The sequence below is a fragment of the Podarcis liolepis genome, assembly GCF_965112155.1.
Source record: "Podarcis liolepis genome assembly, chromosome: 8".
NCBI lineage: Eukaryota > Metazoa > Chordata > Lepidosauria > Squamata > Lacertidae > Podarcis > Podarcis liolepis.
The window spans coordinates 31,342,784-31,410,358 of record NC_139560.1 but is presented as its reverse complement, the minus strand read 5'-3'; the positions used below and the strand labels follow the sequence as shown (position 1 = coordinate 31,410,358).

Genomic DNA, 67,575 nt, shown 5'->3' with positions numbered 1-67,575 from the left:
ATTTCATTGCTTATAACACATTTCCTTTACAACAACGGATCCTTACCGTGTTTACTTATATATGGTAAAACATATATATGGATACAAACATAATGTATGTGACTATAAGTAGTCAAAGTAATAGTATATCAAAAGTAAATTAATAGTCACCTGACATGCATAGTTAAACTATGTTGATTTCCCTAAATTGGCCTATATTGTCCTTAATTATAATACTTACAGGGGGATGACCCTGTCGGTAGAGCATGAGACATCTCAGAGTTGTGAGTTTGAGCCCCACATTGAGCAAAAGATTTCTGCATTGTGAAGGGCTGGTCTAGAAGCTATATAGCACAAACAGCCCTAAGACCAGAGCAACCTAAACAAATCATACAAAGGCTTGAGAGAAGAAATGTTTCTGAGCAAGGCAATGGAATCCTGTCAACATGGCCTTCTGTGCTTCCATAGTCAGCACACACACACACCCCTGCCAACCTCAGCACCCAGACAGGATGGTGTGGGAAGAGGTATTCTATCAAACACCTAAGTTCCAAGTAATTCAGGACTTCATATGTTAATGCCAACATAGTAACATAGGCAACCAGTAAAAATTGGTGTTACATGAGATTGCACGGAAGTTCCAGACAGTATTCTAGACAGGCTGTATTTTGGGCCAGCTGCAGGGCCCAGACTGTTCAGTGACAGTCCCATGTAGACCACCTTGCAGTAATCTAAACAGAAAGTTCCTTTAGAGTATGCAGAACTCGATCCAGGAACAACCATATTTAGCAAATCAATCAGAGCAGAAAGTAGGACCTCCTGGCACAAAAGCCACAAAGGGACAATGCTGGATCAAGGAGCACCCCAGACTATATACATCTTCTTTCACAAGCGCCTTGACTCCATCTAAAACAGACCAAATGCCCAGTTCCCAAAACACAAACTGTCCACCAACACTGCCTCCGTCTTATATTCCTCCACAGTGCATATAGTAGTGAGTTCTCACATGCACGAAAAATGCGCAGTTTTACAGAAAGATAGGAGAAAGCAAAGCCTGCAAGCTGGATAAGGTACGGAAAGAAACCTCTCAGCTGTTCACTACCTTTTTCAAGTTAGAAGCTGTCTTCCAAATAGATGTGTGTTATGAGGGGAAATGTACCCCTTTTGAAATGGTGCAGTGGACTGAGGTATATGCCAGCACCAGTTCCCAGATGTTTTTCCATGTAGACAAAACAGATGTCTCAAATCAGTGCTGCCCTGTGGTAAACACTGGGTCTAGACGAAAGATAACTGACTGGGGAGTCCTGGGGATTATTTTTCCCCCTCCCCTCATCTCCGAAGAGCAGGAGCACAGCAAGAAGACTCTTGTGTGATGTTATCATCACAATAGGAAAGTGATGCTGTTAACTATTGGCAGTGTAACTATTGGTATAGCTGAAGTGTTATTGGCAACAATCCCTTAAGTACAGGATGAGAATGCTCAGTGAGGCTTTCCAAGGCAAGACAATTCAGGGCTATTTAGGAGAGGCAAAGAGGGACAGCCTCCTCTCCAATCCCCCCCCCCCCAGTTCCTGCCTATTGGACCACATATAGATGTATTCTTCAGAGCAGCCTATATCCCTGGTTATAAAAAGGTAAAGGACAGTTCAGTCCAGTCACGAACGACTCTGGGGTTGCGGCATTCATCTCGCTTTACAGGCCGAGGGAGCCGGCGTTTGTCCACAGACAGTTTTTCCAGGTCATGTGGCCAGCATGACTAAGCTGCTTCTGGCGAAACCAGAGCAGCACACAGAAATGCTGTTTACCTTCCCACCGGAGCAGTAGCTATTTATCTACTTGCACTTTGAAGTACTTTTGAACTGCTAGGTTGGCAGGAGCAGGGACCAAGCAACAGGAGCTCACCCCGTCACGGGGATTGGAACCACCGACCTTCCAATCGGCAAGCACTAGGCTCGGTGGTTTACACCACAGCACCACCCGCGTCCCTATCCCTGGTTATAGTGAGATATAAAAATGCACCTCAGCAAATGTTCTTAAATATTTTGTTGGTTTGTTTTATGCATTTATCAGTGCTCTTCAGCCAGAAAGCTTCCCAGAGCAGCTTACGCAACATCAATAACAAAACAGGAGACGGGGTTTTTTTGTTGGTTTTTTTGCAATTAAATCTTGAATATATCCAGTAGTAGCCTTGAGCCTTGATACGAATGTTGCACTTCCTGAAACCCGAAGTGACATGCCTGAACCAACGTTTAAGTCTCCCAAGTGAAGCAGACAAACCATAATGTCTTGTTAGATTGTCCACCAGAATAATTTCATGAAAGGAGCTTTCATGGTGAGCAGGGGTGAAAGAAGACCTAATTCCATAAGCTCACAACATGCTTTCAGGTCCACGGGAAAGGCATCTTAGAGAACCACACGCTTTCCAAAATAGTTGATTTAACACTTTAGGTAAACCGACACTGATTTCCAGCCTGAGAGATGGAACTACAATGCCTCGAGTTCACACTGATTATAGAATGAACTGAGGCTCCCAGGCACATATTGCAAATCACCTTGTTAAAATGATTGCCACATAATTCTGCCACACATTCTCTTATTTGTATCAAACCCATTTAGTATGTGCATTTATTATCATTTATCCATTTGCCCACTGATAACCAGCAGGGGTAAGTAGCTCTTGTTCTGTCAATGTCTGATCATCCAAGGAATGGACGGACTTTCAAAACAGTTAAAAGCCTGTTTCATATGTATAGGCTTTCCTCAATACACTCTGGAATGTTGTCTGCAAAATGCACATGTGGGCAAAAATGTTTATCTCCGGCCTCCAATAGTCTGGCACTAAAACAGAAATTTATGTGTACATCAATCAAGGATGCTGTCACTAGAATACTCAAGGGTCATTCAATTGTTTCTTTGGCAAAAGTTTTGCCTCTATGCGTTCAAAAAAAAAATTAAGTTAAAATGCAAGTTAGTTAATTTGTACATTACATTTGGGGGGGGGATGCCAATGGAACCATTGGTCTCTCACAGTTTTTCCTTACTGTAGTCATGTGGAAAATGAACATAGGTTCCAGTGTAATAATATCTGGGAAGTGGGCAGCAAAGACAAATTACTGAGCATTTTTCAGAAGAGAGAAGCTGAAGGTAATGCCAGCAGGTATGATTTGTGAACAAACCCAGAATCTTTCATACTCTGATTGATCATCAAAAAGGAATAAAGCTTGGACAAAATGTTAATAACAAAAGCTGTTTGCGGTTATTACAAAGCAAAACATACATTGCATATTCTATAAGCATAATGCTCCCAAAACTGAAATAAAGTTGGGATGTGCCTATTTTGGAATGTTCACCAGTTTTAAATGGATGTTATAAAATCCAAGGACTTAAGAATTCATGCCCAGTTGGGGCATGAAGACTAACATGTCCATGCCAACATTTCTTCAACTAGCATAATAGCCACCATGATGAAATTCCTCAGGGAATAGAAACACATTCAAAATAGTCAGGAATGATGTCTACTGAATATAGCAGCTAGATATAAAGCATTTCCAGAATAGGAAAGGCTCTTGATAAGTAATGTAAATATATTAATATTTATTTTAATCTATTTATACATTGTAGCTTGCTTTCCTACCATTTCCTCAAAGCTGCTTGTCAGATAAATAAAATTTAAACATTAAACATTAAAATATTAAAGAATGTGAACAATGTGATCACAGGAGATCAGAATCAGAAGAGAGGCTCACAATCACTTATGGGCCAAATGTCTCCTTAAAAGGGAAAATGTTCATGGCCCTCCTGAAAAGGCTGAGTAAATCTGGTGCATTTCTGACATGAGGGTGGGTCGAGGAACCATCACAAAAAAGGCTCTTCCACCAATAGAGTCTCACCTGTCAGGGTAGTGGCTCCTAACAAAAATGAAAACCTGGAGCGGTATATATCCATCAGATATCCCAGGACATGTAGGGCTTTAAGGGCTAATTGCAGCACCTTGTCTCAGAAACCAGCCAATAACCAATACAACTATTGTAATACTTGTAGTGGACGAAAACCATTCTGCAGAATTCTGGATTGTGAGGTATCCAAACCACCTTCAAGAGAATGTAAATTACGTGGTGATTATCAAATCACATTGCAGTGATGTGTAAGTTATCAGTTGCTCATGGTTAGCTTTTCTGAAGAGGCTCTCAGTACTTTCCTGCTCAGTGCTAGGAATTCCCACTAGCACCATCTTCAGACAGCAGATCTAAACACTGTCATTATTTTCTATAGTCTGCTTCACCTCATATACACTCAATGCATTTACTATGGTTTATAGTAAAGACGTGAATAAAACATCCAATTAAAATCTGAGGATCATGAAAAAGGTCAAAAAAATACACAGGATCTTACCTGACAGTCTGATGTGCCATTCACAAGCACACTTGGCAGTATGGGAGCCTGTGGCGCAGTGGGTCTGGCTGGTAATCAGAAGGTTGGTGGTTTGAGCCCACCCACAGGTGGCTGTGGGCAAGATTCCAGCATTGCAGAGTGTTGGACTGGATTACCCTTGGCGTATCATCCAACTTTTTATTCTACACTGCTCAGGAGCATGTGTGAACGGAACATCACCTGAGCAAGGTAAATCATATTGCCCTCTTCTACCCAACTGTTGCCCAACTATCCAAGCTGTGTGGAATTAGGTTAGGGGGAGCCATCTGCAGCAGATATATGTGAAAGGGGCTTGAGATTCCTTCTTAGCAATTGGCTGCTCTCCTGCAATATCTCCAAGGTCTGGGCATGATAAAGCTTTGATTTATTGCAAGGAGCCTCCAATCAGCCTTTGATTGCCATGATGTCAGAATGTCCACACACAGCATAACCGTTAAGAAGTAAACTGTCAGTACACAGAAATGGCCGTGTGCTGTTGCTAAGAAGAGGCAAATAGAAGTGGTGAGAGATGAGTTTCTGGTGTGTTTTCTGCTTCCTTGGGAGCACTCCCTTCTTGGTACCTGGCCTTATTAGGGAATAACCGAACAGTGTTCCATTTAGGAAAGGCTTTCAATATATATGCATTTGTGTCTTAGCTGCTAAGGGTATGGAGAAGTGTGGAAGCTGAATATGAAATAAACCTTTCTGAAAAGGTTGGCTAGCTTTTGCTTCTTATTTATTACTTTCATTACACTGCACCTGGAAGTATACTTGGTACTTTACAATGGGGGAAAATGTCAGCCTCTGCCCAAAATAGCTTACAGTCTACAAATAAACAAGTAAAGTAATTGGAAAAGAATTAGCAACTAAGTATATACTCAAAATATGGAAATAGGAACCAATTCAACTGTATTTAATTAAATTGTGGATACAGATTTCAGGTGGAGATTGTAGCTCTCAGTTTTCACACAAGGTGTCCGCATTAAAATGGCAGCAGCCCCATGGAAATCTTAGCATGTTAGGGGGAAAGCCTTCTGCATATTCCCATGCACCTACTTTTAAACAAGCAGGTCTGCATATGATAATTGAGTAACCGTTCAACATTTTAAACCCTCTAGCATAGAAATTGCTGGACAATATTTCTGTATAACAATGTATTACATCTGGGTTCTATAAACTTAATATCTGCTTACTATTACTTTGTGGGTTGCCCATTTGAGAGGGAAGTCTGCAAACCAGGGGTGCACATTTCTGGTCCTGAAAGTGGCAAGGAGATGCTTCACACAATTAGGCCAATTTGTGCAGTAAACACTGAGTATGACTTAGTCAGATGGGATCCTCTAAGCAGGCCCATCAAAAACAATGAAGTTGGTCATGATTAAGCCCATTTACTTCAATGGTTTTACTGAGACTTAGGCCACGCTCACACCACACATTTAAAGGCATTGTGATACCACTTTAAACAGCCATGGTTTCCTCTAAAGAATTCTGGGAGCTGTAGTTCATTCAGAGTTAGGAGATCCCTAGTCCCCTCCCAGAGACACAATTCCCAGACTGGTTTAACCATCAACCGCTCTTCACAGGGAACTCTGGTAAAGTGGTGAGATGTAGAATGAAAGAAGAGACGTGCACAAATACTGCACCCTTTTCATGAGAATTTTACAGAATTTTATCATTTTTGAATGAAATTTCTATTCTCGTTAATTTAATGAGAATGGTAGATATAATGCATGAGACTAATACATAGTTCACAAAATTCTGCTTACCAGGCTTTACATAACCTGAGGTTTCCAAAACAGGTGCTGAGTGTAGCACTGATAACCCTGTCGCTAGCTAGTGTCCTTCTTTCCACATATTCATTGAATGAAGATACAGTATCTACAAATAGATTCAGACACTGTAGCACTGTAGCAAAACCTTTCAAAATGCTGCTTGTAACATTTGCAAGTAGCAATTGCTGCATACAAAAATTAGACAGGCAAAATTCCATACAAAAGTATGTATATTAGGAGAAATTTGCACTAAAATTGTGATAAATTTCTGAGAGGATTTCTCTCTCCTATCTCTCTATCTATCTATCTATCTATCTATCTATCTATCTATCTATCTATCATCCATCTATCTGAAATGTGCAGAACTGACATTAAGATTAGAAAACTGAGAAACTCAGAAAAAACAAAATTAACAGATTCACCCAACCCCAAGGCAGACGTAGTTTGGAAAACACAATTGTACCATGGATTCCAGTTTGTGACTACATGTATGTAATGGAGTCACGCTGGTTTCAGTGGAAGTAGCAGACCTGTGTGTACAGATGAGAGGCTAGCATAAGAGTCTGAATGCACATCAGAGTTCTGCACCTGCAACATCACAGGACGATGGTGCATGTTGGGAGACAATCTGGATTACCTTCAGGACACCTTTGCAAGGACCATGGGTACCGCTTAAAATCCATTTTCACTTACTTATCTTCATCTACATATATCCAAAAGCAAAATGTTTTAAAAGAAAACAAACTATGGTTTGGCTATATTTATCTTTCTTACATTGCTTTCTTGATAAATGCTGTTTTAAGTGGTTACAAAAAATAAATAAAATAAAATATTTATCTGTTGAATGCATAAGCTTTTTGCTGCAAACTGATGAAGAAGCCATAATTAAGAGGAAAGATCAAGTACTTCTGCTCTAAGCAAAAGTAATTTGCAACAGTGAATTAATGAATTTTTTTATTGGGATTTGAAGTGAAGTTTGTTTTGTTTATTGTTTCAGGGGTATTTATTTATTTATTCTCCCTGATTTTGTCATCCCTTGTGTCTTTTTCTAGCTGCCATTTTTCCTTCTTAATAAAGCTGAAAACAAATTTGCTTAAGAGATAGTACTGTGCTTTTGTGTGCTGCACAAATATAAGATGGGGGACACAGGGTTTGCCTGTAGTAGATGTGAAAAGGATCTAGGGGTCTTAGTAGACCAGAAGCTTAACCTGAGTCAGCAGGGTGATGCAGCAGCAAAAAAAAAAAAAAAAGAGCTCATGCTATTCTAGGCTGCATCAACAGAAGTATAGTGTCCAGATCAAGGGAAGTAATCGTGCCGCTCTATTCTGCCTTGGTCAGGCCACACCTGGAGTCCTGTGTCCAGTTATGGGCACCACAATTTAAAAAGGATTTTGGCGAACTGGAATATATGCAGAGGAGGGCAACGAAGATGATTGAGGATCTGTAAATAAAGCCTTATTAGACAAGGCTGAGGGAGCTGAGTTTGCTTAGCCTGAATAAGGACAGACTGAGAAATGATAGCCATCTTTAAATATCTAAAGGGTTGTCACATGGAAGATGGAGCAAGCTTGTTTCCTCCTGCTCTGAAGGGTAGGAGCCAAGCCAATAACTTCAAGTTACAAGAAAGGAGACTCCAACTAAACACCAGAAGAAGAAGAGTTTGGATTGGATATCCCGCTTTTCACTCCCTTTAATGAATCTCAAAGCGGCTAACATTCTCCTTTCCCTTCCTCTCCCACAACAAACACTCTGTGAGGTGAGTGGGGCTGAGAGACTTCAGAGAAGTGTGACTGGCCCAAGGTCACCCAGCAGCTGCATGTGGAGGAGCGGGGAAGCGAACCCAGTCCACCAGATTACAAGTCTACTGCTCTTAACCACTACACCATAATGGAAGAACTTTCTGACAGTAAGAGCTATTTGACAGTGGCACAGACTCCCTCGGGAGGTTGTGGACTCGTCTTCATTGGAGGATTTTAAGCAGATGTTGCGTGGCCATCTGCCATGGATGCTTTAGTTGTGATTCCTGCATTGCAGGGTGTTAGGACTAAATGACCCTTGGGGTCCCTTCCAGCTCTACAATCCTATGATGCTATGATTATAGGAAGCACAAAAGGATTGGGAACTAATAGAGGAAAACAATGGAAGCAGGAGTGCTCGTCTGATGGTTAGGCGACCCGGGTAGAATCAAACATTTTAGTGTGGCTGACTGAAGCAGATTTTGTAAGCCAGGATTGCTGATGCTGCATTTCAGAACCAGCACTGCTTATTTATTTTATTTATTATTAGCACTCAAGAGCCTGTCCCCTCCTCCAAATGACTGCAGGGTGTGGGTTTCAGAAACATCACAATTAAAGTACATTGTGCATAAAACAAAACCGCAAGAACAACCCATGAGTGTCTGCTTTTCTGCGTTCCTGTGTCTGCAGCTCTGTAAGATGTGCTCTGCAGCCTGCCTGTATGTTGCACAAGTTGCACAGGCTTGGATACTTAGATCTGTGCATGGAAGGAAACTGATTAAAATGTAAGTTTCCTGTGCCCCTCTTCCCTTAGACCCTGCCCACCCCTGAAAAGCCTCTCTGTAGGAACATTCCTGAACAATGTGGGATGGGGACTGGGGGAGCGGAGAGGGTTACTGCTAGGGGTTGATGAAATTACCCAAATTCGGATGAAGCCCTTTTCTGTGAGTAATGACTCTGCCAGATTTCAGGCAGTTCTCTTCTCTCCCAGCAGCCCTCCAGAGCCCTATACCACTTTGTTCAGGAGTGCCCATTGCCTCCCCCCAAAGAGAACCCCGTCAATTTTGATCACTCTGTTAAGGATAATCTAAGGGGGATGGGGAGGAATTTTTTAAAAAAGTGTTTTCTTCCTATCACAGATTGCTGGCACTTCTACCACTAGAGGTTAACATATTGCCTGCCTGCTTTTAATAGAAACATTCTTCATGCATTCTAACAAATCACGTATCTCTGAATTCTGCATATAAAGTTGTAATTCCGTCAAGGGCTTGTAATGACATTGATAAATGATGTCACCAAAAACCCCTTGCTTGAAATACAGCTTTAATTATGGACACCTGGGTCCTTATTATTCCTTATATTATTTCTGTCATAGCACTATCTTGTCTTAGTAGCTGGGCCTCCATAGCAATTTGCTTTATCAGCAGCTCAAGTAATGCAGTAGAGCAGTGCAGCCCCTCTCCATGTTGATACACTGTGCTCGGGGTAATATAGATTGGTAGGATTTTTAAAATAATGCAGAGCTGCAACAGTAAATATCACGTTTAAGTTATTCTAAGGGTGAAACGACACCTGATGATCCGTGGTGCTGTGCTTTCCCTTTGTGGTTTGTGCTTTGTTTTGTTTTTAAATGCAAAGCAGCCCTGTAGCGGAAACAGGGAAGGGGGGCAAAGGGCTGATTAAAAGTTTCCCTTCCTGTCTTTTGCCTGCTCACAATCACCCCCCAAAGATGCTTTACCATTAGTGGGGCGGGGGAGTTACACTGATCCAATAGCCTTACTTCTGTTCCTCAGAAAGCAGCTGGAGGCTGCAATCAGTTTTGCGCAAACAAAGGGCGGGAGGGAAAGGGCCAAGTAGCTTCTCCCCATGCCCTCCACTCAAGACTGCAGCCTTGACCACAGCAGCTTTGCATTTAAGAATAAAATAAAAAAAAATGCAACAGTCACCCAGCTGGCATCGGGGGTGCCAACTTGAATAAAATATTGAGGGACCCAAGCAAGCCCCACCCCACATAATTGATCGCAAGAGGTGGTGCATGCATACCATTTGAATGGCAATGCCCATCAACTTGGAGGGCAACCCCCTCAAATATTTTATTGGGGAAATGAAGGGACCTCAGCCCTTAGGAGTTGGCGCCTCTGCTGAGCATTGTCTGCACACTGGCCCTGAATCTCAGACGGTTCAGGGTGCTGCAACAAGCTTCCATAGTGAAAGACCATAAATTACAGAAGCCTTGCGGCTAGCTGCAGCTTCAGACAAGCTCACCCAAGGACAGGGAACATTCAAGTTTGCAATGGCCCTGAAGTTCCCTTTTCCTAATACTAAAATAAAGATATTCACTCCCCCCAGCACCACTAATCTGTAAAATGGGGAAGAGAGCAGTGGTAGGTCCAGGTTTCCTTCTAGGTATAGAGGAGTATGCTAGTCTTGCAAATGGACTGGGCTTGCATGTACCCACCACTTATATCAACCAGCATCTCCTTAATGTTGTGCACACCGCAGCCTCCAATCAGGGGAGGGATTTCAGGGATGCCTGCGCCTATCCAGAGTTTAGTTTCCTTGGAGTAAAGGTCAATGGATACTGAGGAGTCTTTAAGATATATGGTTTTATTTACATATATATACAACCTGGTGGATGGGTTCACAGTATTAACACACCACAAATCCTGCCTCCCTATTTGATTCCCAGAGAGATCCTCAAGCCATAGCACTGGGTTCAGGGCTGGATTTAGGTTTGATGAGGCTGTTAGCTACTGGAGGTAATGGGGCCCTTTATATGTCCAGCTGTCCTTTGTCAACAACAAATTGACGCTGTTTTTAGTGTTGAATATATGCTATATGGTAATTTATGGACCTAATAGGAATCTAAATCCATTTGCACATAAAAAATATGTATTTTATCAAAGTAATTGTTGAACTGAAATACAATTAAGAAGAAGTATATTAATAGTGAAATACAATTAAGAAGTATATTAATAGTGAAATAATTATTAAGTTCTAACTTAAAATGATTTTTTTATTCATAACAAACTTAATAATGCAAACACATTGGCATTTGGCAATAACAAAAGTTCCTTTAGAAGTGAGCAAACCAGTGATATTTTAGGGAGCAGGCAGGCCCCATTACTTACATCACAACACAAAGCACTGTTGCTGTATGCAGGTTTTATTTGTTTTTTATCTTATATTTTGGAAATGTACATCCAGGGGGTTTTTTCTTTAATTTTTTGGGGGCTCCACAAGAGAGTGGGGCCGTAAGCTATAGCTTGTTTAGCTTATACTTAAATCCGGCACTGACTGGGTTCAGCACAGATCAAGACTAGCCTCTATATCTCCAGCTTCCAGGCCTATTATTCTCCTTGCTGGGATGGATGTGGCATCCAGCCAGGTGAGAAGTGGCGAGAAAATGCCTATCCCACCACCTAAAAGTATGGCAACACATCTTTGCTTAGCTAACCCTTTATGATGCTGATGATAGTGACCAATGCCATTAGCTTAACAAAGAAACGGATTTGACCAGTTCACCAGGTATTCTCTTGCAGGTTCTAACTTCAAAGACACAGAATCACAGGCATGGAAGGGACCCATGGAGCTACCGGTAATTCAGACTGATCCCCATCCCACCCCCATAACAAGATTTGTGCAGCTGCTCTGGTTTCAGTGATGGCAGCATCACATACCTGTATTGAGACTCCAGTCAAATGACTTTGATTAAACTAGAGTTGTGTGTGTGCATGTCTCTCTGAATTCAGTAAGGTTTCCTTCCTGATACATCTGTTCAGCATTGCAGAGTAAATAATTTCTAGGTGCTATTGGAGAAAATGGTAAGAAGAGAATACAGTATTTAACTGTGTATGCAAGAACTTCTGGCTGGCCGATAATTTCCTAATGGGAAATGACAGCTTAAATAGTTTATGAAAACAGCATTCCTCTAAAAGTTGCAGGCAGTAATTTGTATATGTAACGTGAAGAACAGAGGACAGTATTTTAAAGGAACGTTTCACAGGCTTCTTAGAACTATGAGAGCTATTTATTTAAAATTGCTTCAATTTTTTCTTGAAGAAGGAAACAGTTTGGAGATCAAAGTGAGCAGTACTGTTATTTCTGTCACTAAAATTGCAGATTAGGGTCTTTGTCAGTGTTGCTCTTTGGGTGGTCATGTGTCCTATTTTAGAGAGGACAGCCCTCTATATCAAGAGGGCTTGAAGGACTCATCTATTTGAAGTGCTGCCCAGTCCAAGCCCAGCTCAAAGGCTAAGAACCACAAGACTGGAAAAGTTAGCACCTGGACAACAGACTGAGCAGGCATGTGAACCAACCTGCTCACAGTCTCTTCCCTGCTGTGGTGAGTTGTCATTATTTCTAAATGTGAATCTATACATATCAAGGAACACACTTATGCAAATATACATCCTCCTTTTTGGTGGTGCAGTTCCTCTTTGGGTGATAGTAAATCTTCATTCTCTAGGGCAGAGTCTGGATCTGGTGGCCTTCTAGATTTTGCTGGACTACTACAGCTCCCTGAGCAGTGGTTATTGGGGCTGTGGCTAATGTTTCTAACTCTCCTTGGTCTTAAGGGCAAGCTGTCCTGAGATTCCTCCTCATATAGTATCAGCATCTGAGGAACGTTTGCCTTGAATTAACATCATGATTAATTATTTCTGTCCCATTACCTTTGCGATTTCAAATATTTGTTGGAAGTATGGTTGGTGAGTGAGCCAGAAAGCTGACATGTTATTTGCTTATCAAACCGAGGTACAAACTCAAGGCTAAATATCAATGGGATCGTGAAGGTTCCTATAGACTGTGGATTTATGTCCTTCCTCCAAAAATAGCTTTGAGAAAGCACAATGCTTTTCTGAATACCTCACAAGTTGGGGCTGGCAGGAATGTCAGGTTTCTTCCACATGTCTGGAATGGGCAAGATGCCAGTACCAGTTTCTACACTAAAGGTTACATTGCAGAATTATGCTCTGCAGTTTAGTCACCCAAGATTAAAGATCTGGGAACTTGCTTCAGTTTCTGATTTGTTTGCTTGCTTAAAGGGTGGATGAGAGGTTGAAGCAAGCTGAGAAAGAACAAGAGACTCCAGCATAGAAAAGGGACTCTTGGCTGACCAATCCAGGGACAAGTGATCACATAAGCAATACTTGAGTTGCTATCTTGGAAGGGCAAAATACACAGGGAAAGAGTCACTGGTGAGAGGGAGAGAGTGTGTGTCTCAGTGTGAAAAGCCCCAGAAATCTCTATTTAGTAATGTAGATGGGAGGGGTGGGTGGATTTGTATGTGTGTGTAGAAAAACAACTCTGGGAGAACCCCTTCAATTCTACAGATGGGTATCAACCTTCTGCAAGTCTTCAAAATAGATGGAGTCAGTTTGATCAAAGACATTGGTGGAATTTTTCAAAAAAGGAGCATGTGTAAATTTAGGGGAGGCTGCAGACAGAAGGTGCGTGTGGATCTGTTGTACGAGGGGAGTCAGAGCGGGCTATGATGTGGCCAGAAGTTGTGCACCACAGAGGTGAGCCCGAATGTGCGCAGAATACTGCTTTATAAGGATTGGGTTGGCAGGCTTGTCTGTGGGCAATTACAGCCTCCTTCAAACATCTGCAAAGCTGTTGCCTTTACACAGCTTAAGTTGTGCTAAGGATGCTCATGTCACATTCAGGTCAAAGCTGGAATGGAGGAAGAGGAAGAGAAAGAGAGGGGAGCTTCAGAAAGAAGGCTAGGCTGGATTCCCATGTGGGTAGGAGGCTTTGTGGGATATTTGAAAGTGTGCAAGTGCAACATAACTAGAAAAAAATGGGCAGAGTGAGATCACGTGAAATGTCTTGTGATTCTTCTAAAGTTCCCTCTCCCCCCAGGTAAGAATCCCTCTCCCTCCAGGGAGGGATGTCAAGCTAAAGCTTTCTTGTGCCTCCAGTAGTTCACTCAACTGCTGGCCTGAACAAATGGAGCTCAGTTGCCACTTGCACGCCTGCAGAGACTAAAGGCAGAGTTTTTGCCTGACATAAAAAATGGCAGAGCAAGGCCATCAGGTAATTATTCAGCACTGCAATGAATCTGAAGAGATGTTAGGGAAAGTAGATAAATGCATTTAGATAAGGGTAATTAGTAAGATGTTCCAAACTCTGATTCAAAGCAAGCCTTAAAATTACTTAGGGGTTATCCTTGCACTTCTAGGTCACCAGTTCAAGTGTATGGGGGGGGGGCAGGAATGGAAAAGTACCAGCTGTCACTCTACCATCAGAATAGCTTCCATTCCACATGTTTGCAGACATTTGCATACAACAAAAGCACATTGCGAAGACTTCAACAGGCAGTTCCTTGCTGTAAAATGTGAGCAATGGTATGTTGAAGGACCACCCACTCCAACCAATCTCAACCAGGCTGGATAAGGGGGGTCATCTTGCCAACTTTGAAGCCTCGATTCCTCTTATGCGGTGGCAGAATTTTTTTTAAAAAAAAGTTTATGCAATTGTCATCGAACAACGAGAATAATATGAAACAAAGTTGATAGTGAAAACTGTCAGAATGAACAACAGTAATAACCAATAACAATCGGAACACAACCACCCGTTTTAATTCTGGATGAGATCACATGAAATGCCTGTTAATAAAGGTAAAACTAAAAATCCGTCCTTAAAATAAGTGAGAAGTCCAGAAGCAAAGCATGATGGCAACATGAAGGCAGTTGTTTGTCTGCAAGCAATTGGTATTCAGATATGCTTCTGAATGTGGAAGCTCCTCTTCAGATGGCTAATGGCTAGTGATAGCTTTATAATCTTCCAAAAATTTGTCTAATCCCTTTTTACAGCTCATTGCCATCTTTAAATCTTGTGGCATGGAATACATAAAGATGTTACTTATAGATTTATTGAAATACTGACACACCATGTACAATAGAACTCCCTTTTGTCAGTTCTGAACCTACCACCAATACATTTCAATGGGTCAGCCAGACTTCTAGCATTATATGAGGAGATCTCTCTGTTTCATATTCATAATTTTATCACTCTCTGATGTGTTCCTCCTTATTTATCCTTTTTCCATGGTGCAAAATGCACGAAGCCAACAGAAAAGACTAAAAGAGCTAAAGGGAGTAATAAAAATCAAAGCATAGGGGAGGGAGGGTCTTGGACAATAAGAGTAATAGATTTGGGGAAGTATTATGGGAGAGGAAAAGAGAACTTGTTTCCAGCTAAAATGGAAACACACACAACCACTAGATGTTTTTAGGGGAGGGAATACGCTGCTCTGAATTATTAGTATTATTAATCTGATTAATTAGAAGAATATTATACTACCTCTATGTCATAAAAAGTGGCAGGTGCCCTGCCTCCTTTTCACCAGAAGTTCTGCCCCTTTCCCCAGATGTCTTGACTTTTAATATGAACTTTGTATCACTTGATGTAAAATATGATTTTTTTTGGGGGGGGGGAATTGTTTTAGAGTAGGATGTGACCTATGTACATGACATCATCTCATTGCTGCCAATCTGACGGAGCAGTTTTTCAGTCCCCTGACCTAAATGTTTGGGGTGTTACTCCTGTTATGTGAATGTACAGAGTGTTCCTTTGTAGGTGTAGTCCCCGTGACATCTGGGTTACTGGTTCCACGCTCTTTCTCTGGAATAAAGCTGCATGCAATTTTTATTTTAGCATTTTGCCAAATGTTAACATTGGTAAAAATGTGTCGGCTTTCAGTGTGTTCTTTTTTTTAAATTGATCTCTGTGTGTGGCATATGTTTTATAAAAATTGATTTTTGAAACTTCCTGGATGAGGAGCATGGCGTAAGCAAGCAAGCAAATAAATAAAGTACTTTATATGATATGTCATTAGACACCATATCTGCTGCCTCGTCCCCCATCTTCCTTAATCCCTTCTTGACTGGCTGCTGTTTTGAATCCTAATTGTCCTGCACCAAATTTGCACATTCAATCTCAGTTGGTCTAGTCCTCAAGGCATTCAATAAAGTCACATTTAGGCTAATGAATTTCCATTAACATCTGCAAGTAAAAATTAATGTTTTAAAGTGCAAATTAAATCCAGGCTCTTCTCATAAGGGTATGTTCAGCAGAAATGGCTGTGATCTAGCTGTGCGGACCTTGGAAGAATAAATTTACTCTCAACACACAAAGGAAGTGCAATGGATACTAAGAACTGAGCCTTCAAGGACCAAGCCCTCACTCACCTCCTTGCACACTCAGTCGCTAATTTTCTCAGGATAAGAACACCACCACCTCAACTTATCTTTCAGTTTCATTTCCCTGAATGTCACCTGCACCTTGCACCAGTATGTCAAACCTGTCAAGATGAAGGTCAACAAGGAATCTTCTCTGTGGTGGGACAGGGATCAATGCAGTACAGTTGCACCTTGGCTTTCAAACAGCTTAGTTCCTGAACGTTTTGGCTCCAGAACGCCTGGAAGCAACTGTACTGGTTTGTGAACTATTTTTGGAAGCCGAACTCCTGACAGGGCTTCCGGGGCTTCCAATTGGCTGCAGGAACTTCCTGCAACCAATCAGAATCCGCACTTTGGTTTCCAAACGTTTTGGAAGTTGAACGGACTTCTAGAATGGATTCCGTTCGACTTCCAAGGTACAACTGTATCTATTTCATGCAGGGACGTATATATTTGGTTCAGCCCTTCATCATACATAGAAGATTCCTAGTTTGGCAACAATGGGGAATGGCTGTAAGAACTGGTATACACGAAAATCAATGGGTTGTATCCCACTAAGTCATAGAATCATAGAATTTTAATTGGAAAGGACCACAAGAGTAATTGGAAAGAAAATTGGAAATTTTAGTTGGAAAGGACCACAAGAGTCATCTAGTCCAACCCCCTGCAATGCAGAATCTTTTGCCCAACGTGGGGCTTGAAATTAAGAGTCTCATGCTTTACTGACTGAGCATAAGGACCCACACAATGAAACTCCAACTCCCTCTCCTCTCCCTGCATGCCCCTTCCTGCACCCCTGAAAACCTGTTCTGGGATTTCCCCCAATCCTCTGGAGCAGACCTGTGGAGGGCATGGGGGCAGGTCCTTGCGTGTCAGAGAGGAAGTTCTGTTGTGTAGGTGAAGGTCCTTCCACTAATGGGATGACTTTGCTGCCTACTACCCAAGACACTCATGGCACTATCCCTGTACAGTTTCACTCTCTAGAAAAAGGGTTGCATGTGCAAATCTTGGCACAAGTCCTTTAGGCTGTGGTATAAAAGCATCCAGATTAATACCAACTGGTTGTGTTTCGCCCATTGCACAATTAAGTCACTTTCTGGGGCGGGAGTCAAATGTGGACACAGAACCTTTGTCACCAGGCTGGCTTGGGCTGGCAAAAGCTGTTGTCCAAATCATGTGGAGACAGGGCCGTCTTACCCATTAGGGTTAATGGCGCCCTGTGCCATGGTGCCCGCCCAACAGGGGCGTCCAGCAGCGGGAGTCTGGGACCAACCGGGAACAGCTGCGAGGGCATGCTGGGTGGTGGCAGTGTGGCTCTTCCTATGGCCAGCCGCGCTCTCTCACTTCCTGCCTGGGAGAGGAGGCAGCGGCAGCGGCGCACAAAGCTATGCGGCACCTTTCTCCCTCCTGCCCACCCCGCAGCAGTAGCGAGACTGCTGAGGAAGCCCATGCGGCAAGCGAGCCTTGAGCTGCCCAGTGCAGGGGGCAGGGAGGGGTGCCGAGAACGTTGCCCCCTGCCCCTTCTGCTGAGCAAAAAGGTGGAGGAGAGATTCATTCAGAAGGATGTTTTAAGCACAGTGTGTGGACCCCAATTCCTTTGCTTTTCTGCCAGTTATTAACTGCACTCTTTCAACAGGGCAGAGCACAGAGGGAAATGATAGCCTGCATCCCAAAGGAAAGAATGGCAGACTGATTACTTTATGGTTATTTTGAAAAACTGATGAGACAGCAAATGATAGTCAATCCTATTAAAAAGATTAAGCATACACACACACACACACACACACACACAGACACACAAACACTCCTTCAAACACTCTATATAGCCTACATTGGGATTGGTTGATATGATTCTACAACTCAAGAAGAGTGGAAATTACAGAACATCTGCAATGAAATTGGTTTTCTGTGGAAAACTGATGAATCACTTACTGCCAATGACTGGAAGGAAAAATGCTTGTTTATGCCCTTATGTAATGAATTTTTATGAGGTGAAGTTTGGTGTTTATTAAAAAAAAAGAAAAAAAGAAAAAAAAACCACTTTAAACCGCCAGAGATGTAAAATAATAGAATTCCAAATTCAAAGCAATGAATTACTGCAAAGACAATCACAAGTAGAATACTATCTGCTACCAAACACCCAAACAGACCCATTACTCTTATAATGACATTAAAATTTTTCATCCATCCAGTTAAGTGGGGCGGAGAGGGGGGGGTGGCATGAAAGGGGGCAGGCATAGCAGTTCCAGTTCAAAGCAGAAAACACATCTGCATTCCTATTTTGAGTTCCAGAATGTTTTCTTTTTTCTCCTCCTGGAAAAAGAGATGGGGGGAGGGGGAAGCGAAAGCATTTCTCAAGGATAAAATTACATTTCTCAGCGAGTCTTCAGAGAAACAAATCAAAGGTCCAAAAGCTTCCTGCAGTCCCAGGAATACAGATTGGAGACAGACTCCTCCCCCATCCTATTTCCCAAAGTTCACACGGCTTTGTCAATTGAAGAAGTCCGGAACCCCATACATTCGTGTATAGGAGACGCTCTTACCCCAAACCTCCCCTCAATGGGGCTTGGCTGTAGAATAGGCATGGCTACAGGCTGGCCATGTTAGCTGAAATCTACAAATATTTCCTCCTCGTAGCTGAGAAAATGCCTCGCAGTATCAAACTCTGTTAAAACAACTGCATTCTCTTTAAAGACAACGGAACAACTTTTAAATAGGAGCGGAAATTAGCTGATGTTCTTGCTTGTGGCTAAGGTGGGGAGACCGTAGCCCTGTGCCAAACTGACTGCTAAACTAATGATTACAACAACTTAATTACCCTCAGTGTGCTTAATATCAACCCCCCATGGATTCCTGTCAGCATGCAAACTGTAACTCTAGCCCTCATTTGGCAATTGCTTTGGGGGAAATTAGCTTGGCTTCAGTTGCGAGGCGTGTGTACAACAAGTGCAGAGTTCTGAGGCGATAGTTATCTTTCTAATAATCCTTTTTCTTCTTGCACTTTGGAATTATGCTTTTACTTGGTTCCCCCACCCCCACACGGAAAACCACATCGGCGATAACAGCGAGGGGAAAGAGCCAGGAGCAATATATCCACTTCCTAGCCTTTCTGCTCCAGTGCACAAGTATCAACCGAGTGGCCGGCAGTTAGCCACCCTCTTCAGAAATATGGCAAGCGTCACTTTGCGGGACTGGCCTGGTACAAAGGAACGCAGGGAGCTGCCTTCTACGGAGCCAAGCCATTGGCACATCTAGCATCACTGACTGGCATCAGCTCTTACACTCCCAGCCCTTTTGGGAGATGGGACAATACCAGATGCTCCACCACTGAGCTACGGCCCATGTCATGAACAGGAAGGAGGAAGAGGAATCCAGTGTGGGGTGTTGCTGTTACTGGGACACACAGCAAGCAGGGGGTGGAAGAGGAGAGGTTGGCACAGAAAGTACTCACGGGGTGGTGAAGAATGGCCTGGTCAGCGTGCAGGAACCAGAGCAGCAGGGCCCATGACCAGAGTCAGAGGGAGCTCTGTCCCCCCAAATACGGCAGGCTGAGGCCTAAGGAGCAATGGGAGGAATGTTCTAGGAAGCTGAGGCAGGTGCCACAGCCCAGCTCACTAGCCAGCCAGGTGGTGCTTGTTAGCTGGAGGAGCTGAGTGATTCCTCAGCTGGAGGAGACTGGGAACAGGTGAGGGTCACCTGCCTCATCAAGCCCAGATGCGACAACTGGCAAGCAAACCACAGCTTGGGTGTTCCAAGGAGCTCTCAGAAAGTTCAGTAAAGCCTCTGAACCTATTGGAGGCATAACAGCACTGGGGGATGCAACCACAATAAGGTTTGTGGCTTGGCCCCAAAGTATTTGCAAGTCAAGCCTAATTTGGTTGATTCAATGTACATCCTATGCCCTGTAAAAATGTTATGGGGGGCTATTGGGTTGTTTTTTTAAAAAAATATTAGTTATTTTGTGGTCTCTTCTTCTTCTGTGGTCACTCATAGCCGAGTAAGATTATCTTCTATAAACACGGTTTTAACAATCAGTCCGTGACTGTGGAGGCCTTCTGGACCCACACGTCCTTCCACAGTGGGGACATTGGTTTCCAGGTGGGAGTTGGTCACAGTGTGGATTTGCCAAGCGTGTCTTCCTCTTAGCATGTTTCTCCCTTGCGTCCTGAGTTCGAGTGTCTTCAAAGCCCATGACAGCTTTGGTAAAGGCTGTTCTCCAACTGGAGCGCTTTTATTCTGTGAAGCGTCTTGAGACCCCAGGTACAGGATGGTATATTATTATTATTATTATTAATAATAATAATAATAGTTTGCAGGTGCAGTTGTCTCTATGCAACGAAATCATACTCAGGGTAGACTCACTGAAATTAATAAATCTGTTACACCTTTTTAAATATTATTACTTTTATTGGTCTACTCCCATACCATCCACAGAATACAACCCAGTGTGGTTGAACTGTATATAAAACTGAATGGGTCCAGCGCAACTTGAGAAACAATAGTGTGAAATGGCTTCCCACAGTTTGTGGCAGCTTTTAATGATGCCATCTCTTCTCTCCTTTTCTTGGCACCCATGTGGTTATATTACGTGTAACCTATTACAAGTGGCTGCACTTATGTTACAGTTACCAAGTTTTTTCCAATGAATCCGGGGACACTTTTCAACTTCAATGGATTTTGTGTGGGGACTGATTTGTAAATCCAGGGACTGTCCCCGTGAAACGAGGACGTCTGGTAACCTTAACTTATGTATCATAGAATTGCAGAGCTGGAGGGACCATGAGGGTCATCTAGTCCAACCCCCTGCAATGCAAGAATCTTTTGCCCAATGTGGGGCTTCAACCAACGACCCTGAGATTAAGAGGCTAATGCTCTACCGACTGATTCAGTTACCTTAAAAAAAGGTTTTCTTTGAATACACTGACTTATGATGATATAAATAAAATGGACAAAGTTTAATCACTATTTTGTTATTTATTTACAGTTCTATTGAGATTGCAATTCTTTGAAAGCCACAATCTTTTTATAGCTGTTGATCATTTTACAGTTAAGTAACAAAACCTACAAAGTAGCACAGAATAAGAGAATTCCAGTATTACAGAAAGGTTAAAATTACTGTAGGCTAAATTTAACTATCAGGATAGAATAGTCCCATAGAATGCACAAGTTATACATAATTATGGATTTGAGGAAAGCCTAAACAAGCTTAATGTATATCTACCTCTTTCATTTCTAACTTATACTTTAATGGCTGCAGATCTTGCACCTCTGTGCCACATTTAGGACAAGTAAAATACAAATCAAATAAGTAGTTGCTTTTAATACAATAGTAACAAAAAACATGTGAACAGCCAATGGTGTGAGGCAGAGTGGGCCACTCTCCACACAGAGAACATTCCTTGCAACATGTTGCTGAATTATTTTCATTTCTGGTACCCCCTGAAATAGGTAATGACCAAGAAGAGACTTTGAGTTTGAGCTTTTGCATGTTAATAAGTGGTAAAAGAAAAATAAGAAATTCAGCAAACCCATGCCACAGGAGTTCCCTGTTTGTGTATTCAAATCCAATCTGACGGACACTCTGCGGCTGGCAGAACACTGATCTGATTCGTAAAATACGTTCAGTGAGTGTAGCAAACTTTCCCTTCTGAAGAAAAGCGAGGAAGTTCAGCAATTCACAAAGCCTGATGAGCCCAAACACTATGTTAATAAAGTACTTTGTCTTCCGGAATGACTCCAATGGACGATTGCTAAATAAACCGTAACACCTTTCTTCCAGCCATTTCCCACCGACGGTGCAAATAAGGTACCAATATTTCTGTTGCTTGCTCAACGCCTGGTATTTCTGCATCTGGGATAAGTCGTTCTTGTACTGAATGTTCAGAATAGCTTGCCCCACGGTTGCATTCTTGGAGTAGACAGTGAATCTCCACAAAAAAAGCCACAAGGAGGCTTTAAGCTCTGGTTCAAAGCGAGCCAACAGTCCGGGTTTAAATCCCTGAAAACAGCGAGTAAACTGGGACCAAACCAGCTGGTCCAATGCTTTGTTCAGTTCAAGGGCATCAAGCTGACTTATTCTAAGCACAGGAGTCACTTTCTTGCCATTGTCATCGCGAGATGCCATTGTCAACACGTGGCTTTCTATGATAAAAGAAGAGATTTAAAGATATATATTATTATCATCATATTAATTTAAATTACAATTTATTAGGCTTTAAAGGAAGTATTTCATGTTGATAACAACTTTGTGAGCTAGATCACCCAAGAATTCAAAGCTGGGAAAGTGCAACTTACCCCAAGGTCATTCAATGGTAAACAGAGGTTTGAAACCTGAGTTTGCTACCCTCTCCTATTAGTTCTCCAAGAACAAACACTGTATATACATACTCAGCGACAGTAATGCTCACATAATTTTCACCTATATGGTTGGTATTAATCTTTCAACTGAAGCTTAGAATGTGCAATCAACAATCAAATTTATAATTAAATGTGAAGCATGGTGCAATAGGCTGCACACACAAACACCAATTACTTTTTTATTTTTAAATAGTTTTCTCTCAACCCTCCACTCTTCCCCAGAAAGATAAGTATTTGGTTTTAGGAAAAAGGCAAAAGCTTATTCCAAACTCTCTCTCTCTCTCTCTTTTTTTAATGGCTATTTCATAGGTGAAAGTGTTCCCTAAGAAAATCACAGCACTTCCTATGGCGGAAGTTATTATCAAATATGAAAATTAAGAGGAACTTCTTAGGGGAGGAATTGTATTGCAGTTAAAATAGTTAACATGCCTTAAATGTGGAAGTTGGGTATATTAAGTAGACATATGGGTAAGATAAAGAAGAAATTGTTGCCACATAAGCACTTGCCATACAAAATGATATGGAAGAATATGAATGAAAAGCATGCATGAGAGAAGGTAAGCGTATCAAATTAATATACATAACAGTGTAGCAGAGACTGTGACAAACTTTAGGTACTTAAAAAGAGAATTTTAGCTTCCTTTAAACTAAAACCAACATTCAGACGAAAGCTGCTTCCTTGCAAGAAAGCATCAGGTGTTGCTTGTGTTTTTTTGCAGGGAGCATGCAGAGCACTGGCCATATCTGCTGGATGCCACCATCAGCCAGCATGACCTGTGTACACGCTCCAATATCTCTTGCAGCTAAGCACTGCAAGGGACAATGGGGTAATGATGGGAATGTCCTTTTGCAAGTAAGATGGAGGAATGCTTGCTGGTGCTGTTGGGAATCCCAGGGTTTTCTGCAACATACAATGAGGACGAAGGGATCTATGGCAGAAGAACTGCTAGGTTGTATTGTGCTAAACACTGGAATAGATTCTTTGAAATCTGGACAGAGTTCTGCACTCTACTGATTTCATGATGGTTCAAGCCCGCGTCAGTTGAGGTGGTGTATTTATTTTATTTTTCATCTGGTGATGGACAGCTGGTGACCTTGCAATACCTTGGTCTCAGGCTTTCAGCACTGTCTAGAGCAGGCGCCCCCAAACTCGGCCCTCCAGGTGTTTTGGGGCTACAATTCCCATCATCCCTGACCATTGGTCCTGCTAGCTAGGGATGATGGGAGTTGCAGTCCCAAAACACCTGGAGGGCTGAGTTTGGGGATGCCTGGACTAGAGGCTGTACATTTTAGGCAGTTGCCTCCTATTTTTCCATTCTATACAAGCACAACTTCCTGCTGTCAGTCAGCAATCAGTCTCATTAATTCCCTCATGGTCTTAAATGGAACTGAACCAGTCAATTGCTTTTATGAAATGTGAAGATGGCTCAGAGATTCGAGACTTCTCCCAGAAACGGTGCAAGGTCCACATGTGGCAGAACAGTGTGCTTAACTTATATAAATGTTTGAACTGGTATGATTAAATTTTCTGCTCCAATTATTCACAGTGCACCATCACTATGCACAGAACGTTACAGAGTACAAGAGAGGAAGTCCCTGCCTTGAGGAGGTTACAATCTAAAATCTGACAATGGGGAAACAATGAATCTATTCATGAGGAATTCCCTGGGTTCACTTTCATTTCAGACCAGCAGGCATAGCTAACACAATTTTATCTGCTTGTTTTGATTTTGGACTAGATTGCTATAAATTACTTGGAGAAGGATACAAGGGCTGTTCAACCATGGCAGGAAAAGAAGGTGGAGCTCAAGCAGGGCAAGTTATTCTTAGGCAACCCTTGTCCACTGCACATCCCATAGAGTCCATCTCACTGTAAATGATCTAAACAGTGTTATGTGTGTAATACAGCGCGCACAATTGAAGCCAACCTTTTTTCTGTGAGAGCATCCAAAGACAGAATCTAATACCCAACATACCAATGTTGTGTGAAGCATGATGGACTCCAAAATACAAGAGTGTATCTGCAGAAACTTACACAAGTATGGTCCCGCAACTCACAACATCATGTAACACCAGGACAACTTGCTGTGCGGATCACAAACACAGACTTTTATTTTCAGTCTTGTGATCATAAACGAACATTCTTTCATTTATTCTTTCATACAGACAGTTCCCCGAGCTCTATAAAGATAGATGTAATGGAAATGAAAGCATATATACAAGCGTTGCTGGAAACACAAGGAAGCTTTAGCACAACAATAGAGAAGTGCAAGAAACTTGCAGATGAGGTTGATGTAGAACTTAAAACACCTAGAGAAGCAACACAACAGCAAAACTGTGCCGAACAACCCAACCAATCCACAGAAGAGTTCTACCGTTGGTCCATCAATATTCCCTACCTGGATGAGCTTATTACCTGAGATATTGGGACACTTTTCTGTCACTAGGTTGCACTGCATAACCCATCATGATGAGCTTCACCAATAACAGTGAACTAACCTGCATAGAGTTTGCTAAAACGACTATTATCACAGGTGTACAGCATTGGGGGGGGGGAATACTTTAAAACTCATGTCAGTTTCCTTCAGGATCTTTACAAACTGAAACTGTCGGGGATGAATCATTGTGTGAAATATGCAACATGAGTCTTTAAACTACTGAACCATACTGAACCATTCCTTGCTATTTTAATGGCCATCCATACAGCACTTTCCCTTCCAGTTATAACATGCAGTTATGACTGATCCTTTAGCACTCTGTGCAGGGTGAAGAAATGGCGATGTACGACAATGAGTGAAGATCGATCGTCTGGCTTGTGTTTGTGGAGTGACCATGGAGAAAAGTTGAAGACCTATCCCAAGGAGAAATTTATAAAAGAAATGATTGATTGTTTTGGCCAAGACTCTCAGAGGCTCCAGTTTTTGTTTGAACGATGATCCACTTTGTATTATATTTTCCTTTATGTTATGGACAGGCAAGCATTAACAATAAATAAATAAATAAATTCTGACTAGTTTCAGACCTTATGTCTGTTGTTCACTACAGCCAAGGCAGGTTCTGTGTAAAAGGTGTGAAATTCAGCCTTAGGGGTTTTTAATTTGGTTTAGAATCCTACAGTATTGTTGTTCAATGGAAAATTTGAAGCTGTGTGTCTTTCTCCTGCCTTAACTCTGTTATTGTTAAATGGACAAATAAAGCAATTTGTTAGCAGTTAGTTTTGAAATGTGTAATCCCAAACAATACAGTACACCACCACGGTTTCTTGTTGCTTCTCTTCAGCACCATATAATGATGTGTGGGGTTCAGTCATATGAAGATTGATAATATTCCATTCAACAATTTGTAGTTACAAGTCATAGACCTTGCGCCTCCACATTTATTTCTGTGGACACCCATGACACAATGGCCGCCAATATATGTGACAAGGATTATTAAAAACGGTATACAGATGTGAAAGTTATAACGTATCTATATCCCTAACTCAAACAACACATTGCATATCATTTCTAACACTAACATGCCTTATTGTTATACAATTGCTTTTGCTATAAATAGGCTATAGTTCTCTAGGTGTGGCTAGTTTTCCATAATACAATGGAGATTCTGTGCAACCTCTCAAAATAAAGATTATGCAATAAAATAGGTTTTAAAGAGGGAGGGGAAATATAGTAAAAGGGGAATGTGACCAGAGAAAACGAGCGACTCATAACTCAATTCTATGATTTCCTAGAGGAGGCATGACGGAAACATTTTGTCTATGCAGACATACCTCCCTGGTTCTGTTTATCAAAATTATTTATGTAATCTTTAAGTGAGTTGCTACTGTGAAGTATACAGAGACTATATACAATAAGCCCACAACTTGTGTACATTCATCTTCATGCGCATGGCAATTTTCTTAAAAGAAGGGGTGGAGTTCCAGGATACACAATTGTGGCAATCCTACCTGCCATTGAACCCAATGGGTTGTGACTACAGTAGAACCTCTACTTACAACTGCCTTCACTCGCAGACGTTCCAAGTTGCAAACACAGCAAACCCGGAAGTAACAGGCGGGTTTGCGCCTGTGCAGGAGTGGCGATTGCCGTTTGCGCCTGCGCAGAAACGGCAATCGCTGTTCGCGCATGCGCAAAAGCGGGCAATCGCTGCCCGTGCCTGCGCACAATGGCGCTTCTCCCAGCGACCCGTTTCACCATAAGAATGGTCCTCTGGAATGGATTGTGGTTGTGAGTAGAGGTTCCACTGTATACACAATGTTGGCTTTAGGTGCGATCCCTAGAATATAAGCCCCACCTATGTTGCAGGCCTACCGTACTGAATTCTGTTCAAAATGCTTCTAGAAAGCGGGTTGTCTATGTTCCAGGCATCCTCCCAGACAAGATCAGTCACGATAGACAAATTTTGCTTAAAATCAGTTGGTCAACCATCACTAGACCTTTTAACAAGCTGAAGAGTTTTAGTGGCCTTAAAAAAAACCCCACAACATTTATGTAATTGTATATTTTTTTAACTGTCTTGGAAGCTTTTTGGATGAAAAGTGGCATAAACATGCTTTAAATAAGATAAACAAATTGGCTGGCACGCCAAAGAACGGAGCGTAAGACTTGGAACCTCCCCCCAAATCTGCCCTGTAATACATTCCTTGGCAGGAATGTACATTCCTGGGTGAAGCAAGTTTAGAAACTCATTGTCCTAGAACATCTCAGGGCTTAAAGAGGAGATAGCGAAAAGTTAGATACAGTCAGTATATCTCCTCCACTGCCATGGGCTTGAGGCTAAGATAATAGAGAGGCTTGCTTAAGGTCAGCTAGTTCCAGAGAGTTTGTGGCAGAGATGAGATTTGAATCAGCAACTTCCTGACCCACAACTCACACTCTTACAAACAGCACCACACCAATTTTAATTATATTATGCCCTATGAAGCTGAGAGATATTCTATGAAAGTACAACGCCTCTAGAAACTCCTTTCCACCATCTTAGTCAAATCACTGATAACTATAAGGCTCCAAATGGAAACCTTTAAGAATATTATCAATAGCAATGCTCTGTGAAGAGTGTGATCAAGCAAAGCGAAAAAGAATTCTTGAGGGGGGAGAAATGTTGCCAAATATCAGTATATATACTTTAAAATAATATTTTAAAGATGACGTGGTCCAGGTTTTAAATATATTTGAGATGTTTCTGACCAGCTTTTCCTTGTAATGCCACACTGCTTTCCTTTCCAAAAGTAAACCGCATGCCATGTTTTTATATTTGTCCAACAGCTCTTTTAAATAATGTAATATATTGCTCATTTTTATTTAACTAAATTCAGGAATCCCTCTTGCAAAACATGCACTGTAAGAAAACAATTTGCTGTATATCACCAATAAAATAGGTATTTCTCCTGATATACTTTAGCATTGCTTACTGAGTATTGTACAAATTATGAATGAATATATTTTATTTAGAAATGCATTATTGACAGAAATCTATCAATAGTAAAGTGGGTATTGTCAAGGGCTTGTCAATATTAATGTAATTATGATTAAGGGGATAACATGGATTTTAGCTTTAATACCAAATAACATCTCCTACATTGCTGCTATCAATATAAGCATTATTATTGACCTGTTCTGAGGCTCAGAACTAGATGTATTACCATTAGGCATATTTGTCAATGCATTCTGCCTACAAAAATTCTACATTTAAATTTACAGGCCTGTAAACTTTGGCAGCAGAAATGTATGAGTTCAAGTAATCTCTAGGGTGTCATTCCCCCCTTCGCCCACTATTCTACTGTAATAAACTAATTTATGCCAATCCAATGTCACTGCCATCTCACTCCCACTCTATCTCATTTTTTAAGCATAATTAGCAGAAAACAAACAGCATTTTCATAATGGAAGGTCACACACATTCTGTTGCTTAATATATGCTGGCCTTGCATATCTTCAGGATCCAAAGCTTAGGCAGAAAAGGAAACTAATGGGCTAAAACTCCTATTGTAAGAAGTTTGACTACTGAAATCCCTTAATTGTGTTGGCTGTGAATGCAGCAGCTTATTAGTGAACCTCTCAGTAAGTAATATTCCAATTGATTCAAACGTCTTATTATCCAAGTGCCTTAGTTCCCAAGGCCATTTACATCAGTGAGGCATGCTGATAATCTGTTAGGCACTCATCACAGTGTAAAATGCATCTCCAGCTGCCAATCAATACCACATCTCTTGTGGGCTACATTGTCTTGCTCAAACATTTTGTGGGGTCTGGGTAGTGCTTGGAGGGGTAAGGGAAAGGGCTGTAGTGATAAGAGCATCTGCTTTGCATGCAGAAGGCCACAGCTTCAATTCCCCAACATCTCCAGGTAGCGCTGGGAATGTTCCCTGTCTAAAACCCTGGACAGCTGCTGCCAGTCAGTGTAGGCAATGGTAAGTTAGACGGACCACGGATCTGACAATAAGCTAGCTTCCTTTCTTCCTAAGGAGCACAGTTACACAGGGACAGAGAACCTCTGGCCCTCCAAATGCTGGAAGAGTTCAGCCAAGCTGGCTACGACTCAGAAATCGGAGTACACCAACTCGGGAGGTCCACAGGTTTCACATCCCTGGTTTCCATCATGACCTATTCCTGTGTCACCTCTGCTGGCATTAGCTGAAGACTTCATTTTGAAAGCTTTTTTTTTTTAAAAAAAAAACAGGTTATCATAAATTTAGTATATGGAGCATAACTCTAAAACATTTCCAAGCAGGACCCACCTCTGTAATGAACATTGCTACTGTTTCTGATGACAGAAAGGCAAACAGGACTTAAATGAAAAGAGGGAGAGGAAATCTGAAGTGTCGATTTTCCAGCAGAAGTGCATTTTGTGGAATAAGTTGTAAAATGTATGAATTGTTACAGGTGATGAAATTGAACTAAATCATGTCACCAAACTAGAACAAAAGCAGGCACAGAAAATCACTTGCACTGATGGTTTTCATCAGTGCTTTTTTTTCATTTCTTTTTTGGAGAAAAAACGATGCCGGTACTCACCATGAAGTTGTTAGAGTAAGTGCCACACTTTTGATACATCCTCCGATGTACCTTCATCTTCTCTAGATCGCTTCCTGCTTTTTGTATCAACTGCATTATGATGTCCTTGTAGCAGCCATGATTCAACATATTTGGTAGGATTGAATTGAGTAAGAGGTGGTCCTACCATCCTGATGAACATCAGAGAAGAAACTGTCCGAATAACCAGAGATGATCTTGATGAAGTTACTGTAAGATTCATCTGAGATAATCCTCTTTCACATTCAGTCGAAGATATTGCAATTGTGCTTAAAGCGTGCATTAGAGGAAGTAATTTGTCCGGGACTTCATTTTCTTCAAGATATTCATGAAAGCCAAGAATTGTTTCATTTTCATTTAAGCAAAACTTTTGTGCTAGTTTTCTAATTTCAGTTTCACCAAAGGTTAATTGCTTTCCAGGATTTTCTGGCCAATATTTGGAATCTAAAACCTTGGCACATTCAGGCAAATCAGCATCATCTCCTTCAAGTATACACTTTCTAACAGTTTCTTTCAGACTTTCATAGAAAGCAGATGAACTTATTGTAGGGGTAAGTTTTTCATTTTTGTGGAGCTCACTCCCTTTGAACTTCATAGTCTTCTGACTCTCAAGAGCAACATTATAGTATGGACCAGGATTTTCAATTCGTTCTTCAAAAAGTTGAACTGTGTTCTTTATCTTCCTGTCTGCTGTAAACAAATCAATATTTTGCTCTTGTAAATCCAAGTTTAGTTCACTGAGAACTTGGAGAGCATCACACATAAGACCCAAATCGAGAACAAATTCACATGATGTTATTGTCCGTAAAAGACCCTCATAAAGACAGCGATCTGTTTTGCTTCTTCTCCTGTCTTCTTTTGCCTCCTGAAAGTGATAAACCAGTGCTTCATAATCTTGCCAAACTGCGAAAACTGTGCAAAAGCTAGAAGCAACCCAGCGGGTGCTTAAAATCCTTCCAATTTTCAGAAGCTGAAGTTCTAGAGTTGCTGCACATTCCTCCAATTCCCTAGCATTCTCGGGTGAAGCGTGGTAAGTCACATAGAGTTTGTCCATAAAATTCTTAAAGTGATTAACTCCAACCACTTTGTTCACTGTGTCACTGACAGACAATTCCAGACGATGGTTAGCACAACGCCAGAAGATAACACTCGGAAATTTTTCTTTTATTAACCTTTTTACACCACCACGTGCGCCAAACAACACTGCACCACCATCACAAGTGACAGACAATAAATACTCCTTTAAATAATCTTCTGAGATTCCTAGGGACTCAAGATGACTGATTAATGAGCTTAAAATTCCTCTTGCTGTTGTATCTTGTAACTCAATCAAATCTAAGAAAAGACTTACTGGAGCAGAATGTTTGGGAAGAACTACGCGAATACTAACAATCAAAGTTATTCTGTTATTCACTGTTGTTGATTCATCAATAATTAAGGACATTTTGTTCTTAGAGTTCACTATGTTGCTTATTAATGTTTTTCTCATTTCATCTGCAATATGGTTTAAAATATTAATGCAGGCATTTGTAGAGTGAAAGGTATATCCCATGTCTAGGCCATTAAGTTCCTGTAAATTTATTTCATCCTCAAAGTTGTTAAATGCTTGATTTTTCTTTGCAACTTTGTAAGCGGTTCGAAACACTTTTGTTGTGTTTAAGATGACTTTATCTAACTTTTCATTTTTAGACTCAGATTTTATCCTTTCAGCTGCTTTGTGAGCGCCACTTTCCTTGTGTTCGAAAATCTTTTTTCTTAAAGACATTAACTGTTGTTTTCGAGACTCTCCAAAATGACTAATTTTGCAATTGGCCCACTCTACTGAAATTTTCACTCCCATCCGTTTTTCAACAGGAAGACTTCCGATATCTCGGCACACTTTGCAGCCCAACCTTTTATTGTTGACAAAGAGCCACTCATTTCTCTGACAGAAGTCATTTTTCTGCAATAGTGTCCAACATTCGGGCCAATCTTTGCCTGAACTTCCATCCTCTTGACCACATGTATCTTCGGTGTTAGTTTTGCGATGTTTGAAAGGATCAGAAGTTGATTCAACAATTTCTGCTGCTTCTTCAGCCTTCCTTTTTTGACTTAGTGGAACAAAGTAACTACTTAATGTACTCATTATGAAAAATGATTGCACTGATTTAACTTGGATCACATGTACAACTGCCTCATCATGCCTTCTGCAAAGCGGCTATACTGAGCATAGGTCTGAAAAAGAAAGAGAGGCTGGCGTTAGAGGAATTCCAGAAGCAGAACTTGGAAAGACAATGGAGGGGTCCCACAAAGAGGGCTTGTTTTGGCGCTGGCCATGGCACCAACTTCCCCGGCCACACTGCAGGAATTGGACTAGATGACCCTTAGGGTCCCTTAAATCCAAATGGCCTCCCTCCCTCCCATTCTCATATTACCTGGGACTCTTGCCACACTGGCTCCGGTGACTTTGGCGGCTCCGGCAGCTCCTGCGCCCACCCTGCCACGGCCATCATGAATGCTGCCAGTGAGGCGACCAAGCCGCACATGGCCAACAGCAGAGTGCAGTGCGTTGCTGGGGAAGCACATCACACTGTGCTGCCTGCTCTTGCGCTCCACAGGGAGCGGGACTCATTCGCTCTGGCAAGCCACGCTGCTGCTGACAGGAAGCAGCAGCTGTTATCGGGCCCAGGAACAGCTCCCGGAGGGCGGTGGCAGCCGGGCCCTGGAGTGGCACTGCCCATGCCATGTCTCCTCATGCGGCCAAGCATCTCCAGGAAAAAGAAAGTGCTGGTATTAAGGATCATTGGGTACCGCCAGAAAAATAAGCACTGGTTTTCATCCAAGACCCAGTTTCTGGCTATAAGACCCTTTACCAACCTAGTGCTCCCCATATGTTGTTGGACTATAACTCTCACAATGTGCTGGCTGCAGCTGATGAGAGTTATAGCCCAACAACATCTAGAGCCTACCAGGTTGGCCTTGACCTTGAACATGGCCTGAAGGTATACAATGCAACACCCCTGCAGAAGCAGCAGGTTAAATTCTGGTCAGCGGCTGGACATCAGATTACCTGGGAACCCTGTGTGCTGCAAGTTCCATCATGGAAGAGAGATGTCAATGTAATAAAGATAGACTATTTCTTAGAGTAATTCCTACTGTGTGTGCTATTAAAAGACTTCTCAAAATCATTTTTATTGAGTCCATGCCAAGGAGCCTGAGGAGTATTGAGGAATACAGTTGCATGAGAATTCAGCTGCCAAGTAAGAAGACTTCTAGCAAAGCTACAGTGTGCAAGACAAACTATTGTTCTTTGTTTAAAAGGGACCACATTGGCTGTCTGTAGGCTGCCTCCACTCTACGGGTTTCCAACCCAAACCACAATAGAGAATCTCCTTAGAGATGCATACTGTACAATGTATTTTTCTATCTTCAGTCTCATCAAAGATAGGTACGTTACCTCAACAAAAGCCTCACTAGAAGCCCAGAGTATATTATCTCTTAATCACTGTAAAATTAGTTTGCCATTACTATGCCATTAGCTTAAATAACCTTAGAAAAGATTAATTTCATATTACATTTTAAATTTCTATATTCTTCAATTAAGTGCCTACTATCGTTTGAAAGAATAATAGAGACTTAGGTTCTCTAACCATTCTGCATAGCTAATAATACATAATGTTTATATAACTTTCCATGTTTGAATCCCTGAAAATGTTAACTGATTATTTTCATGGTATTCCTGTGAGGCATTGAAGAATTATCTCTATTTTACATGTGGAAAAGAGGACTTCAGAACATATTGCATCAAAATTTGGGGAAAAGACTAGAAGGAGAAATCACATGATTTCCATGACTATATTCATTTTCTTAAATCACATAATCTTTTACTTAGAATTTTAGTCATTTAATTTACGGTTCTTTACTGGATATTGTAAAAAGGATAAATAACTATGGGAAATAGAAGGGAAATATCTAGGTTTGTGAATTTTAGCTACCTTGATAAAGAGGACTGGACTGATAATACCCCTTTTAATTTTTCATGAAAATGCATTATGTTGCCTGGGGATAATCAACTTTCTGTATCATGCAAGAAGTATCTTACTATGCTAGACATCATTGATGGCTACGTCCACAATAATGCTTAGGCCGGAAATGGTAGTTTGGCAAAAATACTGGATTTGTAACACATTTCATTTCAGAAGCTATTATCGCTGCTACTAGTACTGTTACTATGATTTTGCCCAATGGCAGTAGCATTGATACCTGTAAGACCAACAACTCAAGTAGTAAGATCCTGAGCAGGGGTCAGCAACCTTTTTCAGCCGTGGGCCGGTCCACCGTCCCTCAGACCATGTGGTAGGCTGGACTATGCCCCACAAATAACTCAGAGATGCATTTTAAATAAAAGCACACATTCTACTCATGTAAAAACACGCTGATTCCCGGGCCATCTGTGGGCCGGATTTAGAAGGTGATTGGGCTGCATCCAGCCCCCAGGCCTTAGGTTGCTTACCCCTGATCTTGAGTTTTACATAACTTTTATTCTGGCTAAATGTCCTTTCCCGCCTTACCCCACACCATCCTGTTGCCCCAAGAAGAACTGGTAGCTTTGGTATATCAACTCAAATCCTCTCTACTGGGCACAAACTTACTTAAGGCAAATAATTTTTTTGAAATAGGTAACTGTAAGACAGTTGGGTGTCTGTTCTGCCTTTTACCAACAATCTTCATCTCTTCAACCCCGCTTCTGTTTAACATCTAGCCGGGTGCACCGCTCTGGGAAACATAAAAGGCGGTTCAGTCCTAATAAGGGTATTACATTACTAATAGAAAGATAGTTGATCTAAACCAGGGGTCGGCAAGGTTTACCGGCCATGGGCCGGATCACTCCCACGGAGATCATCCGGGCGCCAGACTGGCATAGCGAGACGCCGGATAGCATGTCCGCGGCGCCAGAAATTGCTTCTGCGCAAGCCTAGACGCCGAAAATCCCACCTGCGCAGAAGTGATTTTCGGCATCTGGACATGTGCAGACATGATTCCCAGTATCTGCGCATGCACAGATGCAATTTCTGGCACCACTTGGTGAGTCCCCGTGCCGTGCTGCTTTATCGCAGCATGTGGGGAAGTCACCAAGTGGGTGGCTTGGTTCAGGGGTGGTTCGTGGGCTGCACGTTGCTGACCCCTGATCTAAACAGAAATGGAAAACTCTTTCCTGTACACACACACACACACACACACACACACAGTGGAACCTCGAATTTTGAACATAATCCATTCCAGAAGACTGTTTGACTTCTGAAACGTTCAAAAACTCAATATGGAAGCCTCAATACCATATGGAAACTCAAAAAGGAAGCCGCATGGCACGTTCAGCTTCCGAAAATCGTTTGAAAACTGGAGGTTACTTCTGGGTTTTTGGCACTTGAAAGCCGAAATGTTCCGACTTCTGAGATTCTCAAAAACTGAGGTTCCACTGTATATATCATTGTAATTTATGGGTGTGTATGATACAAGTAACCATTTGACATTCTTGGTCACTGAAACCTCCCGTGTTGGTTTTTTAAAAAATCAATTATAAGTACATTCTTATGTTTTAGTCGGTGGTCTTTGTACCGTGATACACAAACACACAGACTAAACCTCTGCTTTCCATGTACTTTTAAGACACATTCAGCCCTCCTGAAAGTGCAGCTCTCCATTTGCGGGACGGCTGCTAACAGGAAGGTGGAGTCAGTAGTGGCAGGACACAGAGCGGCAGACACAGAAGGCGGTAAGAACACACAGTGGCACCTGGGCTAAAGCTAAAGCTAAAGAAGGTTGCACTTCTTATCCCCAGCACTGATCTGCTGTAGTTCTCGTTTCAGAACAAAGGCAAGGCTGGCCTGACCATTGTTTAAAGCATCCACCACTGAAACTAGGTTTTACGCGGGCATTTGAAATCACATAGTCCAGACTGAATGATTCTAAACAAAGCACTGCTTTTGGCTCAGCTGTATCAAATGGTCATATTCGTTTTGTTTTAAGGAGGTTTAATAACGTATCTGTGAGACCAAATTTTCGTCTTGTGTTTTGGAATGAGTCTCCTAAGGGTAGTTGGAATTCACTTTTCAGATAACTGCTTTCTTCTTATTGCCAAATGTAATTAGTGTGATATGACAGTATAATACTGACTGTGGTTGGTTGTTTTGTTTTTTAAATTCCTAAACATGCCAATGAAGTACTGTTTAATTTATTTCACATTTTTCTCAGTATTCTCATAATTTCCATCTCACTGTCTCTTGGCAGTAAGATGGGGCAGTTTTCTGCTTCCTGCTTAGTTTGCTATCAATAAGAGATTATTGGGGTGGATAAAAAAATAGTTACATTACATAATATTTATTAAATTGTGTTGAATACAAACATTCATAACTTGATTCTTTTTCAAATCTCAGGTCAGACCTGTTTTCAAACATACTACACTAAATCCTGTGGGGTTTTTTACATAAAAGAAAAAATAGGGAAAATGTTTTGACTTCAATAGTCGAGCATTAAGAACATGATACAATAAATCATGCACTGTGTTCATACTTTGTGATAATCATAAATATTTATGACTATCAACCAAACAGCAAAGACATTTACTTTTTATCTCATAGAAAAACACTGTTTTGCCCACTAATTGGAAGCCTGGCCTCTGAAATTTCAGTTCTAGATGCTGAGCTACAAGCTCTGCTGAGCCAACTCTAAAATGGATTGTGGCCTTGTCTCCAAGTATATGATTTTGCTCAGTGTGCAAGGCAGATATAATTATGTGATGCAAAGGCACGTGGGTCTGCATTACCAATTATTTTATATTATGTTGCAAGGTTAGTACACAAGCTTTATTTAGTTGCAATCCAATACGCTGTAACTTGCAGTAGCTCTTGCACAGAAAATATATGATTTTTTAAAACCGAATTATTTAAATTGATCCACACGGTAAACTATTTAAAACAAAATATGGGGGACAAAGTGTTTTTCTTAATTTACAACAGAAGAGAAGTGATCATAACTTAGAACAGAGGGATATTTGAAAGGACTTCCACCATGTTATATACAGAAGTTCTTGAATGAATTATTATGGTATTCAATATGAAGACTTCTGAACATGCATTAACAGGATGCTGAAGTAGCTTTAGATATCTACAGCATTTCTATCTCAGGAAGTCCTGAATTATCACTGATAAATGTCTCAATAAACTTCCAAAGAAGTTCAGAACCTAGTGCACCAAAAGTTAAATCTGAGTCTTCTGCTGTGAAAATCCACCCAGATCTCACCAAGCTCAAGAACAAAGGATTTTTTACATATTAAAAAATAGCATTCTATGTTATATTCTAGTTAGCATCAATGGTAAAATCGCACTCTTGTAGAAGACAGTAACCTGATGTTCCTGGTTCCTTCTATTAGTAATCTCACGAAATTCTGAAGTCTGATATCCCCCACATAGGAATTTGTCTGCACAAAGCTAAATGGTAAATGCAGAAGGAATGAGCATTCATTAAACATATTTGCCCCAATCTGGGGGCCTCAGTGTGCACATCGAGTTATGTGCATATTGAGACTTCAGTGATGGAGAACGCTATATAATCCCCCATCCCTTTCTTCACCATTTAAGTTAATGGGAGAGCTCCTGCTGACAGTGAATTCCACGTCAATATCAGCAGACCTGCAACTCCCATGAAATTTACTGCCTCTGAAAACTTAACACTCTAAAATTCTGTTTCCCATATAAACAAACAATCCTATATTCCTAAGCAATCCAAATGAAAATCATCTTGGAAAGTAACTGATCACAGCAACAAATAATATAAATTGCTTAACCACCATCTTAAAAAAAATAAAATTATGCATGCTTAGATTTGCACAAAATGAGTCAATTTCCATCAATGACAAAATGATAAGAATGATGTGCTTCTCCCCCCACCCCAGCCCACTTTTTAATAAAGATAGCAAGGCTTAGAAGGGGGCTTATACGGTGCACTTTTTAGCTCACTCAAATCTTTATCTTAAGGAAATAATTTAAGGGAGGTACCATGGGCTTTGAAAGGAAATTAAAATGTGCCTGCTAATGTAGCATTAATTTCCTTATAGCAATTTTGCTTGGATCAAGTCTGTGCACTGTGCATGCTTTGAATATGTGATTTCAAACTGATATTTCCTTTCTCGCATATGTTACCACATTTAAGAAGTCTGAGATATTCCTTCCAAGGAATACATGACATGTGTGTGTAACATACACACATACGATATGAAAATTGACTCTTTGGGTACCGTCAAGATTTTTTTTTTAGAGCACATCTTCGTAATTGTTTCCACTCCTGTGCCAACGGTTTTAACACTGCCTTCAAAACCTTGAGTGGTAGTATTCACCACCTTGTTTTTCTTCGTGTTAGCTGAGCTGTGCAGCATGCATAGTAAATTCAGATTTTGAATAAGGTCATTGAAGGAAATAAGGTCAGCAAAGGCAATCTTGCTCCTGGTGGGACTGCTGCTCGCATGTTATTAAAAAGAAAGAAAAAAAATGGAATCCCACCTGAAAAATTTAATTAATCGTTTCAAAATTCCTCTAACTCTCCTGAACAAGATCCTCCAGATTCACTTTGATTTTGCTTTAGGCAAATTTCAGTGACAAGTCTATTTGACAGCTTTTCCACAGGACTAATGAATACATGCATAGATATACACACACTTATTCTCTTCCTCCCAAATCCGGATTCATTTGCTGGAAGGAAGTGGGTCGTGAAAGAAGTTCCTCAGATGACCACACCATTGTTCAACCTACTTGTAGAATATTTGCTAAGGCACTCCCAAACCTGAAGTGGGCCTGTAAGGAGAATTCACACACACAAGACTTTGCTATGAGGTAACTGTGATTCTGTGTCTATTTTGGTGCCACCTGTGAAAGAAAGGAGTGTGAGTGTGTTTGTATGTAGGGCATTGTAATTCTCTACAGTCTGGTACCTAAAACCTAGATACTGACTTGTATAGATGTGCAATTTTCCATTCTTAGTGTAATTACATAACTGTTAAAAACACGTTTGTCTTAAGAGATATTCTTTAGGTAACTAAACACAACATGCCAGACTTGTTCAAATTAACACATCTCTTCACAAATGATTTGAGTATGAATCATTGAATGCAGAATAATTTGGGATTTGCAATATGCCAACTCTGGAATACTAGGGGTATGCAAGGAAGACATCTCAGCAAGGTTACCTAAGGGTTTTTTTCTCATTCTTTAATGTGTGAAGGAGGAAGCAAAGCATCTGAAAACAATGTTCACAGGAAAGGATCAATGGCATGGATTTCTCAATGGCACTCCACTGGACTCTTGCATCTTGAACAGCTGTTCAACTTCAAATACAGGCAACAAGCGGGAAGTGCAATTAAATGTTGGGGCAGGGAATGCTTTTTCTCATGACTGGTTGGCTGCTATCCTGCATTCTTCTGGTATGCCCCATTCCATTCCTACCCTCCGCCAATTACTTGGGCATACTCAGTGTTCAGAGGGCTGATTTGCGGTCACTCCAGTCTGTGTGTGTGTGTGTTTTACTTTTGCAGACTTTGGGACCCTTGCAATGCTGCTGCTACTTTCCAGGGCATGGGCAGTGCAGTTCCATCTATGTAAAGACCAACACAACAGATATTTATGTTCACTATTAGTACAGCAGCCCTGGTGCCCTCCAGATGTTGTTGGACTCCCAACCAGCATGAACAGGAATGATGTGCGTTTCAGCCCACGACATCTGGAGGTCACCAGGCTGGATAAAGCTGATACACTGTACAGTGGAACCTCGGGTTACAGACGCTTCAGGTTACAGACTCCACTAACCAAGAAATAGTATTTCAGGTTAATAACTTTGCTTCAGGATGAGAACAGGATGTGGCGGCGGCGCGAGGCTCCATTAGCTAAAATGGTATCTCAGGTTAAGAACGGACCTCCAGAACGAATTAAGTTCTTAACCCAAGGTACCACTGTATATGATGGCAGGTGCTGATTTCTGTGTCTTTCATTCGTTTTCACTCATCATTACTTTAGGGACATGATAAATGTAGGAGCAGGGCTTTGAAACTAACTGTAAATTAGTTTCAATTAGAGGTTTGTGGTTATTCATCAGTTGTTGTTTTAAAGGCACATGTAGCACAGCTAAGTCCCTCCCTCACCCACCCCCTAGGAATCCGTCATAGGAATGTCAGTAGGGTACAGACTACAATTGGCTGGATCCAGGTTCAAAACATCACTCAGCTGCGAAGAAGCTTACTGGGTGACTTTGGATCAGGCATTCTCTCATAGGAACTTTAAGGAAAAACCACTTGCTGAATCAGAACAAATCCAGCATTATGTTCCCACAAAGATGCCTCTGGTGAAGGCCACAAGCAGAACCCTAGGAACTAGCATTCAAGTCAAGCCTAACTTGCATCCATGTTGCAAGGATAAAAAGTTGTGTTAGGAAGAAGGATCATCCATACAACCCTGGAAGGGCCACAGCTCAGTGGCAGAGCATCTGCACTTGCAAGCAGAAGGCCCCAAATTCAATCCCCGGCATCTCCAGGTAGAGTTGGGGGAGACCCCCTGCCTTAAATCCTGCAGAGTCACTGCCAGTCAGCATGTAGACAATACTGAGCAAGATGGGCCAATCGTCTGACTCTGTATATGACATCTTCCTATGTTCCTTGAGAAAAGGGGACAAAGAAATGTAAACAAGCAGATACATGGCAGGCACAAATCCAACTGATAACTCTTTTTACAAAGCAGGCAGGGCTATATATATTTATATATAACAAAGAAACCTGGTTTGTAGAGTGAGGTAACCCAACTTCCAAGGATTTTGCTCCCTTATTTATTTCATTAAGATTGTGAAGGGGGCGGGGGAGGGAACCAACCTCAAAGCGGTTTACAAAAATCCACAAAATTCAGTTTCAAACATACAGCAGTCAGAGCACTAAAACAGATGAAAAGTACCTCAAGATTCTAAGCATCTGGGTTAGGCTTGAGAGAACACGAAGGCTTTCAGCAGGAGCTGGAAAAAGCGTACGGTGAAGTGGAGCCTCCTTGACGTCAATAGGCAGGGAGTTCCAACGAACAGGCCTCTTCAGGCCTCTTGTGTCCCAGAATTAAGGATGCCGCTGAGCTCGCCTTAAGCCCCATTTTGGGACCCCCACCCCACCTTGACGCTACGCAGCCCCTCTCCCCTCCCTCCCCCCCCACCGACTGCCAGCCTCCCCCATCCATCCCCCTCCTCCGTCACGGACTGACCTCTCTTTTCCTGAGGGAGGGGCTACTCCGCGAGACCCCGCCGCCCCGTTTCCCGCGCCGATCGAGGGGAAGAGACCATGCAGTTCGGTGACCCGGATTTCACTTCGGGCGTCGAGTTCTCCTTCGGGGATTCCTAGAGCAGCCGAGCTTGCTTCCACCACGCCGCGCGCCTTTCCGCTCTCCTCATCTCTATGGTGCTCCTCCGTCCTTTGCTTTCCTCAGCGTTGTAGGTAACGGCCGACTACAAAGCGCAGAGCGTCTCCCCAGCCGAAGCAGGAAATACTAATGAGATACCCTTTACGTCTTTCCTAGAGCGGCTCCCCTCCCCCCCCCCGCAGCTTCGCGGTTCTTGTTCTCTGCTTTTGCCCATAGAGATAGTAAAAACAAAAATAAATATAAGAGTGGCACGTCGTCCAAATCTCTGATTTGAAAAGACCTTTTGATTTCTCCCTAAGAGCAAAGTGAGAGCTCTCCGTAGAAAAGAACACAGGAAAGAAACACAGGATTTTGTAATACGGGTGCGATTGGGCAGTAGGCACACCTCGCCCCCGCCCTCAAAGTAATATATAGGAAATGCTGAACTCCATGCTCCAAGTAACGTCTTTTTTCGTATGCAGAATGTGGTCCTAGGTTTGTTTTTCTTCTTCTAAGGATTTGTTGTCACGAATCTGCATGCAAGTCAGCAGAGCACAGGACTTCTGCATACAGCTGAGTACTAGGTTGGGACTAGAAAGGGTCGGGGTGGAAATCGGTTGGCTTTTGGTTAAACCAAACCAGTTTTAAAATGAAAACCAAACCAGTCAACCTCAGCCCCACCTGCAACATGAATAGCTGACTACGGTGCTATTCTCTCAGCGTCTGCCCAACCTACATCCAGAGCTCAGTGTCACTGGACTACGTTGCAGGGCTGTTGTAAACTTAAGCCTCAGGATGATCTCCAAAATGCAGTGCAATTAACAATGTACTGTTGTAGTCACTCTCAACTGCCTACCCGCCCCCAAGCCAAGATATGGGGGATAGGAAGGCCTGGGTTAAACAAAAGAGAGAGAGAGCATGGATTCCTGCCTTTGCTACTCCCTTTTTGGGGTGGACATTCTGATGCCCAGTCACAGATTTGGTAAAAATGTAAATAAAATATAAAACACTTTGGTTTCCCCGTTGTTTCTCTCACTTCCGGAGAGGGAAAGGTTTAAAAATGGCTTCCAGAGTAAACCCAGAAGATCGCTATCCAGATGGTGAGCTACTCTACATTAACTCTGTGGGCTTGCCAAGCTTCTCCGCGGAGAGCTCAGCCGATTACGGCGAAGAGGCCAGGCGGGGTCAGCTGCCTGATGGGCGGCCCTTGCATCCAATCACATGGAAGGAAAAGCCGCGGACGACGTGCTGCCCAATGAGAGTTGATTGGAGAAATGGAATTCAGAATCATTGCGCTGTTTAAGGAGTCGAGGGATGGGCAACTCTTTAGAATTAAATAGCCCAGCACCCTGCTTGCAGCAAAGAGTAGCTTAATGCTGCACAAGCAAAGATTCTGTTTTGTTTGTATTGTAGCTGGTATTCAGAAGTATACTGCTTCTGAAACGGGAAGCTCTGTTTTAACAATAATGACTGATAATCCTATATAAACCTGTTCAATATTTATTTTTTATTTAAAAGGCATCTAAGCCAGTGTTGGTTACTACGTCTGGCAGTGAGACCCACACACCAGTTATTTCTATTGGCATTCCATTTGTCAGAGGGTAACCTCACATAGAATGAGAAAGTGGGGGAAGGGGGGCAGTAGCCATTCATAAATTGATAAAGCTCCTGTCATATTCCCCCATCCTCTTCATAAGAGGGCAGGGGTGTGTAATTTCTCTGGAACCTTGAAATTTGCCCTTAAAATTGGAAAGGAAGTTTGAAGTTTCTTGTTATGCTCTCCTCTGCTTTTTTTCTTCCTTACAATGAGTGTGTGTTTTAAATCACATGGTCAGGAAAAGCCCTACACCATTTGGCAGATTTCCCATTTGTTCAACTTTTTAATACCTTGTTTTTTATTTTCTTTTAAAAATCTGTAGCCCATTTAAAAATGCACAATTTAGCTGAGTTGGTAGAGCATGAGACTCTTGATCTCAGGGTTGTGGGTTTGAGTCCCATGTTGGGCAAAAGATTCCTGCATTGCAGGGAGTTGGACTAGATGACCCTCATGGTTCCTTCCAACTCTACAGTTCTATGATTCTATGAATTTGCATGCATTATTTATCCCTGTCATTTAAAACAAATCTAAGGATACTTTCTGTCACACACACACACACACACACACACACACACACACACAGTTTGTTGAGTGGCCACTGTTGCAAGAGAGAAATGTTAATGTGTTAATGTAACAGTATTGCCAACTTTGCAAGTAAATATGAAATGTTTGTACTGTTTGTGTGAGCTATTTGGTGGGTAGCCTATGACAGGAGTGTTTCCCCAACAAGCTGTGCCCCAAACGCTGCACTGAGGTTTGATGTAGTTGTATGCCCTGCATGTTGTTATTTCATAAGCACTCCCCCTGGTTACTGTACAGTACTTTCCTCTTGTTTCCCCATTAAATGACCCTAGTAGGGGTAAAAGCTGTATCTTGGAAATGTGGTGTTCTGTAAGGTAGCTGAAGGCACAAAAGCTCAGCCAGAAAACAACAGCCAGCCAAGCACCTCTGCTCCATTCTTTTGCCTTAGGAACTTGGTGAAATCATTGAATCTTTGATATCTGCATTGTGTGGTGGTTACCTCAAAGAGTATTTTTTAAATTAGATTTTTTTTAAAAAAAACAGTTCTACCTTGTCCACCCTAAAAAAGTCTAGCTCTTGAATTTGGTGCAACACATTCATTTGTAGAAGAAAAAAAGAAAAGAAGGTGTGTGTATGGGATATGTTATTTTGCATGACTTATAACAACTGAACTTGCTTCTTCCATCCTAGCATCTGAATAAGATACAAAACCATGCTTACTACCTATCAGATTCAGATCTTGCTAATTCACAGCTATTTTCTTTTTCTTCATGCCCCCCCCCGCAATATTTTTATTAAGAATTTTGGCATAGCAGTATCAAATACAAAGTAAAGAAACCATGACATTAAACAGGGGGAAAGGAAAATAAAAAGCCAAAGGGGAAACAAAGACAGAACATCTGGCAAGAATGAGAAGGTAAAGCAAACCACAATCAATTCTCTAACTATAAGAGGCTCGCCTTGTTTCCCTTTGTTATGTCTTTCCAGGTATGTTGAAAGGATGGCAGAAACAACCAGGCAAACAATGAGGAAATGCTGAGAAAGAGGAAAATGAAAGTCACACAATCCACAATCTCATATAGACTGGTGGCGGAGACCTTTATGCTCTTTTTGACGGATGCAGTCGATAAAGTCAGACCACATGTTGCTACCTTCTAGACCTCTTGTGGAGGGGGCACATGAAGAAGGGCCTCAGATGATGATCACAAGCTCTGGGTTGGTTCATAAGAGGAGAGGTGGTCTGTGAGGTACTGGGGTCCTGAGCTGCATAAGACTTTATAGGACAAAACAAACCCTTTGAATTGGGTCTGGAAACTAACTGGTAGCCAGTGCAGTGGGGCCAAGATAGGCAATAGCCCTCTCCCACTGTTGTTCCCCACCACCTGGTATGCAAAGGCAGGCTGCCTCAGGTCCTGGATGAGTACCCACATTAATACAAACATAAATGCAGCGATTACAGTTCACTTGCACAGTTTTAACAATTGCCAGACCTATTCCTGGTGCCCAAATGGCAACTGTGCCTGAACAGTAACTCATTTTCATAAACAATTTTTGGACTACATGGCCTTGAGTATGACCCTGAAGATTAATATGTGTGTTGTACTGCCTCTAATTGGCCTGTTTGCCTCTTGATACACACACACGATTCACATTAAAGCTAATGGGGATTACGTGTGTGCCTAAAGGTTAGAAAATACTTTGGAAGGCTCTGTTACATTGTGTGGCGTTAATGATCTCCGAATTTCAGAGGTGCTTGGGGAAAGTAAAAGAAAGTAAATTGGGGGTGGGCATCATGCTTGCGTGAATACAGCAGTATACCCACCACACAAAACACAACAACCCAAATCTGTCAGTAGTGGAACAAGTTCAAATTGAGTCCAAAAGCTTCTTTGGTGACCCCACTCTGAAACCTCTGATGCCTTTGAGGGTGTGTTCTTGTTGGGGATATCTTTACCCTGAGGAAAGATGTTCGCAATGTATCAAGCAGTCGTGTCTTATAACAAAGTACGGGATACATATGCATTTTAGTTAATGTCCTATGAACGTGGATTGAAAACTCAGCACTGGAAATACAGAAAGCAGGAGTGTGAACATAACCTTCCAATTAGGCTGTGTTCACATTAGTGGCCTGAAACGTATTCCCCCTGCCACACACACATACTGCTTTTCAAGCCATGTTTGCATAGAGATGCTCACATCAGGGAAGTTTTCATCCAGTTTTCTAATCAGATTGAAGCTGGCTTGAGAAGAATTGCACCAAACAGCAGTATTTGGCAGGAAATGACAGGGTCGATAGACATTTTGGCTAACGTGTGAATGCAGCTTCAAAAATTAGCAGTGGGGGTGCTGTGCATGCAGAGCAAGGGGTAACGTGCACATACCCTCAGATGAAGCCAGCCAGGTTATATGGTGGGACAAACTTTTGTTGCTGCAAGTTGTAACCCCGCAGACAGCCCAATGAGAACTGAGCATGCTCAGTGGCTATGGGATACTCAATGATTCCTCCTCCCAGGGTGGTGTAGAAATTGAAAACCATGTAGAGAGGGAATGGAATGGAGCAGATGGAATCCTGATAAGCAACCCTCCATTGTGCAACACACAGTTATAAATCCTGCTTGTGTTTTCCTTCATTCTTATTTGGGATGAGAGGATTTCTCCTACTGAAACTTACGGTACATGAGTTTAGGTTTAGGTTTGAAGAGGTGGAACTGAAGCAAATACTTGGGAGTTCACAGCTTCCGCATCATTTCCTCTCCCCGGCACCTGAAATCATATGAGCGCTGGATTCAGAAAGTCAGGGAAGAAGACCCATTGAACTCAAGACATGCATGGAGATTACACTGTATGGGAAGTTCATGGTAATTTGCCACCTGCGGTTAACAAAAGTATCATATAAATGTATCATGCAGTTCAGCTTTCCCCTTACTTTCCTTTTATGAGCTAAACTTTACATTCATGATCAATCATTTTAGTTAATGGAAAAGCTCTGTAGCCTCTCTGCTTTATTATTATTTTAAAAAATTACTCTTGTCTTTGTGTAGTTCGAGTCCTTTTGTTAATTATACCAAACCAGATTTCCACTGAGACTCCAGCGGTAGTGCTATCAGCATGTGATCTGTCAAGGCCCCATGAAACCTTCTTCAATGGCTTTTGTAAGTTTAGTACTTTTTCTGTGGACTCGCTTGTTGTACAAAAGGTGTGCTACTTGCACTGTTTTGATCAAAGTCGGGCTCATATGAGTCTTATCTTTTAATTTAGGCTAATTTCAGTTCTGGTTTTTTTTAAATAGATAATTCTCTCCTCCCTTGCCCTCAAAGGAAAGCAGTAGTTCTCCCTTGTGCTATAGCTCTGTGATCAGCCATTCAAGTATTCATCTTTCTTTTCTTTTAAGAAATGATAAGTCAAAGTTGATAAGTTACTTTGTTCTTTGCTTAAAACGTATTTTTTTTATTTATGAATTTATAAGCTGCACTTAAAAAAATGCAGAATACAACATATAGAAATGAAGGCTACATTCACATTACAGTTTATTCCATTTCCCTGATATTTCCTTGCTTTTGATTTCCACATAGTATTTGAGCTTCCCCACAAGGTAAAAGACACTTCCAGAAAACTAATGGAATATAGAACATGTTTAGCACTCATTTCCATTTTATTGGAAAAATCTGTTTGCAGCCATCTTAACCTGGAAAACAGCAAAAGTAAAGTGACAAAATTTGGGGTGGGACACCAGCATTTAGTTATTTCCTGTTACTTTCATGGGGGAACATTCATGCATGGAAAGAAGTGGGGACTAACAACACTGTCCAATAGCAGTTGTGTCATGCCACACCCACTGATGTGAATGAAATTTAGTGCAACAGGCTGGTATATTGGTCAAAAAGCCACAGTTCCCTAACACAGCAGGTACTCCAGTATGAAAGGAACATTAGCAAACAGGACAAAAGTCCTATGTGATTATCAGCAAAACTAACACAATATTCCCCATGTCTGAATGCACCCAAAATGAACATAGTAAAATAACACCCTCATGCAATCTATACTGAAGCCCTTTTTGTCTGGGAAGAATTGCTGTATTTGGTATTGCCACCTTGGGGGCGGGGGGCGGTCGGTTTCAAAACACAGCATGGCATACAATGTTAAGGTTACCTCCACACTATGTGGGAGGGATTCAAACGCATAGAAGAAATGTGCTCTGTTGCCTTAGTTAGCACAACAAATCCACTTAAAACCAAACCCAAAACCAGACCTTTTGTAGTTAGGAAATTGACAGGGAAATGTACTGGAAATGGTGGGATGAATGAATGATTAACGAGAAGACACCTAAACACCCCCAAGTAAATCGGAATGAATGCTCATTGCCATATAACATCCCTGCAAACAAATCAGAACGAATGTTCAGTAAAGACCAGATTTAATATATTCTCGGTGTAAGCTTTCTTCCAGCAAAGCAGGATAAATGTTCAATAAACGGGTCAGCAGGAGGAGCCTTATAAGTGATGGGTTTTATAAGGTAGGTGAGGGAATATAATGAACTATATTTTATCCCTTTATAGACCCACGAGTGTGGGTTAGCAGACAAAAGGATCAGCATCTCTAGACACAGTGGTGGGGGTGGGGGATATGAGGCTCTTCTTTCCCCCTATGCAAGCTAATGAAGGGATCACACTCTCAATTTGCCCAAAGTGAAAGAAGAGGCTGCACCACCAGAAATGGCTGCCGAGTGCATGTAGCTACCAACACAATCACATTCCTTCTTGATCACCAATATTCTGCCTCCTCAGTCCTCATCCTGTGAAAATATGCAAGGGAAAGCTTTTAAAGTTAAGCTCAGCTGTGCAGGTGTACATTGAGAAACATGTCCCTCCCCACCTCCTCAAAAACATCCACAGACAGTACAATGAAGGATAAAACTCCTCCTCTCCCCCATTCGTCTCCACCCAGTAAATTGTAACCAACCAGGGGGGAAAGGCCTAGCCTAAAAGGGTCTGTGTGTGAGTCTCAGAGGACTCGGCTGCTAAGGGTTGTGTGCATCTTGGCAACTGTGGACTGGTCCCTCCCAGCTAGAGGCGATTCAAAAGGATTACAGGTCACGTGGTCTCCTCAGTACACTGTTGCTCCAGCAGGAATGTGTGACACTGGCACTGGAATTAACCAAGAGCAATTCAACGATTACCATTTCCATCTGTAGTCACTGAAATGTAGAATCCCCCAACTGGGGAATGTTACTTGGTGGTAGCCATGTTGCACTGATAATGTATGCATTGGGGTTTCTGTGTCTTTGTGACACAGAAGAAGAAGAAGAAGAAGAAGAAGAAGAAGAAGAAGAAGAGGAGGAGGAGGAGTAGTTTGGATTTGATATCCCGCTTTATCACTACCCGAAGGAGTCTCAAAGCGGCTAACAATCTCCTTTCCCTTCCTCCCCCACAACAAACACTCTGTGAGGTGAGTGAGGCTGAGAGACTTCAGAGAAGTGTGACTAGCCCAAGGTCACCCAGCAGCTGCATGTGGAGGAGCGGGGACGCGAACCCGGTTCACCAGATTACGAGTCCACTGCTCTTAACCACTACACCACCCTGGCTCTTTCTAGGTGGACAGATTGAGCTTTGGTCTGTCTATCTGTCTGTCTGTCTGACACATGGAACAGTGTACTTATGGTGTTGCAGACAGTCCTTTCCTCTTCCCTCCTAACTCGTATCATCCCTGTCTATGGCACTCTGCCCCAGAACTGACCATTTCTGTCACTCGAAAGTAGATGGGCCAGGGTGTGCTGGCAACATAAGGATTCTCTTCTCCCTCCATTACATGCCATATGTCTGTAACCCTACAGGTGTTCTACTAGTCTATTTATAACCTTTGCTAATGCAAAAATATGTTTCTAATTGCAAGTAATTGATGCATGATTAAGACAAATGGTTGGAGCTATAGTGAGGGGTGGGGGGAGCTCTCTTGTTATTCTGGCTTTGGCAGCAACTTGGATCAAATTGATACCACATCAGAACAATGTTTTATAGCCTCTGCCAATTTAATAATCGAATCAGATGCTGGATCTGTACAGAACTGCATCTCTGATTGACAGAAAAGGCTGTTTTAATATGGATGTGATGTGCTATTCATATATAATAGGGTCTTTGAATGACAGTTTAACAATGGTATAATTTCTACCTTATATACTGTAAATGATTCTCATTGTGGCGCTGGTAGCTCTGCGCAAGCTGTATTATGTATAGAACACCCTTTCCTCACCAAACACTAATGCTTTTAAAAAAAACCCTATGGGTTGTGACAATTAATCCAATATTGCTAGGCAGTGTCAAGTACCACTGTTGTTGCAAATCGTAGGATAAGAGTTCTTGGGTACTTAACATCCAGTGAAGGACAGCACATCTCTTTTGAGATATGTTGCACATAAAGGCAATGGGGAGAAATGGTTCCAAGCTTGCATTTGTCTACATCGCTTCTAATGTACACCCCCTGCAAATCCTCTTCTCCCCCACCCACGGTTTTTGCTCCAGAATCCTCTTAGGGAAAAACTGTCTAATGTAATAGAGTTACTTTGTTCCATTAAATCACATAAGGGGAAATTTAAGAAGCCTCAAAGACCAAATAAAAAATAGAGAATCCCCTTGCAGACTCTGCAGTCTCTCGCTATCAAATATACAGTGGTACCTCGGGTTACATACGCTTCAGGTTACATATGCTTCAGGTTACAGACTGCGCTAACCCAGAAATAGTACCTCGGGTTAAGAACTTTGCTTCAGGATGAGAACAGAAATTGTGCGGGGGCACGGCAGCAGCAGCAGGAGGCCCCATTGGCTAAAGTGGTGCTTCAGGTTAAGAACAGTTTCAGGTTAAGAACAGACCTCTGGAACGAATTAAGTACGCAACAAGAGGTACCACTGTAATTTGTAATTCTCCTTTATTGAATGTAATAGAGTCATGTGATGGTTGCCGATCAGCAAGGCTGTGTGTAGGTGTGTGAGGGTCTGGTACAGTGCCTTCTCAGTGGCCGCACCCCAACTGAGGGACTCACAGGGAGGTAAGGTTCTTCTCCCCAGTTATTATTTAGATGCCAATTTAAAACATACGTCTGCTTGAGCATTTTGGCCACAAATTGGCTCTGGGATTCCAAAGTTCTGTTTCACTGCTTTGTTGTTCTGTTTTTGTTTTTTGTTAAATAAAACATCTAAACATTACAAGATTTATCATTTGCATTTTTTTTATGTGGTGCACCTCCCCAGACTTCAGGAGGAAAGGCAATATATAAATGAAATGAAATACAATAAACAAAAGGAATAATATTTTGCACTTGGCTCCTGCAAGTGAATCTGGGAGTTCCGGTAAAAAACGAAAGCAAGCCTGCCTTGCCCCTGTCCTGGAACCAAGGGCTCTGAGAAATGTCCTCTTAAGTGCTGATTGGCTCCTGCATCCAATCCTAAATGCTTATTTACCAGGGCAGTGACTCACAGGAATGGAACAGTAGAATGGAAAAATATTATTTAGAGTTATTCTGCCTCCCTGAGTTCTCAGTTCAGGCAAGACACTATTCTTTATGTTACTTTTTTCTGTGTTACTAATAAGAGCACTGTTAAACATAAAGCGCCTCCATACAAATATATATCTATAAGGAGTAGCCAGTGACCCACATTACAGTGGGGCTGAGAAAGATCAATGACACTGTACTCATAAGAGGCTTTTTAAGGTTGAATGTGAATGTCGCCGCAGTCATTCATTTTGTCAGTGGACTTTCTCCTCTTGGTCAGGACCATACATCACGGCGCCGATTTCACACAATGCCTTGGCTCCTTCTTTGAATAGATTGTAGTCCTTTGGAAAGGACCTACATTCTTTTCCATAGCTTTGATACCAGTGTATTAGGACTGTTAGCGTTTTGAAGAGTTATTTTTAAAATTCCGCTCTCCTCTTTGTGCATTTCTTAGGATATTGTGACTCAAATGTAAAAGCTCATTCACCCACAACTGTGGCGACAAGGATAACTGGTCTCAGGTCAGTTTGACTCCTCTTGAGATTTCTATGGCGGCATGTTACAAAGTGCTATTTTACCACATGAAAACCTTACATTAATTTGGATACAAAGAGAGTAAATAATATTTTTACTCCCACTCACATCTTTAAAACTATTCATTATTCTCCGCTTTGAAAGCTAGATATATGCTGTTTCCAATATTTTATTGGATAACAAAGGCTGCTATCCTAAACAAGCTTTTCTGGGAGTAGCTCTGTCGAACACGTAATTTTACTTCTGAGTCATGGATTATGCTGAAAGTCAGAAACAATGCAGCAGCTCTTAGAAGTGTTTTTTATGTGCTCAGCCCTTTCCTATCCAATGTCAATTTATTTCATATTCTTCAACATATCACAACTGAAAACAGAGACATTTCTAGGCATGAATGGATGAGTCCAGGTACAGAGTCCAGCAGCGTGGCCCAGCGAACAATGTCAGGCCAAGGAAATTCAGACTCAAACTGTACCACAAACAGAAAGCAGGAATCAACACAGGTGCAAGCAGATGACAAGTGCAACAAGTTAAGCCGCAGGCTGCACAGCAAGTCAGTTCCGTGTAACATGCACACACATGCATTATGTTGTTAAGGAAATATGCATGTGCATAATCTGGAGGGCGCTGGTTCCATTTTATAGCTGGGGAATACTGAAGCATAGCAATAAATAAGATCAGCCTGTGCCTCTATGGTGGAAACTGCTGAAAAACAGTTAAGTTTATACTGAGTCGGACCACTGGTTCATCTAGAGCAGGACTGTATACAGAGACGGGTCATTGCTCTGCAGGATCTGAGACAGAATTTGTTCCCAGCCATACTTGGTGGCTGAACCTGGGACCTTCTACAATGTGAATGTTGTTGCTCCACCGCTGGTTACTGACTAGTTATGTTGCTATGGCATGGAGAAGATCTTATTTCTGTCTATCCCTTCATGCATTGCTGTAGTATTTCATTATTATTTCCTGGTTCTTTGTTTAGGGATATAGATTATTAATCTTTTCTAATTTCTCTCTCTCTCTCTCTCTCTCTAAAAGATTACGTTGCTTTTAAGCCTGTGACTAATCCTTTTGATTTTAGGGTGTAAAATGAGTATTAGAACTGTAATGCCAGAAATATGACGATCGTTCTTTGTTTAGGGAAATAGATGGTTTATCTGTTCTAATTTCTGTGTTTTTGTTTTGTTTTGAAAAGAAGATTACATTGCTTTTAAGGTATAAGATTAATATTAGAAGTGTGATGTGAGATGTGATGTCAGAGATAGGTTTCCCGCTAAATAAACAGTAAAGAAAAAGCTAAACAAATATCTCCCAATTGCCATTGTTTATTTTAACATGAAGCTACACTTATTCTTTGCAGTGACACCCCCCCCAAAGCAAAACCTTAAAAAGAAACAGATGAGGGGAATGGCAAAACTGAAGGTGAATACTGTTTCCTTTACATTTTCACAGCCTGTGGCCCCCAAACCGTCTCTACAGTTCTCGTCAGCCCTTGAAGTAACTTCTTCCCAGTCCTTCAGCAGAACTTACCCCTAGCTGGTTCTCTCACTATCAGCAGACAGCTTATACATCAGACAACATGCATCCAACTCTCCTTCCAGCTCTTTGTGTCTGCTCCTTATCTTTCCTCCTGTAACCCTTTTGCCATCTTCTCTCAGAGGACAGGACTCTGTGACAGGACAACAGTGTCATACTACAATTTCCAGGATTCTTTGGGGCTTCACCTCCTTCTCAGAGTTTAATTGGTATCAAAGACCACAAGAAAGTCCTTCGGCGCTTTATTGCCGCCAATTTATCTTAGAGAAGACTCATAATTTATGACTAGATTTTTGGATAGTTTAGTTCAACACAGAGACTCTTCAGACAACAGCTCTTCATCCACACTTCCGCTTAACCCGTATTTAGATTGTATTGTGTACCAATTAATTCGGCCGTGTCCAAGAGCTTTTCCACAGCTGTGCCTTGCAAAATTCTGATCTTGTCCCGCTGAATTGAAAACTGGCTAAGCAAAATTTCTTGCCAGATTTTCCGCACTTCTGGTAAGATCCAATTCATTGGGTAATGTCAGGGGACTGCCATTGGAACAGGGGAGGGAGGCGGTGGGAGGCACTGGGATACAGGGAGCCTCCGAAAATCCTGAGGAGCAGTTCCTCTTCCAGTGGTGGGGAAAGGCACACCTCCAGTGGAGAAGAGAGGGAAGGGGCCAGCCAAGCGAGGAAAGGGCTTGAGGATGCTGCAGAGAGCCCCAGCGCCTCACCTCGCCAGGCTGGCCAGGAGGGACGCACGTCACCCAGCTTGCACGGAGGGGTGGAACGCAAGGAGGGGAGGAGGAGGCTTGGGGTGCCGAAGTTCTTATGTTGGGGGAGAAGCCAGAAGGGGCCACTCCCAGATTCTGCAAGTGACTAAGATGGACATTAACTTTTTAGTTCTGCACTGTAAATAAAGTAAAGGTCCAGTCGTGGCCGACTCTGGAGTTGCGGCGCTCATCTCGCTTTATTGGCCGAGGGAGCCGGCGTACAGCTTCGGGTCATGTGGCCAGCATGACTAAGCCGCTTCTGGCGAACCAGAGCAGCACATGGAAACGCCGTTTACCTTCCCACCGGAGCGGTACCTATTGATCTACTTGCACTTTGACGTGCTTTCGAACTGCTAGGTTGGCAGGAGCAGGGACCAAACAACGGGAGCTCACCCCGTCATGGGGATTCGAACCGCCGATCTTCTGATCAGCAAGTCCTGGGCTCTGTGGTTTAACCCACAGCACCACCCGCGTCCCTTGCACTGTAAATAGTTTGCACAAAAAAACCTGTAAAAGACAGGTTAGAGTCCTGCCTGGTTACTCACAAGAAACCACCACCAGCATCTGACAGGTAAGATCAGATTTTTGTGATGCACAGCCACAGAATAACAAGGAAAGCTCTTGGACCCATGGGAATTAGTTCGTACACGGCACAATCAAAATATGGGTCAAGCCAAGCAAAAGTGTGGGGGAGCCCAGATACCCACATTGAGACAAGGTTTAAATGAGGCCCAACAGACTGCTCAGATTGTTGTTACTGTTTAGGTGGTTTCTTACTCTTCACCATAAGATCCCAAGGAGGGTTGCAACAACGTAAAAACACACCATGAAAATCAGTTTAAACAATTTACAATTAAAGGAACAAGGTGGGTTCTAAAACGTCTCTCTCATTTGTCAATGGCCAGCTGAGGCAGCTCAGGAGGCAGACTGAGGAGTGACAAGACCTTATTCCACACAGTGGTTGTGTTGTGTACCAGACATTTAGGTTTGCACAGTTAAAGTAGACTGATGCACTTTGTCACTCTGGTGCAACAAATCCACTTAAAAATCAGCAGACTTTCTGTGGCTAGCAAAAAAAGGTAAAGGACCCATGTACGGTTAAGTCCAGTCAAAGGCGACTATGGGGTTGTGGCACCCATCTTGCTTTCAGGCCAAACGAGCTGGCATTTGTCCACAGACAGCTTTCTAGATCATAAGCATGACAAAACCGCTTCTGGCGCAACGGAACACTGTGACGGAAACCAGAGTGCACGGAAACACTCTATTTATTTACTTGCACTGGCATGCTTTTGAACTGCTAGGTTGGCAGGAGCTGGGACAGAGCAACGGGAGCTCACCCCGTCGTGGGGATTCGAAACGCCGACTTTCTGATTTCCAAGCCTAAGAGGCTCAGTGGTTTAGACCACAGCGCCACCCGCATCCCAGACTGTGGCTAGCAAAGTGATGGAGAAGTGCACTCAAAAGTTTGGGATAAATTATCGAGCAACAGGAAGATGTATAACCTCTGGGAAAGCAAATTGGGATGAATGTTCATTGTTGTATAATCTCCCTGCAAACAAGTCATAATGGGTGGTCAAGAAAGACTGGTCAAGTAAGATTTGTGGAAGCAAATCAGGATGAATGCTCACTGAAGAGGTTGTCTGGAGAAGTCCCCAGTTCTGCATAGATGGTCCAGCCATGGTGATCTGTCTGCTGGGTGAGTACTGTACAGGCAGCATCCAACTGATGTGCAACTGTCGACGTGTGGGTCCTTTTGGACCCGGAAGACAGCAGAATGGGGGGGGGGACAGAACAAGGTGGGGCAGTCTTATGCAATCACCCAGAACTCAACCCCCCATGCAAATTGGGGGGGGGGTTACCTGTAGTTACAGATGAGACTGTCTCTCAAATATAATTGAAATGCATGCTTTAAAAGGAAGATAAAAAACTGAAACAGTAATTATTATTATTTAATAATTGCAGGGGTTTGGTAAATCTCTGAAGCATCGCATTAAGCATATGGCCCCATAAAATGGAACATGTCTTACAGCCAAATACCCAATCCAGTTAAACCATAGTACTTTAGATAATTCTATGTGAAAATGGAACTACATTATATTTAAATATTTATTCTTTTTCTTGCTCATCCTTTCTAAGCTATCATTGCTCCCTTGCTGGGTGCTGATTTCTCCAAATAATTCCTGGAGCACAAAATAGCAGTGTGCTGTAATTGGGAATAAGTAATTTTAGAAAAGCAATATAGGAGCCCTGTTCTTTTGCTTTCCTGTGCTCTCCATAAGTGCTAATAAGAGCAAAGGTATATTAAGTCAAATCTTTGGGGATTTACATTGTATTCACTAGTAGTTTATGTGATGTTTGAATAAATGTTTACTTCTGCTATGCATCTTAGTGGATTATGGCTCTTTTGCATATTATGAAAGCTTTATAGAATTGCCTGATTTGCATTTTGTTTTAAGAGAAGCACAGGATTTGTGGTTAACAAATCTTTATCTCAGTCCTGCTGCCATTTGAAAGCAAGGTATACATAGAAGAAATAGTAGATACTCCCCTGGGAGATGTCTGTTATGCATAGCGTTTGAGTCTCCAAAGTTTTAAAATATTTAGATGCTAAAATGGTGTCTGCCTTTGTCATATTTTTGAGCAGGAAAAGTATCTTTATGGCATTGCTGTACTCAACTGCCTGTGTTATATGTTTTTTTCATTATTCCATCATGGAACCAGACATGAACAGTTAGCTAATATTTGTACAAGTTTGATTAGTGCTGTGCCAAAAGTTTCGCCTGCATTTTTTTTAGCCATTATCAATTAATGAGAAGAAGTTGCATTCAAAAATTATTAAAGGGTAAAGAACATTTCTGTGAAATTTTGAGTACAGGGCTTTTGTTGCGCTTAGCTGACTTTGTGGCTGAGGGGTGTCTGTGCGTGTCCTTTCTGTCATTCTATAAATAATATCTCCAGCTTTCCTGAAGGTGTAGAAGGTAGGTGTCAGGAGTGAGCCAGCAGTAAAGGCACTAGAAGCCTGTTTCCCCCCTGAAATATACTTGGAGTCCTGCCGTGATTTCATGCTCATTATTGCAGCTTGTAAAACAGTGATTGAATTGCCCCCCAAACCTCAGGCATTTATATACATTATTTACACAACGAGTCCTGTCTGATTGGCTGATTCTGCTTCCCTCCTGGAGCCTGATTGGTGTTTTCCTGCAGGCCAATCAGTTGTTGCGTTCTATGATCCTACCAGCCTAATAGGCTGATTCACTTCCTCCTGGAGCCTGATTGGTCTTCTCCTGCAAGCCAATCAGTTGTTGCATTCTAGGATCCTACCTGCCTATTGTTCTAGGATCCAAGCTTAATACATAACACCCCCAATTCCAACTAAACCAAAACCTACACTCCCATCCTGTACCCACTTACCTGGGTAAGCCTGTTACAGTACAACTGTATACATATGTACTTGGAAGTAAGTAAGTTAACCATACAGTTATTTTTTAATGGGTGTCTGATCTTCAGTTCCTGAATAGTAGGAGGCACGCCTAAGCCTCTGCAAATTTTTCACATTCTCCATTTGGAGGAAGGGGACATACTTTAATATCAACCCACACTTAAGTATTTGCAGAAAATAACTTCCAGGGACTTCCTGCTCTCAGACAAACCAACCACAGGAAGGATACAACCTGGTTGCTAGGGAACAAGGAAAGGCAAACTGCAGCGATTCTGAAGACTATCAGGAAAAGTGCACTAAAGGAGAGAAGGAAACAGCAGCTCTTTAGGACCCCAGGGTTCCTGTTGTCGGGTGTCCAAACAATTCACCCATCAATGGCAACTATGACTTGACCCACTGGTTAACAGACGACTGCTGTTGCTGCTTTGTGAGTGCTGGGAAGACCGCTCCCTCTCCTGCCAACTCCATCCGGCCTAGGGGGGCGGGGCCTGCATTCATCGCCACAGCATAAGAGACCAGAGAGAGGCCTCCGGGACACGACTGCTGTTGCTGCTTTGTGAGTGTTGGGAGGACCGCTCCCTCTCCTGCCAACTCCATCCGGCCTAGGGGGCGGGGCCTGCATCGCCACAGCATAAGAGGTCTGGGAGAGGCCTCCGGGACACGACTGCTGTTGCTGCTTTGTGAGTGTTGGGAGGACCGCTCCCTCTCCTGCCAACTCCATCCGGCCTAGGGGGGCGGGGCCTGCACTACCATTACAGTTTAGAGGACAGAGCAGTTACCGGCAGCAATGGACAAAATAGTTTTAAAAGTTTTAATTGCTTTTAATTTGCAGCACCTTAAATGGGGGTTGTTGTTTTTTATAATATTATATTATTTCATTATCTGCTGCAAATGTTAAAGATGTTTATATATATTTTAAGGTGTTTTAAAGGTGCTTTTATTGTTTACTTTGCTGTTCCACCGTGAATGGTGGTTTTTATCTATGTAATTTTGTTTGTTCCGTTTTGTTTTGTTTTGGGGGTTGAACATTGAGTGGGGTGGGGATTGGTTTTGTTTGGGCATAATTGTTTTGGTTGTTTTTTTTTTTTTTTTTTGTAAATGGAGGTTAGTATGAGGCCTGGGATTGCTACCGTGGAGGGGCGAGGGAGGTATGGCGGTGGGGGCAGATGTTATAGGCGAAGGGGATCGAGATACGGATATGCTCGTACCCCTTCCAATCTGCGCCCCATCCCGAGAGACGAGGGTAGGGTGAGCAAGGATTGCTCACCTCCTTCACTGGTGTTGTGCAATGCCAGGTCTATAGGCAATAAAACCGCTACCCTGCGAGATTTTTTTATCTCGCAGGGAGTCGACCTGGCTTGTGTGACGGAGACCTGGGTGCGCGAAGGGGTAACTGTTACCTTACGAGAGATGGCGCCCCCGGGTTTCTCCGTCCTCCACCAGTCACGGACTGTGGGCCGGGGGGGAGGGGTGGCAGTATTAATCCGGGAAGATTGTTCTTTCAGGGCTCTACCATCGCCATCGATCCCCGGCATTGAATGTGTTGGCCTAGTGTGGGGCTCCGAGGAGAGCTTGGCTGTCTGGCTGGTGTACCGGCCACCTAGCGCACCAGCAGCCACCCTGTCAGGCCTGCTGGAGGCAGTGGCTGGCTGGGCCTTGGAGTTCCCTAACCTATTGGTATTGGGAGACTTCAACTTCCACGCTGATGCCACCCCCTCCTCACAGGCTCTGGACCTGGTGTCTTCCATGGCGACACTAGGGCTCTCCCAGTTTGTTTCGGGCCCCACACATCAAGCAGGCCACACGCTGGATTTGATCTTTGGCGCCGGTATAGATGTGATCATGTCTCCTTCGATGAAGGTGCCATGGTCTGATCACTACGCTCTGAAAGCCAGGATTGACTTTCCACCCCCACCCTGCTTAGGTGGCGAGCCGATTTGGGCTCGCCCGCAGAGGCTGATGGACCCGGATAGATTCCGTCAAGCCTTGCGGGACCTTGCTCCCCCTGGCGACTCATTGACTGAGCTTGTTGAGGGCTGGAATACCCAGCTCCTGGCAGCCATCGATGAGATCGCACCTAAGCGCCCTCTGCGACCCCGCAGAAACCGGGCTCCCTGGTTTACCGAGGAGCTTCGGAAAATGAAGCGGGACCTCAGACGGCTAGAGCGAGTATGGCGGGGTGCCTGTGACGGAGCCTCAAGAACATCTTATAGGGTTTTTATGAAAACCTATGAGATGGCAGTGAAGGCCGCTAAGAAGTCTTACTTCTCGGCCTCCATTGCATCCGCTAGCTCTCGCCCAGCGCAATTATTTAGTATAATTCGGTCTTTAACGTCCCTTGAAGGACAGCCAAATTTAAATAACAATCTGACACATAGCTGTGAGGCATTTGCGAGCTTTTTTGCGGAGAAGGTCCTGTTGCTCCGCCATGACCTCCCTGCCAATTTGGATACAATAAAGGAACTGGAGGCCCCTCGACTGTCCTCGGGTCCAGTATTGGACCACTTTGACCGGATATCTCCAGCCGATGTGGACAGATTCCTCCAAGCTGGAAAGCCCACCACCTGTCCTCTTGACCCGTGCCCGTCATGGCTGATTAGAGCGTGTCCAGACGAGGTGCGGGGCCCCCTGGGGGATATCATCAATTTGTCCCTTGGCACCGGGATATTCCCAGGGGAACTGAAGGAGGCGGCGGTGCGTCCGCTCTTAAAGAAAACATCATTAGATCCCTCAGATCTATCCAATTACCGCCCGGTCTCGAATCTTCCATTCCTGGGTAAGGTGATTGAGAGAGCGGTCGCTGAACAGCTTGGTAGGTTTCTGGATGAAACATCTGTTCTGGATCCATTCCAGTCCGGCTTCCGCGCTGGTCATGGGACCGAGACGGCTCTGGTCGCCCTAACAGATGATCTCCGCAGGCAGCTGGATCGAGGCGGGTCGGGGCTGCTGATTCTTCTAGATCTGTCAGCAGCCTTTGACATGGTCGATCATGAACTCCTGGACCACTGCCTTGCCGACGTGGGGATCCAGGGCACAGTCCTTCAATGGCTGCGCTCGTTTCTCTCTGGTCGGGGACAGAGGGTGGCGCTTGGGGGGGAATTGTCATCACGCCACTCCTTGGTGTGTGGAGTGCCTCAGGGTGCAATTCTCTCCCCGATGCTTTTTAACATCTTTATGCGCCCCCTCGCCCAGCTTGTCCGGAGTTTTGGGCTGGGTTGCCATCAGTATGCTGATGACACCCAGCTCTATCTGTTGATGGATGGCCATCCTGACTCGGCCCCAGACACACTGACCAGATGTCTGGAAGCTGTGGCTGGATGGCTACGTGGGAGCCGGTTGAAGTTAAATCCTTCGAAGACAGAGGTCCTCTGGCTGGGGCGGGACGATATGGGATCGAGGGGGCAACTCCCATCTCTTGCGGGGGTGCAATTAGTGCCAGCATCGTCCATTAAGAGTCTGGGTGTAATCTTCGATACCTCCCTCTCTATGGAGGCGCAGATTACAGCTATAACAAAGGCGGCATTTTTTCATCTCCGCCAAGCTAAGCAGTTGGCCCCTTATCTCTCTCGTCCTGACCTAGCCACTGTGATCCATGCGACGGTCACCTCCAGACTGGATTATTGTAACTCGCTCTACGTGGGGCTGCCCTTGAGACTGACCCAGAAACTCCAGCGGGTGCAGAATGCCGCGGCAAGACTCCTTATGGGGTCTTCGCTGCGAGAGCACATTCATCCAGTATTATACCAGCTGCACTGGCTCCCGGTGGAGTACAGGATCAGGTTTAAGGTGCTGGTTTTAACCTTTAAAGCCCTATACGGCCTAGGACCCTCGTACCTACGGGACCGCCTCTCCTGGTATGCCCCACAGAGAAACCTACGGTCCGCAAATAATAACATCCTCAAGGTCCCAGGCCTCAGAGAGGTTAGGCTGGCCTCAACTAGAGCCAGGGCCTTCTCGGCGGCGGCTCCAACCTGGTGGAATGCTCTGTCACAAGAGACTAGGGCCCTGCGGGACCTGACATCTTTCCGCAGGGCCTGCAAGACAGAGTTGTTCCGCCAGGCCTTTGGTCAGGGCGCAGCCTGACTCCCTCCTCTGGCAACCTGAACAGAATTTTGCTTAATTGGTTGCCATCAATTTGATTTAATTAATTTTATAATGAAATATTTTTAGATTGTGTGATTATTTGACTGATTATTTGATTGTTGTTAGCCGCCCTGAGCCCGGCTTCGGCTGGGGAGGGCGGGATATAAATAAAATTTATTATTATTATTATTATTATTATTATTATTATTATTATTATTAAAAGCATTGCCAGGTCAGTGCAGCCAGGCTGTCTCATTTTGCCTAGAATAGTACTTGCACATTTTGTTTCGTAACTTTCTTTCCAGGAGAGCTAGAGACTTTAAAAAATAAATAAAAATAGAGTGGGAGGCTGGATCCTGCCTGAGGTTGTGTGATAGAAATTTTGAGGTCTTAGATATATGGTAATGTTCATAAGTGTACCAACCAAGCACATACATAGATCAGCACAGGAAGACCGACCTGGAACCATTTTTATTCCTAAACTGAGCAAATGTTTTCTCTGTAAGGTCAAAGTGGGAAACCTCCCATTGTCTCTTTCCTCACAAATCCTGTCTTAAGGGTACATTTAAGATATGAATAGGGTGTGAGCCTGTGACTTGGGCCCAGGAACTAAGTATTTATTATTACAAAATACTAGCCAGGCTCCCCAGGAAATCCAATCAAGTAACCTGCCAGACAGGAGATAAACAACGATAGGAGAAAAAAAAACATTCAAATTTCTGTTTTAGACCACCTTTTCTGTGATGTAGGTATGATGTATCTGGGGGGTGGTCTTAGGTTACACCCCTTCTGTGATGTATGTATGATGTTTCTGGGGGTGGTCTTGATCTATAGAGTGGCAATTTCAAGCGTCTTTATAAGGCCTCGTGCGCCATTTTTCTGGGTTCCTCCTCTCTCCTGCGGGTGAGGGGAGCACCCTGTTGCAACAGATCAATAAAGATCAAGCTTACTAGCTGCTTTGCTTCTCAATATTCTCTGGTTGGCCTCTGTTATCTTCTCCTACCAATAGGGAACCTATGTAAGGACTCTATATGGGCTCTTGGATACTCCATAAGGGAAAAGGGCAATTTTTGTTTACAACAGTTGTCAATGAAAGCTTTCATGGGTGCTGTAGCAGCCGCAGGCACTGCACTGGCTTCCCCTGTACAGTCGGTAGAGCATGAGACTCTCAGGCTCATGTGTTTGAGCCACACATTGGGCAAAAGAATTCTTGCATTGCTGAGGGATGGACTAGATGAGCCAGTGTGGTGTAGTGGTTAAGAGCGGTAGTCTCGTAATCTGGTGAACCGGGTTCGCGTCTCCGCTCCTCCACATGCAGCTGCTGGGTGACCTTGGGTTAGTCACACTTCTTTGAAGTCTCTCAGCCCCACTCACCTCACAGAGTGTTTGTTGTGGGGGAGGAAGGGAAAGGAGAATGTTAGCCGCTTTGAGACTCCTTAAAGGGAGTGAAAGGCGGGATATCAAATCCAAAGTCTTCTTCTTCTTCTTCCTCATGGTTCCTTCCAACTCTACGGTTCTATGATTCTATTTGGGTTGGACTGGTAGGCTATAGTAAGATTACATGCTTTATATGGGGGAAATCCCTGGAATCTAGTGTCCAGACTGGGTCTCCTCTGTACGTTTATGAGAAGTATTGTTTTCAGGGGCTGTTCCATATCTACCATAAAATCTGCTTGTGAGACATTTTCCTGGCCATTTAGTTGCAGTCATAAAAATTTGTTTTCTAGAGAATCTTTTAGAAGTCTTGGTTCAGGTTTTCTTTGGATTGGCCTTCCATGCTTGTGGCTAAGATCTGATGTTTGTGCTTTATTCTGATTTCAGTGGTTATTTTGTTGCTGCATTATTACCCACTTCTAAGTTCTTAGAAAGGGGAAGTTTAAAGAAATATTTGTCTCACTGCAATAGTCAAACTTGGATGGTGGGTACATCCTCCATAATCAATTTTAAAGGCATATTAAATTTTATTAAATAATTGAATACAGTGGTGCTCCGCAAGACGAATGCCTCGCAAGACGGAAAACCCGCTAGACGAAAGGGTTTTCCGTTTTTGAGCAGCTTCGCAAGACGATTTTCCCTATGGGCTTGCTTTGCAAGACGAAAACGTCTTGCAAGTGTTCCGATTTTTTTTTGCTTCCCCCCCTTTTTCTAATCCGCTAAGCCGCTAATAGCCTTTTAGCCGCTATTCCGCTAAGCCTTTAATAGCTGCTAAACCGCTAATAGCGCTAATCCGCTAATAGGGTTGCTTCGCAAGACGAAAAAACCGCTAGACGAAGAGACTCGCGGAACGGATTATTTTCGTCTTGCGAGGCACCACTGTATTACAATACGTCAGTCCTAATAGGAATATAAAAATACAAATTATATGTTATGTTTGGGACAGTCATGTTTGGGATTTCCACTGACTGCCATCTGCTCGCTGCCCAAGTTTTGATATTAACATATAATGTCCTATACCGCTCAGGTCCCTGTTACCTGAGAGACTGTCTTATCCGTAGATCACAGTAGATCACGGAATTCTGCATAAGAGTTTCTCACTGAAACCTCTAAAACGTCAGAAGCCCACTCCACAGCAATTCAATGTGGCTGCCCCATTCTGTGGAACAATCTACAAAAATGCAAACGCAACACACTGGCTAATAACTGTTAGTGAATATATACAGTGGTACCTCAGGTTACATACGCTTCAGGTTACAGACTCCGCTAACCCAGAAATAGTGCTTCAGGTTAAGAACTCTGCTTCTGGGTGAGAACAGAAATTGGGCTCTGGCGGCGCAGAGGCAGCGGGAGGCCCCATTATTTGCTGATGAAGACTTTATTCCGAAACAGTTGAACTATTCAGGATATACCATCCTTTTGAAACTTCGGAGAGGCGTCTTCCTTTGAGACTTTTGTGAGATGTCTTCCTCTGAGAGACAGCTTGGCGTTCCTTGCTATTCATTGATTTGTTTGATTCTTTGTTTGATACATATAACAACTTGTAGTTACTTGCATATTTTTTGAGATGTGTTGTATGATATATGCATCATTTTGAAGTGGTTTATTCGTATATTTTGAATGACATCATATTATATATTCACTAACAGTTATTAGCCAGTGTGTTGTGTTTGCATTTTTTGTAGATTGTTACATTTTACAACACAGGGGTTTGTGTTTGTTCAGACCATTCTGTAGAACAACTTTTCTGATGAGATGCAGGAGGTGTCCACTATTTGTTCTTTCTGGAAATAATTGAGGACATTTTCTGACAAACTTTCACAGCAAAATGGATTGGTCTTTGCCATAGGTGTCCATCTTGTTTAGGCTTTAAACTCGTCTCCTATTATTTTTGGTACTGTTTGTAGCTTTTAAAATTTTTATTATGTTTTTACATTGCCTTGAGATAAATATTTGTCTGTGTGGTGGTGCCGGGGACATTAATAAACAACAAGAACAGCAGCAGCAGTCTCCTGCACTTAGCATTTAGGAAAGCGTGTTCTCCTTCATGGAGAGCACGTGTTGCAGTGGGGGCTGCCAGGACACTCCAAAGATGGGGGCAGGCTAATTGACTGTTGGCCATTGATGCGATTGGGCTTCCCTTGTTGTTGGGAAGAAGTTAATGTTGCCATTTGATTGATTGACAGCCAGAAATGCTAAAACTCCTTGCATGAGGCTAGGGCTTCCTCTTTTCGCCCGTGCATTGGATTGCCCGTCCCCCCCTCCCTAGAATTAGGGTTGTTCGCTTTGACCTCGCTATGCCTGTCATGGGGTTGTCTGCTCTAGGGGGAGGGGCCCGGTAGGAATTTTGTCCATTTGGCTGATTGGCTGGGGCCATTTGGTTTTTGCCTACTGCATAGCAAATCGTCACAACTTGTAAGGTTGCGGTTAGGCATTGGTTTATGGTTTGGTTGGTTGAGGGGCATGGATTGGCTGTGCCTGCCCCTCTAATGCTGCTGCTGCAAGGGATTCCGTTAAAGGAATCGGGGGCTAACTATTGCTTGTCCACTCTGTCAAGGGGGCTCGGGCCATAGCAATGAGCTCCTGGTTGCATTTGGGGAGGGCTGAGGGCAGGTTCCCTGCTCCGTCGCTACCCCCCAAGTGTATTCCCCTTTTCTGACTTTTGCATCGTGTGGAATGTCAGTCTGTCCCCCACGGTGGGGGCAGATAGTCGCAACCAATGCCTAAGCAACCACTCACATTTTTGTATTTTAATAAAGTTGTGGCCAAAATTATGCCAAAAAACTTAAACAAATTTTTTGGTGTGATGTGTGAGTTATTGGGGTGGCCCTGGGTACCTTGACATGCAAAAGGCTGTGCCTGGACAAGTGTTTAGGCAAGAATTTCAGCATAAGGACTGAACTCATTATATTTGCTGCCCCCTAAAAAACAACAGCACCTTCCTGCTTTCCTCTTCCCTGCTTCCCTTAGTTTAGCCAATTCTCAAATCTAGTTTGTTTTATTATTCCTAAGCAACTTACAAGCACAGTAGAAGAAAAAGTCCATATTGGTATTTTATCAGTAAAACAAAGGAGTGGGGTGCAAAAGCCAGGAAGCATTTCCCTCCCCCAAATTTGTCTGGCCCTCAAACTTGTACTGCAGCTTCACCATACACTTTGGGCTTCGGAGAAGCAGCCTATGGTAAAAGCATCTAATTTTCATTTAGCACTGAAGGCTTTTAGGAGGAAAGTTCAAAAGGAAAGAAACTGGCAAATGTTTTCGAAGAATAGATTTATGCCCATTTCTTTGCTTGCCACTTCTAATTACGGCTCTAATTTTAGAGCCACCATAACTCTTGTGGTGTTTAAAAATATAGGGCTAAATATACAACGTTAGTAGGCAGCACATTTATGATACCTACTCTGGGCTTCTGTTTTAGATGCTATTGTATGCTGGAGTGTACAACAAAGGGAGTGAAGAGACAGACAGACAGAAATATAATTGTTTTTCCTGAAAACTGGAACATTTTGAGGGTAGATTTTTCTCCAGGACTCTGAAACACATGGAGGGAAAAAAAATCTGGGAAAGGGTAAGTAGAGGGCATCTGTAAAGCTTCTTTCCAGCATCAATAGGTAAACACAGTTAGCCCCAGAGTGAGAAGGCCATTGTAGAAGTGGGTTTACAATATGCACAACTGGTTAGCTTGTAAAAAGTACCAAGCACCACAGAACAGAGTCTGCAAAATCTTCCATTTCTTCAAAATGCCAGCAATGGAATTCTGACCAAATACTGCAAAATCCCTTCATTGCAATGAAGCTTGATTAATGAGCAATTTGCCTAAATTAAATGAAATATGTATCAGAACTAGAAAGTGGATTCTCAGAACATTTTCCAATAAGCATGCATTCAGATGTGAGAAACAAGCATATGAAAGCTATTGTGCCATAACACTGACCTTTTTCAGGAGCTTCCACAGAAGCATTTTAATGGCATCAATTTTTATTTTGCTCAGCAACTTGAGTGCCTCTTCCTTTGGGTCATGCAAGACTCTCTGGTATGGTGGCCATTTTATTGGCCAATGTACTGGGCTTGCAACTTTGTTCTGTACCTCTTGATGCCCCTTCTGATGTTAAATTTTTGGAATGAGACTACGCACAGCAGAGTTGGGGATCTCACCATCCCCATCTGGAAGAAAGTGCTAGGGGTCCACATGCTCCAAAATGGGTGAGAGCAAGCCAACCAAGTTCATATACCCACACAAACATATTAAAAAACACACACGCTATGCACCCCATTCACACACCTTATCATGCAAACACAGTTACACACAGCCCCCTGTTCTCTATGGTAGCTGAAGACAGATTGAGCACTGCATGCACTGGAGGAGATAGAGCATTCCCAGCCTCCTCTGCTGTAGCTTCTGCTTGAAGCAGTGGTTCCATTTTGTGGCACTTTTGTGGTCAAATTTAGACCACCACTGAGGAGGAATGAGCATAAGAGGCTGGTAGTTGTGTCCAAACAGCCGTGCAGAGTGTATCTAGCCTGTGGGCTACTAGAGCCAGTGTGGTGTAGTAGTAAAGAGTGGTAGACTCATAATCTGGTGAAACGGGTTCGCGTCTCCGCTCCACCACATGCAGCTGCTGGGTGACCTTGGGCTACTCACACTTCTCTGAAGTCTCTCAGCCTCACTCACCTCACAGAGTGTTTGTTGTGGGGGAGGAAGGGAAAGGAGAATGTTAGCTGCTTTAAGACTCCTTCAGGTAATGATAAAGCGGGATATCAAATCCAAACTCTTCTTCTTCTCCTGCACTGCAGCACAATGGCTTCATACTTTGCAAAGGTAATGTTAGAAGCCCAAGGCACATAGCATCAGTGTGGCTCCCTCACACGCCAGCATGGCACCAATTTCCTGACCTGTGGCTTCTGGTGTTACCTTCTTAATGTGGAAAGAAATCGAACTATGGCAGTTCTTCCACTATGAAGGTAACTTTGGAAGAGACCTGTGGGACGTGGCTTGGTGGTCTGATTGAGAACAGTATAGCACAGAAGGATTGAAATCATAGCCTAGTGAAATATATAATTAATTTCTCTCATTTTTGGGGACCGACCTGGCAGTAGTATCCTGATCTCCAGTGTATCACAGAAGGAGTTCCCCAAGGGACCCAAAATAGTTTTGCTTATACTGTATAAGGAATGTACAGCTTAGAGATGTACTTTAAGCAGTTACCTGGGCTTCATTCCACACATTTGTAAAACATTAGTCTGTGGAATTAAAGCCCAAGTCCAAAACCATTATTGAGAGAACAATTTTACAGTCACTGTTTTTAACACTCAGTATGAAGAG

General features: G+C 42.7%; 2 protein-coding genes and 1 long non-coding RNA gene across 3 annotated transcripts; 1 reads left to right on the top strand and 2 right to left on the bottom strand.

Annotated features, from left to right (window-relative positions):
• The first annotated feature begins 11,436 nt into the window (after positions 1 to 11,436).
• Positions 11,437 to 23,434, top strand: LOC310713696. Its single transcript, XR_014529412.1, has 3 exons — positions 11,437 to 11,721; positions 12,074 to 12,242; positions 23,160 to 23,434. It is a non-coding gene; the product is annotated as an uncharacterized lncRNA (long non-coding RNA).
• Positions 21,038 to 22,207, bottom strand: PEX2 (peroxisomal biogenesis factor 2; the record flags this gene model as incomplete). Its single annotated transcript, XM_083518125.1, has 1 exon — positions 21,038 to 22,207. The coding sequence occupies one exon, from the start codon at positions 22,205 to 22,207 to the stop codon at positions 21,290 to 21,292; it is 918 nt and encodes a 305-aa protein (XP_083374251.1). The 3' UTR covers positions 21,038 to 21,289.
• On the bottom strand, positions 22,086 to 41,058 carry KIAA1586. Its single transcript, XM_083518124.1, has 3 exons — positions 40,730 to 41,058; positions 29,454 to 31,685; positions 22,086 to 22,224 (listed from the first exon to the last, which is right to left on the bottom strand). Exon 2 carries the CDS (start codon positions 31,594 to 31,596, stop codon positions 29,464 to 29,466), a length of 2,133 nt encoding a protein of 710 aa, XP_083374250.1. The 5' UTR covers positions 31,597 to 31,685; positions 40,730 to 41,058; the 3' UTR covers positions 22,086 to 22,224; positions 29,454 to 29,463.
• Positions 41,059 to 67,575: the final 26,517 nt, after the last annotated feature.

Coding starts and splice junctions, on each gene's coding strand:
- KIAA1586 (XM_083518124.1), bottom strand. CDS start 31,596: ATGAGTACATTAAGTAGTTACTTTGTTCCACTAAGTCAAAAAAGGAAG.